The 72,089-nt window shown below is 36.3% G+C and overlaps 5 protein-coding genes and 3 pseudogenes across 5 annotated transcripts; 3 read left to right on the forward strand and 5 right to left on the reverse strand.

Moving 5' to 3' along the window:
* Positions 1-4,506: 4,506 nt before the first annotated feature.
* LOC116599116 (olfactory receptor 5L1-like) lies at positions 4,507-5,436 on the forward strand. The gene has a single exon (XM_032358798.1). It carries the CDS (start codon positions 4,525-4,527, stop codon positions 5,434-5,436), a length of 912 nt encoding a protein of 303 aa, XP_032214689.1. The 5' UTR covers positions 4,507-4,524.
* An 8,562-nt stretch (positions 5,437-13,998) lies between these two features.
* LOC116599918 lies at positions 13,999-16,889 on the forward strand (annotated as a pseudogene).
* Positions 16,890-24,231: 7,342 nt separating this feature from the next.
* LOC116598823 (olfactory receptor 5I1-like) lies at positions 24,232-25,150 on the forward strand. The gene is given in 2 exon segments (XM_032358165.1): positions 24,232-24,495; positions 24,497-25,150. Coding segments are annotated over 2 exon segments (918 nt in total).
* Positions 25,151-29,181: 4,031 nt separating this feature from the next.
* LOC116599919 (olfactory receptor 5W2-like) lies at positions 29,182-30,120 on the reverse strand. Its single transcript, XM_032359856.1, has one exon. The coding sequence runs from the start codon at positions 30,118-30,120 to the stop codon at positions 29,182-29,184; it is 939 nt and encodes a 312-aa protein (XP_032215747.1).
* A 10,288-nt stretch (positions 30,121-40,408) lies between these two features.
* LOC116599920 lies at positions 40,409-47,316 on the reverse strand (annotated as a pseudogene).
* A 482-nt stretch (positions 47,317-47,798) lies between these two features.
* On the reverse strand, positions 47,799-48,732 carry LOC116600296 (annotated as a pseudogene).
* Positions 48,733-56,118: 7,386 nt separating this feature from the next.
* Positions 56,119-57,054, reverse strand: LOC116599921 (olfactory receptor 5W2-like). The gene has a single exon (XM_032359857.1). It carries the CDS (start codon positions 57,049-57,051, stop codon positions 56,119-56,121), a length of 933 nt encoding a protein of 310 aa, XP_032215748.1. The 5' UTR covers positions 57,052-57,054.
* Positions 57,055-66,907: 9,853 nt separating this feature from the next.
* On the reverse strand, positions 66,908-67,843 carry LOC116599255 (olfactory receptor-like protein OLF2). Its single transcript, XM_032359028.1, has one exon. It carries the CDS (start codon positions 67,841-67,843, stop codon positions 66,908-66,910), a length of 936 nt encoding a protein of 311 aa, XP_032214919.1.
* Positions 67,844-72,089: the final 4,246 nt, after the last annotated feature.

Raw genomic sequence — 72,089 nt, forward strand, 5'->3', positions numbered from 1 at the left:
TAGAAATGAATAACAAAAGACTACTGAGAAACTGAAATTTAAAAAATATTATACTTGGTACTGGCATATGGTGAGCATATCCTAAAGCATAATAGAATTGAGGGTCCAAAAGTAAACAGATTTATGGTTGACTGATTCTGAGAACCTACTGAGGCAGTCTCCTGGAGATGGACAGTCTTTTCAATAAATGGCAATGAGCAACTTGTTAGTCATATGCAAAAAAGATAAATTTCAACTTACCTCACACCATGCACAGACATTAGCTCAAAACAGACGATAGACTTAAATTTGGGAGCAAAAAGTGCAAGTTCTATAGCTGAGAAGGGATGTGTGCCCATAATATATAAAGAATACTTACTAATGGAACATAGAAAACCAAGTTAGGCAAATATTTAGCTAGACATTGGTAGAAGTTATAACCTGAAACAGAAATTGTGTAAGATGGAAAGAAGGAGAGATACATGTCATGTATTGCAGATGCCCTGAATGAGGAATTAAAATATGAAAAATGAGGGTGCCTGGGTGGCTCAGGGGGTTAAGCCTCTGCCTTCGGCTCAGGTCATGACCTCAGGGTCCTGGAATAGAACCCTGCATCGGGCCTCTCTGCTCAGCAAGGAGCCTGCTTCCCCCTCTCTCTCTGCCTGCCTCTCTGCCTGCTTGTGATCTCACTCTGTGTCAAAAAAATAAAATAAAATATTTAAAATAAAATAAAATATGACAAATGGCCTTTAGAACACCAATAATCACAGTTCTCTCTTTCTTTTGGCCCACAGATTTCTATTCATGGGGCAACTCAAAAAAAAAAAAAAAGAAAAAGTTGGTGAGAGCTTGTCTTCTCTTTCGTTAATTGTGAGAGGTGATTAGGGAATAAAGAACCAAAGGGAATATCTCCTCAAACTTGGGTGTTACCTTTGACACAGCAATTTTAGGACTATATTATGTGGTGGTTGAGAGTGTGCAAATTTATTTACTTGAGATTACTTGTTGACTACATATACCTTTAAAAATATATATGTACAGCCAGTGAATCCTGTGGCCTAGAATGATATTATAAAGTCAGAAAAAGAGGGGCACCTGGGTGGCTCAGTGGGTTAAAGCCTCTGCCTTCGGCTTGGGTCATGGTCCCAGGGTCGTGGGATCGAGCCCCGCATGGGGCTTTCTGCTCTGCGGGGAGCCTTCTTCCTCCTCTCTCTCTCTCTGCCTGCCTCTCTGCCTACTTGTGATTTCTGTCTGTCAAATAAATAAATAAAATCTTCAAAAAAAAAAAAAAGTCAGAAGAAGAACACATCTAGAAGAGATAATTGATGTAATCCCATTCAATGGCTTCCAGCATTGGACATGCACTGAAGAAAAATGCAACCTCAGAAATCTCTCTGGTTTTCCTCTTGTTTTCATACATTCCTATGAGTGGAAAAACCAGACAGCTGTAGTTGCTTTTATTGGCTACTTATTTTGAGTTGATTCAAGTGGCCACTGTCTGTGTCTCCATCCTCTCCTTTGTAAGATAAGCATGAAACCCAGAACTCTGTCCTGGCTTGTTATTAGGAAGCTAAAAGGAATTAACACTTACATAATATTTAGAATAGTTTTCAACACCTAGCAAGAGCTCAATAAATGTGATCTATTCTATTGTTATATGACCAGTAGCATCATTAATTTTACAGTATTTAAAGGAATTCTAATATCATATTTGTCACTATGCCCTATAGGAAGAATCTAAGGGATTCTATCATGTTATTAGAAAGGAAGAAATACTAATGCTATTTCATTATGGTCTTAAAGCTGTGTCCCACACCTATGACACTTAGATTTAATATCACATAGCACCATGAAGGCTGGGAAGGAACATGTTTAGTTTTAAACAGTCGTTTTGCAAATTGGGATAATTCAAAAAATAAATTTTCTGATGATATGTCCTAAAGATTAATTATTAGATATATTACATGACCTAGAGTCTCAACTTGATTTTTATATATTTTGCCCTAAGGATTAGTAATTGTTTGGGGCCTAAGGAGCTCATTTCCCAGGAGCTTAAATTACAGTATAAGTCTCTGTCTACTCTATATGTCTTAACGTCTTCAACACCAGGGAGAAAATGTCTGTCACTCAGGTCGGTTAGCTAGAGCTAGACTCTGGTTATTTGAAAATAAAAATGAATAACTGTGGATAGGGAACATACATTCAATAAAAATGAATGTATGTTCCCTATCCACAGTTATTTTAAAGATGTATTGAAGCCATCTTTCCTCTAATTAGATAATGTTTTAACAGGACTTCTACTTGTATGCAGTTACTGTTTAAAATTATTTTGTGTTTTACTTTTCAGAAACACTTATTTTTGAATTTAGAACATTTTCTCTGTAACATCAAACAGGTGTGTGTATGAAAGAATACTGAATAATCAAATGGTAACCATCTTTTCTCTCTCTTTCTGATTGCTCTTAACACCTTTATTTCAGACCAGTTTCTGTGATGAAATCAAGCATTTGTGATCATGGAGAGGCTCTTTCATTGTCATGCTACTGCTGAGGGTTGCAGTCACCTGCCCACCACACTGTCCACAGACAGTCAAGACCTGGGAACTCACTCTGCTCAGAAAATGAGATGAATTCTTTTGGAGTTGTTTAGAAGTTGACATGAAATAGTTTCTTACCAACAGCCTAGAACATTCAGAAAAAAATTTAACAAGCTGGCTTTCCTGTTTAACTGGGAAGCCCGCAAATAACTCAGGTAATTTGTTTTGTTTTGGTTTTGGTTTTGGTTTATCTCTGTTCTTGGCTGGATAATGAAAAAAACATGACTTCAGGAAAGTGATATGCTTCTACTTCTTTAAAGATAGTTCACTACATGGAGAAAATACCAAGTTATTCTTCTAGTCCAGAACGTCTTCACTTAATTTTCATTACACGTATATGCAGAGGTCATGCGTATCCTCCTCCTGCCCTTTAGAAGGGAGGGCAGAGAATAGAGTCCCTCTCTGTCTATTGGCCTTTTCTTTAAGGAAAGATCTGAGTGCTAGATCCCACTGTACTGAGTAAACTAAATAACCACTTTTCCCAGCCAACTGCTTAGAGAACTTGAGAGAGTTTTCAGGTCCTCTCTTTGGTGTGGGTAAAGGATGAATATTTCAGTTATAGCCAAATTGGTAACAGACCTACCCGATGTATTCATACCTCTCTCTGTACTTCTTTATATACATCTACATATGTACACCAAGTAGTCTATTTGGTATCTTCTTTCTTTCTTTTTTTTTTTTAATTAATCACCAGCATGATAATTTTCTCTCCTAGATACGACCCACTGTAATTAAATAATTGCTCTATTATTGATCATCAGTATTTTCCATTGTTTCCATTAGTATTTCCATTGTTATAAACAGTTCTGCCAGGTAGTTTTGGAATTAGTTTTTCATGATGTTATCAATGTGGTTAAATATTTCTAACTACAGCTTATATTATTAAAGATTTAACTTTTTATTTTATTTATTTGGGAGATAGAGTGAGTGAGCACTATTGGGGTGGAAGGGCAGAAGAAGAGGGAGAAGGAGAAGCTGACTCCCTGCTGAGCAGGGAGCCCAATGTGGGGCTACATCTTAGGACCCTAGGACCATAACCTGAGCCTAAGGCAGACATTTAACTGAATGAGCTTACCCTAGCCCCCCTCTAATGACAGGTTATTAAGAATAAAATCTCTTATAAAATTACATAGATTTTATTGTTGTCCGGATTAAGAATTTATTACTGCAGATCATTACTACGATAATTGATATAACTACTTTGTTCATTTGGTTTGTAAAATTTTCATTTTCAGTGTATATTTTAAATCTCCTGCCTCATAATTCAATTTTTTTAAAATTTCTTTTCATTGTTATGAATTCATTGTTATGCACCACACCCAGTGCTCCATGCAATACGTGCCCTCCATAATACCCACTATCTGCCCCCCCCGCCCCTTCAAAACCCTCAAAATTTAAAAGGGTTTTGTGAGCTGCAGACCTCAAAAAATGTGTCACAATCTCTAAAGAGGATTGTTAGAAACTTTGCTTCAAATATTTGATCCTGAAAGACTCAGTGAAAAAAAAAAAAGAAAGTATATCTTTTATAGAATCACAGTAGGTACTGCTGTCTGAGCTTCTTAAGGGTTTTCAGAGAACAGAGGAACATTTCTGTGTGGCTTTGAAATGTACCATTAGCTCTATTTTGAAACCCACCCAATAATCGAACTTAGTTAATCATCTCAATATGTTGTGGTAAAAGTTGGAATCATTTAAGTTTTTTAATGTTTCTTCTGATGCTAAAGTCAATTTTGATCATTGGGATCCAGTCAGACACTTAACATCTTGAATTATTTGGCAATTGTGTTTTTGTTATATTGTATAAATACAATATTTGATATCAATGCTATATTTCTCTGAGGTTAACATAAATCTGTTCTTTTTCTTCCCATTTTAGAAGAAACAACATTTAACATTTGTTTTCCTGAACCTGACACATGGCAGAAATTAAGGAGGAGAACTGCACCTCCATGACAGAGTTCATCCTTCTTGGGTTAACAGATGCCCCTGAGCTGAAAGTCTTCCTCTTCCTGCTGTTCCTCCTCATCTATGGAGTCACAGTTTGGGGAAATCTAGGCATGATTGCAGTGATTCAGGTCAGCTCTCAACTTCACACTCCCATGTACTTTTTCCTCAGCCACTTGTCCTTTGTGGATTTCTGCTACTCCACGAACATTGTGCCAAAGATGCTGTCCAGTATCTTAAACAGGGACAAAGCCATCTCCTTCTTAGGATGCATGGTGCAATTCTACTTGTTTTGCACATGTGTGATAACTGAGGTCTTCCTGCTGGCTGTGATGGCCTATGACCGCTTTGTGGCCATCTGCAACCCACTGCTGTACACTGTCACTATGTCCCAGAATCTCTGTATGGAGCTGGTTTCCTGCTGCTACCTCTGGGGGATGGTGTGTTCTCTGATCCACTTGTGTTTAGCTCTTGAGATCCCATCCTATAGATCAAATGTGATTAATCACTTCTTTTGTGATCTACCCCCTCTCTTATCACTTGCTTGCTCTGATGTCTCTGTTAACGAACTCATGGTGTTCATTGTGGCCACTGCCAATGAGATCATCACCATTGTGATCATCTTCACCTCCTACTTGCTGATTCTCATCACCATCCTGAGGATGCGCTCTGCAGAGGGAAGGCACAAAGCCTTTTCCACCTGTGCCTCCCACCTCACAGCCATCCTTGTCTTCCATGGAACTATTCTTTTCATTTATTGCCGGCCCAGTTCTGGTAACAGTGTGGATACCGACAAGGTGGCCACGGTGTTCTACACCATAGTGATACCCATGCTGAACCCCCTCATCTACAGCTTGAGGAACAAGGATGTAAAAGCAGCTCTCAGAAAAGTGGTGAGCTCCAAAATATTTTCCTAGAAAATATTTTCTTAACAGGACTCAGGTTCCCAAAGTGGAGGCTTGGAGGCTGGTAGAGGGGTGAATGTGTGGACTGTAGTGTTTGAGTGAGGAGGGAAGAGCCAGGAGGTAGGTGTTTCTGAGTGATTCTTTTTGATTCATTTGTTTTTGTGTCTCTTCACTTGGCCTCAAGGGTAGGATTGAGCAATTTCAAACTTGAAGTCTATGTCTTCACTTTCTTTCAGTCTTTCATGTCTTAAATGGTTATTAGTAATGGATCCTTAAGATACGTTTAGTTTACTCTTTAACCTTTATGAGCTTAATGAACAGTGCTTAAAAATAACAGTTTCTTTCATTATGTATTATGGAAATGTTAATCCTTTCAAAGTTGAATTCCTCCTATTTTCCAATAAAGAACACATCTTTTCCCAACAGTTTATATATGCAATGAGATTTCCATATGGGTATGTGTCTTTTTAATCTTTTTTAAAGCTTTATTGATTATTTCTGGTTTTCTTTATTATTTTTGTTTTTGATGTTGCAGTGTCCAGTGCTTTTGGAACTTCAGATATGATCTCAACTGAAATAAATGGGAATAATACTAATTACTTCCCATGAAGTTATATGTCATGTGCAAAGAGTCTAGAATGACCTCTGGCTCACAATTAGTTCTCCTCTTCCCACTCACCCACCCTCCATTTCTTATATTGTACTTTTATTACATATCTACTGTCTGTCTTATATATATACACACACAGACTCACATATACACACATATATAGGAGTGTGTCTATATAAAAATCTCCCCCCACAGGTATACTTGCCATCACTGAATAAATAATCATTCCTATAAGTACCTGCATCTCTGACTTAGGCCATCATTACATTGTCTGTTTGTTTGTTTGTTCATTCTAAGTCTCCATTCTAACTTTCCACAGGAATAGAATGCTGTCACTTAAAGGCAAATTCTAACCTATTTGTAGAACACATAAGTATTTCATTTTTAAGGAAAATTATGGAAGGAGCCCAAATGTCCATCAACTGAAGAATGGATAAAGGAGTAGTGTACATAGTATATGAAATATTAATCAGCTATCAAAAGGAATGATATCCTGCCATCTGCAATGTTGTGGATGGCACTAGAGAGTATTAGGGTAAGGTAAATAAGTCAGACATAGAAAGATAAATATCATATGATTTTACTCAGATGAACAGAACAGAAGAACATAGGGGAAGAAAAAGAGAATCAAACCAGAAAACAGACTCTTAACTCTAGAGAAGAAACTGAAGGTTGCTGGGGTAGGGGCAAGCAACTGATGGTTGAAATAGGTAATGGGTATTAAGGGGGACACTTGTGGTGGGTACTGGGTATTTTATGTAAATGATGAATCTCTAAATTTTATACCTGCAACTAATATTACACTGTATGTTAACTAACCAGAATTTAAATAAAAACTTGAAGACCAACCTTATTATGATATTTACTAATAATACTGGCTTGTGAGGTTCTTGAACGTAAGACTATGTATACCTTTCCTTGTCACCTATTTCACTAAATTTTAAATACAATGATTGTTTATTTAACATCTACAATTTCTCAGTTAGCAGGGACAAAAAGAGAATAGGACTAGCATTTATTGCACATATACAATATACCAAATGATTCAACAAATTTTTGAGCTACTATTTGATGCCGCATACATACAAGTTATGTTGTTAGGTGCTCAAAGTAATAAAAAGTAAAATAGGCTAAACCTAACTAGTTTAATTTTTTTCAGAAATAATTTCAGTGTGGGGGATACAAATATTTACAAGTTTAGAAATATTAGGAGTTTCGCAAGCTAATAATGAGAACAAAAACAAAGAAAATGTATTCGTATTCTGTTTCATCCTTCCTTTTTTACCACTATCAATCAGCATAAGTATATTATTAATTTATTGGTCACTTGAACAAAAGCAATCTCAATTTTCTTCATAAGAACTCCCTAGGCAGTCTTCATGTAATTATTGAATAGATTTCTTGTAAATATTGAGAGCCATTTGCTTTTCTTAAATGTTGTTTTATTTTTTAAAATATTTTAGTTATTTATTTTAGAGAGAAAGAGAGAGTGCAGACAGGAGAGGGCAAAAGGAGAGGAATAGAGAGTTCAGAGGCCATGTAAAGCTCAATTCCATGACCCTGAGATCAACACCTGAGCCAAAATCAAGAATCCGATGCTTAACCAACTGAGCCACACAGCTGCCCCTTAAATGTTTTAAATTACTTGTCATCTTTAATGATAACCTAAACAGATAAGTAATCAAAACTAGATTATTGTGTTTATTAGGAAGGATTAATTTTTTTCTAGTACTAGTAATATTTATTATGAAATGGCCAAATAGATATGAGTTTCTAATTCTCAAAAATTTTATGACACAATATTTGCCTTTCTTCTATCATCAGTTTTGTTTGGATTACTTATATATTCTTTGACCTATATTATTTGTTTTTTAATAACTCCCAAATTAGTTCAGAAAATTATTGAGAGAAAAACTACTCACTATTTTGCTTACCATAAAATAAAACCTGCATAATAATCTTATATTGGTTCATGAAACAATTTTAATGGTTATATGATTTTAAAAATACACTAAGAAATTAAAACAACTTTATTTCAGAAATTTATATATAAAATTATATCCTACAATATTTTATATAATAATATATATTCACATATATGAAATTGCCTTCCTTTACACATTATCACTTAATTGATTTGTGCTTAACTGGAACACTGTAGAGAAGAAACAAAGATTATAGTGCTCCTGTTTGAAATCAATGATGAAAATGAAAACTAAACTATGGAATTTTAATAGGTACTTCCCAGGGTTTACAAGGAAATTTAGGTCTTCAAATAACTATATTAGAAAAGAAGAAAACTCTTAAAACTAGAAACTTAGTTTCCACATCAAGAAATTAAAGAAGAAGAAGAAGAAGAAGAAGAAACAACAAAGGAAAGAAATAATGACTAGAGCACAAGCCAATAAAGTAAGAAGATGAAGAACAAACCAGACCAATAAGTTTGTACTGTGAAAAGATTAATATAATTGACACAATTTTAGCTAGAATTACTATGCAAAAAAAAAAAATCAAAAACAAGGAACAAATTACCACAATCATTGAGGAAAGTAATCTTGAGTAAATTAAAATGAGAATAATGAATAGTATAAAAAATTTTATGCCAAAAATTTAGTCAAGTTAGATGATACATAAAAAAATTGTAAAAGATCAATTTATCAAAATTGACAAAGAAATAAAAAGTCTGAATAGACATGTAACAATAAATTTGATTTCTATAGAGGGCACGGATTGCATGGAGCACTGGGTGTGGTACAAAAAACAATGAATACTGTTAGGCTGAAAATAAATTTTAAAAAATTTAAAAAAAAAAAGATGGGAAACATTAAAAAAAAAAATTTCCTCCTTCCCCCTACCAATGTCCAGGCACAGATGGCTTCCCTTTTGTTTTCATTTTTCTTTAATTAAAATATAATGTATTATTTGCCCCAGGGGTACAGGTCTGTGAATCATCAGGATTACACATTTCATAGCACTTACCATAGCACATACCCTTCCCAATGTCCATAAACCAACTACCCTATCCTTACCCTGACACTCCTCAGAAACCCTCCGTTTGTTTCCTGAGATCAAGAGTCTCTTATGGTTTGTCTCCCTCTTGATCTCATCTTATTTCATTTTTTCCCTCCCTATGTGCCAGTACCCCCTGCCCTGCCTCTCAAATTCCTCTTAACAGAGAGAGCGTATGATAGTTGTCTTTGACTGAGTTGTTTTTACTAAATAAGTATATAACAATAGTATAATTATGTTTATTTTTAAATTAACATATAATGTATTATTAGTTTCAGGGTTATAAACAGTAGCATCAATTGTTAATTACCTCATTTAGATGACAGAGGACATGATGTTCTTTCCAGTTCATGCAGTTATCCTGGTATTCCAGCATACCAAAGCCAAAGACAAAATGAGGAAGAAAATGCAAACCAATATCCCTCATGAATATAAACACAAAAATTCTCAAAAAAAAATATTATAACCAGTCATGAAATAAAACAAATGCATTAAAACATATAAAAAGATTATGAACCATGACCAAGTGAGATTTATCCCAGAAATGCAAGGTTGGTTTAACATATGAAAAACAATGTAATACATCACTTACATACAATTAAAGGCAACAAAATCACAAGGCCACATTATAGATGCAGAAAAATTATTTGGCACCAACCAGCACCCATTCAAGATAAAATTTAGCAGTAAGGAGAAATAGAAGAAATTATTTCAATCTATGTAGGATGTCTACTCTCAGCACTCATAGACAGATTAAAAGGTCAAAGATGAAGCAGAGCAACGCCAAGTTGAGGCTGGAGTCCCGGGGCTGCCATGGTAGCAGGCCAGCTCCTCAGAAAAAAAAGGGTGAAAGCCAGAAAAGCCAGCCCCACCCCCAGCAAGAGCCCATGTCTGTCTCACAGACAGACTGAGGTGTTAATAGATTGATAACTATACATGGAAAAACAAATATACTGATTAATAAATCAATCAGTCCACCAGTCACCCAGATTTAAAGTAAACCTGATTTTATTCACATTATACATGATCTATGAAGAAAATTCTAAGCAATCCACACACAAACACACATGTGTGTGCACTGTATTAGAACTATGAGAACTAATAATCAGATTCAACATGATCACAAAATATAGCATAAGTATTTCAAAATAATCTTATTTCTTCACAGTAAACAATAAAATACCAATGTAACACTAAGAAAATAAGTTCTTGAAAACGTCAAAATATTTCAGTGCTTAGAAATGAATAACAAAAGACTACTGAGAAACTGAAATTTAAAAAATATTATACTTGGTACTGGCATATGGTGAGCATATCCTAAAACATAATAGAATTGAGGGTCCAAAAGTAAACAGATTTATGGTTGACTGATTCTGAGAACCTACTGAGGCAGTCTCCTGGAGATGGACAGTCTTTTCAATAAATGGAAATGAGCAACTGGTTAGTCATATGCAAAAAAGATAAATTTCAACTTATCTCACACCATGCACAAACATTAGCTCAAAACAGACCATAGACTTAAATTTGGGAGCAAAAAGTGCAAGTTCTATAGCTGAGAAAGGATGTGTGCCCATAATATATAAAAAACACTTACTAATGGAACATAGAAAACCAAGTAAGGCAAATATTTAGCAAATATTTAGAAAACCAAGTAAGGAAAATATTTAACTTCTACAAGTTGGTAGAAGTTGTAACCTGAAACAGAAATTGTATAAAATGGAAAGAGGGAGAGATGCATGCCATGAGTTGCAGGTGCCCTGAATGAGGAACTAAAATATGAAAAATGGCCTTAAGGGCACCAATAATCACAGCTCTTTCTTTTGGCCCATGGATTTCTACTCATGGGGCAACACAAAAAAAGATAGTTGGTGAGAATTTGTCTTCTGTTTTGTTGATTATGAGAGGTGATTTGGGAATGGAGAACCAAAGGAAATGTCTCCTCCAACTTGGGTGTTATCCTTGGCACAGCGATTTTAAGACTATCTTATGTGGTAGTTGAGAGTGTGCAAATTTATTTACTTGAGATTATTCGTTGACTACATATACCTTAAAAATGTATGTGTACAGCCAGTGATACACACAAACAAATAGAATCCTGTGGCCTAGAATGATATTATAAAGTCAGAAGAAGAACACATCTAGAAGAGAGAATTGATGTAGTCCCTTCAGTGGCTTCCAGCACTGGACATGCACTGAAAAAAAAAAAATGCAACCTCAGAAATTTCTCTAGTTTCTTCTTTTTTTCATACATTCCTATGACTGGAAAAACCAGAGGGCTGTAATTGTTTTTATTGGCCATTTATTTTGAGGTGATCCAAGAAGCCACTGTCTGTATCTCAATCCTCTTCTTTGTAAGATAGGCATGAAACCCAGAACTGTTTCCTGGATGGTTACTAGGACACTAACAGGAATTAATACTTGCATAATATTTAGAATAGTTTCCAACATCTAGCAAAGACTCAATAAGTGTGATCTAGAGTTTTCTGACCAGCAGCATCTTTAATTTTATGGTATTTTAAGGAATTCTAATATGATATTTGTCACTATGCCTTACAGGAAGAAACTAATGGATTCTATCATGATATTAGAAAGGAAGAAATACTCAATGCTATTTCCTCATGGCCTTATAGCTGTGTCCCACACATATGACACTTCGATATAATATCACATAACACCATGAAGGCTGGGAGGGGGCATATTTGGCTTTAAAGAGTCATTTCCCAAATTGGGATAATTTAAAAAATAGATTTCCTGATGATATGTCAATAAAGATTAATTATTAGGTAGGTTACATGAAACATACTCTCACTTTAAGTTTTATATATTTTGTTATACCATAGGGATCAGTAATTGTTTGGGGGCCTAAAGAGCCCAATTCCCGGGAGCTTAAATTACAAGATAAGTCTCAGTCTGCTCTACATGTCTTAACATCTTCTGCACCAGGAGAAAATGTCTATTACTCGGGTCTGTAAGCTAGAGCTAGATTCTGGTTACTTGAAAATAAACATGAATTTATGTTCCCTGTCAACAATTATTTTAAACATGTATCGAACTCATCTATCTTTTAATTAGATAATAATAAGATTCCTGTGCAATTACTATTTGAAAGGCTTTTTGTGTTTTAGTATTTAGAAACACTTAATGGTGAATTTAGAACAATTTTCTTTGTAACATCAAAATGTGTATAGAATAAGCAAATGGTAACCCTCTTCGTTCATTCTCTTTCTGTTTCTTGTTAACATTTTTTTTTTTCAGACCAGTTTCTGTGATGAAATCAAGAATTTGTGATCATGGAGAGCCTCCTTCATTGTCATGCTAATGCTGAGGGTGGCAGTCATCTGCCCACCACACTGTCCACAGACAGTCAAGACCTGGGAACTCACTCTGCTCAGAAAATGAGATGAATTCTTTTGGAGTTGTTTAGAAGTTGACATGAAATAATTTCTTATCAACAGCCTAGAACATTCAGAAAAAAATTTAACAAGTTGGCTTTCCTGTTTAACTGGGAAGCCCGCAAATAACTCAGGTACTTTGTTTTGTTTTGGTTTTGGTTTTGGTTTATCTCTATTCTTGGCCGGATAATGAAAAAAAACATGACTTCAGGAAAGTGATATGCTTCTACTTCTTTAAAGATAGTTCACTATATGGAGAAAATACCAAGTTATTCTTCTAGTCCAGAACGTCTTCACTCAATTTTTATTACACTTGCGTGCAGAGGTCACACATATCCTCCTCCTGCTCTTTAGAAGGGAGGGCAGAGAATAGAGTCCCTCCGTGTCTATTGGCCTTTTCTTTAAAGAAAGGTCTCAGGGCTAGATCCCACTGTATTGAGTAGACTAAATAACCACTTTTCCCAGCCAACTGCTTAGAGAACTTGAGACAGTTTTCGGGTACCTCTCTTTGGTGTGGGTAAAAGATGAATATTTCAGTATGGCCAAATCATAGGTATTGGTAACAGACCTATCTGATGTATTCATACCTCTCTACATACATCTTTATATACATCTACATATGTACACCAAGTAGACTATTTGTTATCTCATTTCTTTTTTTAAAAAAAATTAACCACCAGCATGATAATTTTCTCTCCTAGATATGACCCATTGTAATTTAATAATTGCTCTATTGTTGATCATTAACATTTTCCATTTTAATATTATTAACAATACTGAAATGTAGAGTTTGATTCGTTTTTCATAATTTTACTAAGGTGATGAAATATTCCTCTAACTCATTAAGAATGAAATCTCTCATAAAAATATATAGTTTTTATTGTTCTCAGGATTAAGACTTTATTGTTGTAGATTATTGCTGTGATAATTGATTAAACCACTCTGTTAGTTTGGTGTAAAATTTTCATTTTTAGTCTATATTTTAAATCTCTTGGCTCATAATTTGAAATTTATAAGTGTTTTGTGAGCTGCAGAACTCAAAAAATTTATCATACTCCCTAAAGATGGAATTTTAAAAAAAACTTTGCTTCAAATATATGTTCCTGAAAGACTCAATGAAAAAAAAAAGTATACGTTTTATAGAATCACAGTAGGTGCTACTGTGCTGCCCAAGCTTCTTAAGGGTTTTCAGAGAACAGAGGAACATTTCTGTGTGGCTTTGAAAATCATTGACTCTATTTTAAACTTGACCAAATAATCAAACTTAGTTAATCATCTTGATGTATTGTGGTAAAAGTTGGAATCGTTTAAGTTATTTTAATACTTTTTTTTTTAATGCTTTTGTTCATGCTAGAATCAGTTTTGATCAGTGGGATCTACTGAGACATTTAACATTTTGAAGTATTTGACAACACTGTTTTTGTTGATTCTTATAAGTACAATATTTGCTATCAATGCTATTTTTTTTAATTATTATTAATCTGTTTTTACTCCCTTACAAATTTAACGTTTGTTATCCTAAGGCTGAGACATGGCAGAAATTAAGGAGAGAACTGCACCTCCATGACAGAGTTCATCCTTCTTGGATTAACAGATGTCCCTGAGCTGAAAGTCTTCCTCTTCCTGCTGTTCCTTCTCACCTATGGAGTCACAGTTTTGGGAAATCTAGGCATGATTGCAGTGATTCAGGTCAGCTCTCAACTTCACACTCCCATGTACTTTTTCCTCAGCCACTTGTCCTTTGTGGATTTTTGCTACTCCACGATCATCGTGCCAAAGATGCTGTCCAATATCTTACACAGGGACAAAGCCATCTCCTTCCTAGGATGCATGGTGCAATTCTATTTATTTTGTTCCTTTGCAATCACTGAGGTCTTCCTGCTGGCTGTGATTGGCCTATGACCGCTTTGTGGCCATCTGCAACCCACTGCTGTACACTGTCACTATGTCCCAGAATCTCTGTATGGAGCTGGTTTCCTGCTGCTACCTCTGGGGGATGGTGTGTTCTCTGATCCACTTGTGTTTAGCTCTTGAGATCCCATCCTATAGATCAAATGTGATTAATCACTTCTTTTGTGATCTACCCCCTCTCTTATCACTTGCTTGCTCTGATGTCTCTGTTAATGAACTCACGGTGTTCATTGTGGCCACTGCCAATGAGATCATCACCATTGTGATCATCTTCACCTCCTACTTGCTGATTCTCATCACCATCCTGAGGATGCGCTCTGCAGAGGGAAGGCACAAAGCCTTTTCCACCTGTGCCTCCCACCTCACAGCCATCCTTGTCTTCCATGGAACTATTCTTTTCATTTATTGCCGGCCCAGTTCTTGTAACAGTGTGGATACCGACAAGGTGGCCACGGTGTTCTACACCATAGTGATACCCATGCTGAACCCCCTCATCTACAGCTTGAGGAACACGGATGTGAAAGCAGCTCTCAAGAAAGTACTGGGATTTAGATTACCTTTTAAAAAATTATTTTCTTAACCAGACTCAGAGTTTCATCAGAGACTTTTAATGAGTGGCTGATTTTGAGTGGATGTGAACAAAAAGTAAAGTAGGGAAGGATTTTATGACCTGGGGGCCTAAGCATGCTTCTTGCTTTCCAGTTGCTTATCTTATTAAACCATATGTTATCTCCTATGGATAATTCAAATGCACTTGTTGCATTTTCTGCTCTTCTTCAATGTCTAATTACTTTGAATTGGTTGGTGTGGTATTGTTAGACTCGATATCTTACTTTGAGAAAACCATTACATTTCTCACAAAGTACACATCTTTTCATCATCATTAGAGCATGTAACCTTTTTTAACTTAATTAATTTCATTTTTTTACATGGAATGAATGTACATCTGTCTGATATCCTACGTTTTTTAATAAAAAGTGAGTAATTTTATGTGTATTTTTATTCACTCTTTAGTTATTTTTACCTTTGCAATATTATAAGTTTAAGACTTTTAAAACTTCTTTCAGGGGGATTAAGAAGCACAAACTTCTAGTTATAAAATAAATAAGTCACAAGGATGAAAAGTACAGCAAAGGAAATATAGATAATAACGTTGTAATAATGTTGTATGGTGACAGATGATAACCACACTTCCCAAGGTGAACACTGTATAATGCACAGGAATTGTCAAATAATGACATTGTACCCCTAAAATTAATATAACATTGTATGTTGAGTATACTTCAATAAAAAAATAAATAACAACAACAACAAAAAAACGTTTGGTCTACAAGTAAACCTTTTGGTTTACTCTAATTTTCTAATGAGATTTGCATGAAAATTAAATGATGTATCTTAAATTCTTGCCACTATATATGGTATATTATAAGTGATTAATAATGTATTTGCTGATCTTACTATTACTACTCTTAGTTTTACCTTTTGTTCTCTATTCTATCTTATTTCTTTTTTTTTTCTTAAGATTTTTATTTATTTATTTGACAGGGAGAGATCACAAGTAGACAGAGAGGCAGGCAGAGAGAGAGAGAGAGGGAAGCAGGCTCCCTGCTGAGCAGAGAGCTCGATGTGGGCCTCGATCCCAGGACCCTGAGATCATGACCTGAGCCGAAGGCAGCGGCTTAACCCACTGAGCCATCCAGGTGCCCCTCTATCTTATTTCTTAATAAATGAGTAGATCATGTATTTGATGGTTTACTTTTCTTAAGTTTCTGGGGTTTTGTTAATTATTTTTTTTTTGTTTTGCCTGATACTATTTTAGTCATTTACTATATTTTTAAGCCTATTGTATTCTAAACCTATTGATTGCATTAATTTCCTATGGCTTCTAAAAAAATACTATGCATTTGTTGGCTTACTACAATAGACTTTATTCTCTTACAGTTCTAAGGGCAGAAATTTGAAATCAGTGTCACTGGGCCAAAATTAAGGTGTCAGCTGAGCCATACTCCCACAGGAGGTTGTCAGGGACAACACTTTCCCTTACCTCTTGCAGTTTGTGGAGACCACAGGCATTCTTTGACTTGTGGTTGTATTATTTCAGTCTTCAAGACTGGCATCTTCAAACTTCTCTACTCTTCATCTTTCCTACCTTTCTTGCACATACACCCACGCGCATGCGTGTGTGTGTATGTGTGTATGTGTGTGTGTGGAATAGCCTCCTTTTTACTTTTTTTTTTTTTTTCAGATTTTATTTACTTATTTGACAGAGAGAGAGAACAATAGGGGGAATGGCAGAAAGAGAGGAAGAAAGAGGCTCCTTACTGGGCCAGGAGCCAGACATGAGGCTCCATACCTGGACCCTGGGATCATGACCTGAGCCAAAGGCAGACACTTAATTGACTGAGTCACCAAGGTGCCCCTAGTCTCCTTCTCTTGTATAAGATCATCTGTGAAGGCATATACAGCACCCAGATAATCTAAAATAATCTCCCAATATCCAGATCCTTACCCTAATCACATGTAAACACCCTTCCTCCAAATAAGGTGGCATTTACAGGTTCCATGTATTAGAACTTGATATATATATAAAGATCCATTTTCAAACAACACACCCACCTTTTAAAGACCAAAGTATGATTTATTTTTCCTGTATCCTTGCAATGTTAATACTTCGTTTTCTTACTTTCTTAGGATTTTGTTTTATATTTGTTATTGTTTATATTTTTATTGGGATGGGTTATTTAAAGTAACATAGGTCCTTGATGCTTTAATGAAGTATGATGGACATTGGATTTTTAAATAGCTGGGTCCAGGCTCAGAGCTTAAAGAGTGATTTTGAGGAAGATAGTTAAACTAGCTTAACCTCGAGTCTCTTAAATATAAACTGCAGATAAGCTGCCAGCTTCAGGGTTATCACTGAACTTAAACACAATAACAAAATAACTGCAAAAACCTGGCTTATGAAATTCATTCTCCCTAATGTTTCTTAAAAAAACATCTTTGAGGAGCGCCTGGGTGGCTCAAGAGGTTAAGCCTCTGCCTTTGGCTCAGGTCATGATCTCAGGGTCCTGGGATCGAGCCCTGAAACAGGTTCTCTGCTCAGCAGGGAGCTGCTTCCCTCCTCTCTCTGTCTGCCTCTCTGCCTGCTTGTGATCCCTGTCTGTCAAATAAATAAATAAAATCTTTCAAAAGAAAGACGTGTTTGATATGGTCATTGAGGAGGGTATGTGCTATGCTGAGTGCTGTGAATTGTGTAAGACAGATGATTCACAGACATTTACCCCCTGGAAAAAAAAATTATATGTTAATTTATAAAAAGGAAAAAAAGACATCTTTGAGGGCAAGAGTTATTTAAAAATATTCCAACAAAGACAGCTACTCATTATTTATTTTAATAAATGAATAAATATTGATGAATAGAGTAGAGCTATATTGTGAGTTTGATGAAAATATGGCTCTGTATTGCTTTTCAAATGTTCTAAGTGGAGTAAATTTCCCACATCACACAAGGGACTTTGAATTTTAAGATGAAGGTAAAGTAAACATCCTTCTCCTTTGGTCCTCCAACTGGAATAGAGTTTCTCCACCTTGGAACTCTTAGTGAAGGTATACCAAACACACACACACACACACACACACACACACACACACACCCCTCGCTTTATCTCTCTTCAGGAGGCAACACATTTTCTCTAAATTTCATTTTCAGGCCTGCCACACACTTTCCAATCTTTATGCAATTGTTTATGTTATTTCTTTTACCTTCTCTCATTCACTATTCTGTACCTGACAAACTTCTTAAATGTGTAGTGCAAATTATCCTCTTTTCTGTTTTGCCATCTGGCATACAAATTCACAGAGTATATGTACTTTTTTAAGTTTATTTATTTAAGGAATCTCTACTCCCAACATGGGGCTCAAACTCATGACCGTGAGATGAAGAGTTGCATGTTCTTAAACTGAGCCAAGTCAGTTGTACCTAATAGATGTATTTGTTAAAGAAATATTCTCTGATCTATGCTGGCCTTGGATGGCCAGAATTCCATGTGTAACAGAACCACACATAGCACATATCAAGTGATTAACTTCATTCATACTTGGTTTTCCACTGACGTTTGATTTTCAAAGTCTTCTAATTCTCAACAGCCAGATAGATATATTTTTGCTTCTTTCTAGTTATTCTATTATCCTATCACATAGAATACTACTCTGATAGTTTGATAAATTGCTTTAAGCTGGTTAAATCAAATTAGACAACAAATAATACAATTTTGTTTTGTATATAATAAGCTACCATTTCAAAACTAAAAATAGATTTTTCTTTGAGACATCCTCAAGATGTCTGGGGATAAAAACATATGTTTATAAAAAATTAAAAATTAAAAAAAAAACCATATTGCATTGTTTCATTTTGTTTTAATCAGTTCCTCATAGAACTGTTTAATTGCTCATGTATCTTTTCCCACTGGGATTTTCATATCAGATTGTGAGTTTGCGGGATCCTAGGTGAGCTCTGGAAGCTAACCTCAAAAGACTCTAGGCAAATATAAAAGGTCCCACATTATCTTGAGGAACCATTACTTTCCTAAGGGAGGCACAGGTTTCTTTTATGAAAACAAAAGAACTGCCCAAATGGATTATGGAAAATGTTGCAATGGGTTAATTTTTTAAATATTTAGCATCAACACTGAGTTTTTCAAGTGAAAAATGAATTGATGCGGACAACAGTCTCTTAAGAAGGTAAATGAAAGATACTAATCTGGTAAATGCTCTTCATATAATCCTGGGATCTCAGAGTTGGGCAAGATTTTAAGTGCTCATCCTTTAATTATTTATTTTACATGCAGGAAACTGATGTTTTGAGAATACACGTGCCCAGCATAACACAGGTTTTAATTCTCAAGGCATATCCAACAAACACACTACCACCAACAAAAAAAAAACACATTTAATGGATGATAGTTTTAAGACAATCTTTAGTATTATTGGACTCAGATTAGAAATCTAACTATAAACACAGGGTTCATTGCCTATTATTTTTTTTTTTTTTAAGTAAAGCAGACTGGGATATAAAATAAAGGCTCGGGGCACCTGGGTGGCTCAGTGGATTAAGCCGCTGCCTTCGGCTCAGGTCATGATCTCAGTGTCCTGGGATCGAGCCCCGCATCGGGCTCTTTGCTCAGCGGGAGCCTGCTTCTCTCTCTCTCTCTGCCTGACTCTCCTCCTACTTGTGATTTCTCTCTCTGTCAAATAAATAAATAAAAATCTTTAAAAATAAAATAAAATAAAATAAAATAAAGGCTCACCCAATTTGTGCATCAGATCATTTATCCTGTGTGTGATATGAACAGTTATCAATACACAGGTGAGAGGACTGGGGTAGGATTAAGGGAGTGGATTTGAGGGAACAGAAAAAAAATGGTTTACAAAGGTCGGGACTAGGGCTTACTATAGAGAAGTGACTACAGGAATAGATAATTTCGCTAAACACTTTTGGAGTTCATTCTCATTCTCACCTGCCAGTTACACAGAAGAACAGATATATTTGACTCCTCTTCGGACTCTTAATTTTTTATCTTGTATTCCTTTCCTCTTCTATTGTTCCCTTGACTTTCATATTTCATGTTTCAATTCTGAAAACCTTTTTTTGTCTTAAAGCATATGACATCTTTGAAAGATTAATACAAGTAAATATTCTCTATATAAATGGATTTTTTCGGGACCTCTACTTCTATGATTAGAGATTAAGGATTTGGGATGCCTGGTTGACTCCGTCGGTTAAGTGGCTGCCTTCCGCTCAGGTCATGATCCCAAGTCCTAGGATCGAGTCCAACATCAGGATCCTTTCCCAACAGGGAGCCTGCTTCTCCCTCTCCCTGCTCTGCCTGTTCTGCCTGCAGCTCTCTGTGCTTCTGTTTTCTCTCTCTCTCTGACAAACAAATAAATAAAATCTTTCAAAGAAAAAAAAAAAAACAAGAAAAGTAGAAACTAAAGATTTGGTAGAAAATAACTTCAACAAAAAAGTGGTTGTTCTCTATGGCTCAGAACCCAAGCTTATTTAAGGATTGTCCTAAAGAGGAGCCTCTTTCTTTCATGCCTACTTTTTGATAATCATTTTTCATAATTTGCAAAAAAATGAATGGCACAACAAAGAAACATTTTCATCCACCTTTGCCTCTCTAGCCACTGACTATATATATATACATATATATATACATACATATATATACACACACATACACACACACACACACATATATATGTATATATATATATATATACATATTTTATTTTTCCTTTTGCCTTGCTAGCAGTGGCCATTGTTCCACTTTTAGGTCGATCTACAATTTTGCCTCTCATATTCATAGACAGGAACAGATGGGCTGTCACTCAATGAGAGTTGATATTTTCTAAGGAGGATGCCATATATATTTCAGGAAAGGAGAGTTCCAAATAGTTGACTAGTAAATCTGAGATGCTTCTTTCTCCAATTAACACTTTTTTTAAGACAAAGTATTTGGAGTAAGATGGAATATAGGAGATAAAAATGGGAATATATATGAAAACTGAGTGTATTTAAATACTGAGCTTGTAAGGAACAGGGAATAATTTAAGGGTTTGAGAAGAAGGAAATACGGGGGCGCCTGGGTGGCTCAGTGGGTTAAGCCACTGCCTTCGGCTCAGGTCATGATCTCAGGGTCCTGGGATCAAGTCCCGCATCAGGCTCTCTGCTCAGCAGGGAGCCTGCTTCCCTCTCTCTCTCTGCCTGCCTCTCCGTCTACTTGTGATTTCTCTCTGTCAAATAAATAAAATAAACAAAATCTTAAAAAAAAAAAGAAGAAGGAAATACATTACAAAATCTGTTTTATACAGGTGACTCTTACAGTAGTTTATGGATACATTTTAGATCATCTTTGGAAATCATATGGGAATTGGAGAGAATGAGGCCAATTTAGAGGCTCGAATTGAGGAAAATGAGGGATGACATTAAATAATGGGATGTGATGACAAGAAGGAGACATTGGATATTTGCCACATTTCACAGATTGAATCAATGGCTCTTTTTTGGTTTTGAGGTAGAGGTTGTTTCTTATTTGGACTAGCTATGGAGGTGGTAGAGATGAATACCAAGATAGGGGTCATAGAAAAGGCATAAGTTTAGGAAACAATAGTAATTAAATTTTGTTTTAAGCATGCTGAAACATACACATGCTTATTTGATAGTTCACTTTAGTTGGACAGATGCTTTGGAATGGGTATCTGGAAACTTACCACTGCATACCTAGTATTGTAAGAAAAGGTGCAGAAAATGTAAGGAAAGTATTTATGGTGAGGAGAGAAGCAGGTTGAGAATGAAGCCCTAGGAAAGTGCCACGATGTATGAAGGAGGCTGAGTAGGGGTATATCGACATTAGTACTGAAATCAAGAGAGGTATATAGAAGCCATAAGAGAATGGGGTTTTGAGAAGAAAGAAGAGGTCAAAGCTCTTACATGGAGTAGAGAAATAAAGTTCACTACCTAACAAAAAAATCTTTGGATTTGACAGTGAGGGTGTAGTTTGGGATTGAAACAAAAAGGGTTTTAAGTTGTTGGCATAAAAATCCTATATCAGTAAGCTGAAGTGAGAAAGTGGAAATCAGTGTAGATGTCTGTAAGAAAATTTTGGCATAAAATAAAAGAGAATAAATAGAAATAGATACAGAGTAATATTTTTAATGGTGAGATTGACTTCAATGGTACATGCTGCAAGTTTATGAAGGAGACATTAGTAGTAATAGTATAAATGTATTAGCTGATACAGATAGTCAGAATTAGGTGCATAGTTGCAAGGATTAACCTCGTGGCACCTGGGTGGGTCAGTAGGTTAACCCTCTGCATTTGGCTCAAGTCATGATCTCAGGGTCCTGGGATCGAGCCCCACATCGAGATCTCTGCTCAGCGGGGAGCCTGATTTCCCCTTTCTTTCTGCCTGCCTCTCTGCCTACTTGTGCGCAATCTCACTCTCTCTCTCTTTCTCTCTCTCTCTCTCTGTCAAATAAATAAATAAAATCTTAAAAAAAAAAAAAGAAAGGATTAACTTCATAGAGGAGGGGCATGGAAAGGAAGGGAGAGAGGAGGTCACTGATGAGCCTAAATGTTTACATGATGACTTGATGAGAAAGTTGAACACATACTTATTTGTTACCTGATATTTTTCTCTATGAGACAGAAGTCTTCTAGCAGTGAGAAGAAGGTTGCAGAATGATACCTAGGACAAATTATGAAGGTTTATAATAGTGATTAAAGGAGAAAAATATTTGTGTGTGATATGCAAAAGTAAAGAACAATTTATGCAACCATGTGTGATATGCAATAGTAAAGAATAATTTATTCAACCATATATACAATATATATGTCTAACTTTTATACAAATATAAGATGAAACCATGTCAGTGATTTTACTTCATTTATTCATTAATTCATTCAACTGTTCCAACTGGTACAAAAGATAATCCAAAGAATTATAGAACAAGAATTCACAAATAAATATACAAATAGATAGAAAATTGGCTTTTTCCACAGGAGGGAGGGGAATCAATTATCTCACTGGATTAAGTGTGCATACTTGTAGACAAGTACCACTAGTGTTGCTATTGGTTGTCCAACAACTTTCTAAACTAGAGCAAAGACAACGAAAGGCAGAAAGTTAAAGTAGGTAGATGAGGCTTTTTCAACATCTTTTACAATTTTTCACTGCGGAGGGCATGGAAACATTCCTGGATATCATCTTCTCATTGCCTGGATTGAATTTAACACATTTGTGGGCATGAGAATTTCTCCAGTTTTAATCCATAGCTTGAATACCAGAAAAATAAAACAGATGTCTGGATTGACTCAGAATTGCTATGCTGCCAGCTTTAGAACCACAAAAGGACAAGATGGTGAGGAGATTGAATCTGTAGGACATTCATTTAACACTTGCATTTTGATGGGAAAGGTACTATCACTCTCATAGATGATGGACTGAAACTCGGTGGTTCTTTGGCCTGACTGAGGTCTCACAACTTCTGAGCAACAGAGCTGGGATTCAGTGACTTTTATAACTAATGCAGAACCTTTCTCCTTTCTCTTTTGTCAGTGGATTTCAAACAACTCATAGGAGTTCTTTAGTTCCTCAGAGGTGAAACCACATCTCAAGGTGAGAAACGTATAACTTCTGCTCCTCTACCTAAATGGGAGTTCACCTGGACCAGTAATGCTGTCTCTTGTGAAAATAAAAACAACACAAGTGGGGATAGAGGCTATTTATTCAGTTTGTTATATAACCATGAGGCTAACCAACATTACTTGACATTGGTGGAAGATTAGGAAGTTGATAAAAGTTGAATTTAACAACTCATTTGATGGTGGTGTCTCTATGGAAAACAATAGTTTTAACAATGCATTTTAACAAAATGCATTGTCAATTTAATAAAAAGTTGAAAATCTGGGGTACTTGGGTGACTCAGTCAATTGAGCGTCTGCTTTTGGCTCAGGTCATGATCCCAGTGTCCTAGAATTGAGCCCTGCCTTGGGCTCCCTGCTCAATAGGGAGTCTGCTTGCCCTCTCTCCCTCTGCTTCTTCCTGCTGCTCATGCTCTCTCTCATTATCTCTCTCTCGCTCTCTCTCTCTTAAATAATTAAAATCTTTTTAAAAATTTAAAATCTGAAATTTTGAAATGTATAACTCTATCCTAGCAGTAGGATATGCCTAGCTGTTACCAGGATGCCCAAGTGGATGCGGAATTCCTCTTGTATCTATGTTGACTGTTTTAGTTCTTATTTTTTAGTGAATGCTGGGGTGGCTATTAATATTGTCATCATTGCTGTGCCACAACTTCAGAAGTCCAAGGGCACTGCAGAGGATGGAGATTGGGAACCACACTGTGAAGACTGTTTTTTTTCTCTTGGGATTTAGTGACCATCCAGAACTTTGGAGGATTCTTTTTGCTGTATTTCTTTTTATCTACTCTGCTACCCTCATGGGGAATTTGGGGATGATGTTATTAATCACAACTAGTTCCCACTTGCACACTCCGATGTACTTTTTCCTCTGTGTATTGTCATTTGTAGATGCATGCTACTCTTCCGTAATTGCCCCCAAATTACTTGTGGACTTGGTTTCTGATAAAAAAAACCATTTCTTATAAGCGCTGTGCTGCACAATTATATTTTTTCTGCTCTTTGGTTGACACAGAATCTTTCCTCTTGGCTGTCATGGCTTATGACCGGTACATAGCAATCTGCAACCCACTGCTTTATACAGTTATTATGTCCCAGAAGATTTGCTGCCAGCTTGCCCTTGGAGCATTTTTGGGAGGTACCATGAGCTCAATTATTCACACTACTAATACCTTTCATCTGTCTTTCTGCTCCAAAGAAATTAACCATTTCTTCTGTGATATCTCCCCACTCTTCTCTCTGTCCTGCACTGATACCTACATGCATGACATTATTCTGGTAGTCTTCGCTGGTTTGGTGGAGGCTATCTGTCTTCTAGCAGTCCTTCTCTCTTATGTCTGCATCATAGCAGCTATTCTTAAAACAGGTTCTGCTGAAGGAAGAAGAGAAGGGTTTTCCACTTGTGCCTCCTATCTGACCATAGTCATGATCTACCATGGCACTCTCATTTTTATTTATTTGCCCCCCAGCACTGGTCATTCACTGGATATTGACAAAGTGACCTCTGTGTTCTACACATTGATTATACCTATGTTGAATCCCCTAATTTACAGTCTAAGGAACAAAGATGTCAAAAAAGCCTTAAGGAAAATGATCAGCTGAAAATTGTTTTCTTAAGGAAGAATGAAACTGAGCCTGACAACTTTTCAGTAATGTCAGGAAAAGTCAGTTTAAAATGATTGTTCCCCAAATCTGTGGCTAATGAAGTCTCAACTACAGAGTCTGTCACATTACCTGTATTATGTCTATCTCTTTATTATTTTAAAGTTGACATTTTTAATATATATTCCAGGAATAGATTTACCCTTTGCCTAATGTCTATATTTCATATTTTTATTCCTTTTCTCTCCCATCCTAAATGTATTGTAAATATTCTCAATATTGACTAAGCCATTAAAATACCACAACTCTTTTTTTTTGTGAAATAAAATAAATGCAATTTACTGAAAATATTTTTCAATTAATTTTTATTTCCATATAAATATGTGTGCACTGTAGCTTGGCAGTCTAATTATATTCTCTCTAAAAAAATTCCTCCTCAAATTTTAATTACCATATGATTTTTTATACCAATTCAATTCAATTATAAATGGTAAGTCACATCCCAAACCTCACTAGAATCTTAAGTGTGCTACTTTTAAGACTCTTAGAATTTTCTATCTAATCTTGTAGTTGTATGTGTCTGTGTTTTGTCCCTCTACTAGACCTTTCATTAATTATTGTCCCTCATTTGATGCATTGCCTCTTTATCACAGTATTTTCTCCAGTGTAGATACTGAGTAAATTTTTATGAAGTAAACATTAGTATATTTGTTATTGATTGTTTTTAATTTAGATTATATACTTATAACTATTTCTCTTGCAGTTTTTTGTTTGTTTCTTTCTTTCTCTAGAATGGTACTGTATATACATGTGACTACTGCAAAATATTGTCAGTATGACGACTTATTTAAAAACAATTTGTAAAATCACCACAATTAAAGTCTGGCTAATAAACTAGTCCCTCAAGAATAGGTTCAGTTTGAGATCTCTTAATTGGTAAGCAAACTTTCTTGGGAGGTTATCCTCTGACAGCAAGAGATGGGATCAGAAGCCAACTGATGGTGGGATCACAGGTGGGCTGCTAGGACATGACCCAACAGACAAGGTGTGGCAAAAAGCCTAAAGAAAGGGCTAAACTAAAGGTAAGATTGGATAGTGGGACAGAGTAAATTAGAGAGAAAATCCATCTGTCAGTGAAAATGCAGGCTGTGTTATAAACCAAAATCACAATTCTATTCACTGCAGTGGAAATTATCTTTAAAAGTAGGTTTTTGTCCATTCAGCTCAGTACTGAGTTACAGCTCTGGTCAACGGGGCTGTCAATAGGGAAGAGTAGAATGGCAGCTTGATGTCAATGAGAAGCAAGTGTTTCATCTTAAATACTGAGGAGAAAACATTTACCACAGTGAATGGGTTCATCACAACAGATGGATATTTGTTCCTTTGTTGTTAAGTGTAAGTTGGTTCAGAACATCACCCACACACCCACCTCACAGAGGCTGAGGAGAGATGGAAGAAAGAGGCAGACCCCTCCAGATTGGTAGGTGGCAGATGTAATGAACTTACATATGAAGTTTATCTTGGACAGTCATAAAATGAGCAGATCTTCACTCCAGAATCCTAGAAGTTTATACAGAGGCTCAACTGGGGTTCAGTCATGTATATCATCTAGGTCCTCTCAACAGCACATTGATCTCTCAAGGCTATGCCTTTTGAACACTTCAAACTGTGGGACTGGTGGGCAGAATGTACATTCCAAGGACAGGGGATGGGTGAGGATCCTCTGATTCCTTGGGTCCAGCTTACAGGTCGACCAGTGATCACATTCTCTCCACGACCTCCTCCAACAACATTCTGTTTCAGCTGTTGTCCTTGGGATAGGGACACATAGGTAACACATAGGTATTCTGAGATTAATTATCTAAACTTATTTATTGGTAACGTGGGCTCAGAGACAGATCAGAAGTACAGTTTCAGGTATCTAGACTGGACATGGGAAGGGTGCGGGCCAGCATGGGTAGCAGTGAAGAAGTCTTTGCTCAGTTCCAACCAGAGTAAAGGAAGCATCAGGTAAAACAAGTCCCAGTGTGGCTGGGCAAAGAGCTCCAAGAGGACCCAAGGTTACAATGTACAACTGGAATCTGAATGAATGGGCTCTAAAGTGAATGACAATGGATCCTGGAGACACCATTTCATGACAGGATGCCATGAATATGCCATATTTTCTTTCAGGACCAGAGTTTAGTTCCTGAGAGGGAGTTGGTTGGCTCTGAATGATGTTAGAATGTTAGAAACTCCATTATCATTCCTCAGACAAATAGATATATACCCAATTATTTTATATATATATATATATATATATATATATATATATATAAAATATATATATTAAAGTCATGTTAAAGAGATGAGGACTAACAGGACTAGTAATCTATGGTCATGTAGCTAACAAGTGTTAACAGGACTAGTAATCTATGGTCATGTAGCTAACAAGTAAATGATAGTATATAGATGTGAACCATTTCTATCTCCCTTTGAATTCCTGTTCTTATCTTAAATTTTCTCTCATCTTTACTGTCTTTTAAAAATGAAAATAAAGCACAAACAAAAACAAAACAAAACAAAATCCTGGTTTCCTGATCATGTGTAAAGGCTATTAAATTAAAATCTTTAAAAGAAACTATAAAGACGAACAAATATCTACTGTTCTTACACATATATGAAAGCTGGCCAGTGAATCCAATTTTCTATAACATGGATAGGTTTAATCTTTACAGATAGGAATATATTTAATACAATTTCAATAAAGTACATTGTGATAGGAAGGGATTTGGACAGTGATGGAGAGGTCTTGATAAATGGTATAGTCTATGAACAACAAATAAATTGTAAAGTAAAATACTCAATAGGTAATGATATACTTTGATTTGTCTTAAAATTCTGTTCAATCAGTCAGAAAGACTAATAACTTGCTGAATATTACACCATTTAAATGTGTTATTTAATTCTTATGATATTCTGAAGTACACTCAGCCCATTTTTTACACTAAAGGAGTGTATAAAAATAGGGAAGAAGATTTAAATGAAAAACCTTGTACTACCATTGCTCTCTGCCTCTGGAACCAGAAAAAAAAAAATGCCCTTCTTGACAATGACTTAAAATAAAAAGAATACTCTTGAGAATTTTTTGTTATGTTTTTCATAAATGGATTAGTTGTTAGTTAATGACAGTGCAAACAACATATGCAATTAAGTTTATGGAAAAAAATACAAGATTACCTAACATCCAGCTACTCAGTGATGACCATTATTAAAATTGTGTTTTTTTCACAGATGCTCACAGATCCAATTATTACAAATAAAATTCTACATAAATATTACTTTGTTCTTTGCTTTTTTTATTGAACATTTTATAGAGTTAATTAATTTTCCTTTCAACTTAAACTGTATAAATTAGGCAACTTTTTAAAATTTTATTCATGTATTGCTATGAACACATCAAGGGAGACTAAGTCGTCTTTCCAGTGGCCTTCATTCAAGGTGCAGGTCCCAACTTTCTCTATGCAACAACTGTACAGTTGTCAACACCATGATATCTGTTCTCCAGAGTGAGGTCAGAAGGGAAATCCACAGGCTGGCATGCCCTCTGGGATGGAGTATAAGTCTAGAGCAATTGTTAATTTGCAAAGGCTCCCTTGCATCAGTTTTGTAGGGGACACTCATACCTTTATTTAATAAACATTTTAAATGACATTTGGACCTGAGCTTTGTAAATCATAAAGTAGAAATATTAGTGAACAATACTGGAAAGGACATTGCGTTATGGAAACTTGAACAGAGAAGACAAGTATAAAAAAGATGTTTTTCTGCAAACCAGCAACCTCATATTCAACCTGATATTACTTTTTCTTAGCTGGAACACAAGACCAAGATCAATAATGACTCTTCTCACACTCAATTTAGGTACAATGATAAATAGTTACAAACATCTAGAAAATTGTGTTGGTGAAACTACAGGAAAATGTGTCAAAAGACCTCGGGTTTAGTTCACAAAATCTTTGAATAATTACCACTGGGTGAAAAATACAACTTCACCCAGAACATAATTTGGTGCTGATTGCTTTTTTCAGGGCACCTTTCACATCCTTATTCCTTAAACTGTAGATGAGTGGGTTTAACATAGGAATGACCACCGTGTAGAAGACAGAGGACATTTTGTCTGTGTCCATGGAGTAACTGGAACTGGGTCGGAAATACATGAACAGGAGTGTGCCATGAAATATAGCCACTGCGGTCAAATGGGAGGCACATGTAGAGAAGGCTTTGCGTCTCCCCTCAGCTGAGTTCATTCTAAGGATGGTAGCAATGATGTAGCTGTAGGAGAGGAGAACAGTAATGATGCTGCACCCCACCACACAACCAATGAAAGTGAACATCACTATCTCGTTGATGGATGTATCTGAAGAGGAGAGAGCTAGCAAGGGTGGGATGTCACAGAAAAAGTGGTTGATGATATTGGAATTGCAGAATGACAGTCGGAATGTGCAGCAGGTGTGGATTGCTGAATCCACTAAGCCCACAAAGTAAGCAAGGGACACGAGCTGGATGCAGATTTTCCTGGACATGGCGATTGTGTAAAGAAGTGGATTACAAATGGCAACATACCGGTCATAAGCCATGACAGCCAACATGAGACATTCCACATCTGCAAAGAACCCAAAAAAATACATCTGAATTGCACATAAATTATATGGAATCCTCTTTTGCTCAGATAAGAAGTCAACCAGCATCTTGGGAGAGACAGTGGAAGAGTAGCAGACATCGCAGAAAGACAGATTGCTCAGGAAATAATACATGGGCGTATGGAGCCTGGTGTCAAGCTTGATCAGCAGGATCATCCCTAAATTGGCAATTATGGTTATCCCATAAACCAGCAGAAAGAGTACAAAGAGCCCCTGTTGCACATCCTTTCTGCTAGAGAGTCCTAGGAGTAGGAAGTCAATAATCACGGTGCAGTTCTCAACAGCCATCTCTCAGATCTGAGAATCCCTGCTTGTGAGAGAAGGAAACGGAACCAAGATTAACATCATCTTACTATCTGGGTAGTTAAACTGCTGGTTCTCTCTGTTTTTCTACATTTAGGAAGAGAGACAAGCAATGTCAGGGCTGTTTAGGTGAACCAGACTGTCCTGGAAATACACTCAAATCAATATAACTGATTTGATAATAGTATTGCCTATGTCTGTACACCATTGTACAAAATTTGTAGCACAATTTCATCCAAATTAAAGCATGTTATTTGGGGCACCTGGGTGGCTCAGTGGGTTAAAGCCTTTGCCTTCAGCTCGGGTCATGATCCCAGGGTCCTAGGATCGAGCCCCACATCGGGCTCTCTGCTCATCAGGGAGTCTGCTTCCTCCCCTCTCTCTCTGCCTGCCTCTCTGCCTACTTGTGATCTGTATCTGTCAAATAAATAAATAAAATATTTAAAAAATTAAAGCATGCCATTTGCATACCAACATATGTTGCATTTATGATAACTTTTGCTAATTATTTCTTCTGTAAGGAAATTAATGTCCTCATTGTTTAAGGCCGTAGTTCTTTTTTTTTTTTTTAAAGATTTTATTTATTTATTTGACAGACACAGATTACCAGTAGGCAGAGAGGCAGGCAGAGAGAGAGGAGGAAGCAGGCCCCCTGCTGAGCAGAGAGCCCAATGTGGGGCTCAATCCCAGGACCCTGGGATCATGACCTGAGCTGAAGGCAGAGGCTTTAACCCACTGAGCCACCCAGGCGCCCCAAGGCCGTAGTTCTTACAATTATTAGGCCAGGTTACCATGTGTTCAGCAAGGCTTTTTTTTTTTTTTTTTTCATCTAGTAGAAATATTGTTATATTCTATAATAGAGAGGCATAACTGAGAAGCACTCAGTTATGAATATATTGAATAGACATTCAGTAATAAATATATTCTTTTGTTTTCCCTCCAAAATCCAAAATAGTGGGCCATATAAAGAATTCCTTCAGACAATATGCTTCCACTTCCCCACTCACCCCATGTCCTTTCCAGTCTCAGTAAACTAGGGATAAAGCCAGTCTGAGATTCAGGACCCACTGGAGCAGGGAGGGTGTGGTTGCGGAGAAGCAAGTTGGAGGGTGTCCAGGAGCCACACTCTAAAATGGGCAGACAGGAAATTTCCAGGTCTAACCATGCTCCCTTCGGACACCTGCTCTTGCTCGGGGGAGATTATGAAGAACATTTGGGCTCTAATCATAGAGATTCTGATAGCAGGTGACAGAGCAGCAAACAAGAGAGTGTGGTTTACTGTGTGAGTCTCTCTACCCCAATTTACTAGGATTTTGATGGTCTATTCACCAATAGCTCAGATCTACAAGAGGCATGTTAGAAGTACTCCTGTCCACAACCCTAAACTCCAAAGAGATTCAAATTTGAACTGTACCTTTTCCAAATTCCCAGACTTTTAATATTGTTTTATTTTATCCCATCTTCTTTTAAATATCTTTGAAATCTGCCTCCCTTTGCTTAAAAAAAATGGTCACTTGAATTATATGTTCAACTATTTTATTTTACCCAAACCAATTATATTTTATGTAATATCATACAAATCCTCCTCTGTTTGTGAGAATTTAGGAAATGTGGAGATGAAGTTATATGAAGAAGAGATTAAAAAAAAATCTGAATAATGATCTAGTGATCAATGGACCGGTCTCCAAACCCTTAGCTTAAACTCATTTAAATTAAATATCAGTCTCTGTAGAAACATATTTTTAAAAATATTTCCTTAAAAATTTTAAGAAAAAAATTTTAAGAATATATAAAAATACAAGACATGAAAAATAATAAAAATAGGTGACATCTGTGCAATCCATACTTTTCTTTGTTTTCCCTGATTTCTATGTGTATATTTATTTTAAATAAGTAGATTCATAAAAGTAATTGAAAAGAAAGTTTGTATAATATCTCAGACACTTCCTTGGTTTTATATCGTGCTTTCAGTTAAAAAAGGGTTAAAAAAAATCTGGGGTATAAATGAGAGAAACAGCAAAAAATGTTACATTTAGTTAGTTGGTACCAGAATTACTGACCTCTGTCCCACGCAGTTCTGTCTGTAAGAGGCTTCAGCATTGTCTCCTGACTGACCTGGATTATATAATCATCTCTGAGTCTGGTCCCTGGTGCTCAACATTGGTTCTCATAGGAATAAGCGAGATAGCTTATACCGTGGTGGTTTGTTTTCTGATATTTCATAGGGGTAAGGTGATTGAATAAGAAATACAGACCATTAAAAAAATATGTCCTTCTCTACCTTACCACTTAAAATTACACCTATTTTAGGAATAGCAAAATGACCCCATTCAACAAGCATTCCTTATTTCTAATTCCCCAATCCCTATACTCTACTAGAATTGATATTTGTGATAATTTCATAATTTACAGAACAAATACACACCCATTCATGTCCAGGTACTTACACAGATACACAAACTTGTTCCCATTAAATTGATTCACCATGTAGATTTTTGTGGAAACAGCAAAAAAACACTGACTGATATCACATTGCCTATGGATAACTGCATTTTATTGTCTGTGTTACTGAATTTTTATTTTTTAAATAAGTGATGTCATGATATAAACATCATATATATAAATAAATATGATGAATACAGGCCATGGATTCCATTATATTAATGCACATTAATTTATTCTATATATCCTCTGTCAAATGACCACTTGTAATTCTACATATCATAAAAACTTTGATATGAATAAAATTATGCAAATATAATTTATCATATCTATATATTCTTATTTTTTAAGGATTTTCTTTATTTATTTAAGAGCGAGCATATGGAGGGCAGAGGGAGAAGGAGAAACAGACCCCTCACTGAGCAGAGAGCCTGACGCATGCGGGGCTAGATCCCAGGACCTTGGGTTTGTGACCTGAGCTGAAGGCAGACACTTAAGCTACTGAACCACACAGACACCACCATATCCACATATATATATATTTTTAAAGATTTTATTTATTTGACAGAGAGAGATCACAAGTAGAGAGAGAGAGAGAGAGAGAGAGGAGGAAGCAGGCTCCCTGTCTAGCAGAGAGCCTGAGGTGGGACTCGATCCCAAGGACCCTGAGATCATGACCTGAGCTGAAGGCAGAGGCTTAACCCACTGAGCTACCCAGGCAGCCCCCACATATATTATTTTAAAGATTTTTTTAAAAATTTTTTAATTTTTTTAGAGATTTTATTTATTTGACAGACAGAGATCACAAGTAGGCAGAGAAGCAGGAAGAGAGAGAGGGGGAAGCAGAAGCAGGCTCCTTATTGAGCAGACAGCCCTATGCAGGACTTGATTCCAGGACCTCAGGATCATGACCTGAGCCAAACAAAGGCAGAAGCTTTAACCCACTGAGCCACCCAGGCGCCCCTACATCCACATATTTTTAAAAATAAATTCTGTGAATGATTTTTAAGAGCACAGAGATTGACCTTAAATAAAGGCACTCTTGGCCTTTTTAACCATAGTCAGAAGTTTTATGTTGTCTAATTATAGGCACATTGCATTATGATGCATTTCATATGTACCATATGTCCTGGCTTATCTCTAACCACATCATAACATGATACAGAAATTGAAATGAGAAGTAATAAGTCAGGCTCTAGAGTCTCACTAAATGTCATTGAATCTACAGAAAATGTTCACAAGAGATTCCTGCATATATTTCAGTGAAACAAATTTTGTCTTAAAAAGCTAGCACTCCAAAACCCCCAGCAGAATGTGATAGTGTGTTTGTGTTGAAGTGACATTCAAAAATTCACAAATTTCCCAAAGACTCCCCCGATTTCTAATAGATGAGAGACGACTCAGTCCCACTTCACCAAGGTGGGACCCCAATGACAATGGAGGGCAGAAGTGTTACCACATGGGAGGTAATCCAATTAATTATATTAGCTGGGTACTTGAACATTATTAATGCTGGTGTGAAGAAAAAGTGATTTGAAAGCTCCCTGTGTTGCATAATTCCATGAACCAAATAGGAAAGAAATTTTATTTCCTTGCATTTATGCAACCTCAAAGTTCAGGGGGATAATCCCAGTGTTGTCTGTTTCCAGAGTCATAATTTGTCACGTGTGTGAATCATTGCTACGCACTTACAAGCACACATTGCTATGTATTCTTTAAATGCCTACTCTTCTTTTTTTTTAAGATTTTATTTATTTGACAGACAAAGATCACAAGTAGGCATAGAGGCAGGCAGACAGGGGGGCGGAAACAGAAGGAGGCTCCCTGCTGAACAGAGAGCCCAATGCGGAGCTCGATCCCAGGACCTCAGGATCATGACCTAAGCCGAAGGCAGAGGCTTTAACCCACTGAGCCATCCAGGCGCCCCTTAAGTGTCTACTCTTGATTCATGTTACCAAAAAAGTTAAAAATGTCACATATAGTAAATTTTGAGGCAGGTAATTTAATTGCCCCAAACCTAACTGCAAAATTTGTGTAGGCAAACCTCAAAAAAAGTAGGGTTCATGGGGCATCTACCAGTTTATGCATCCCAATGCTTCAGGTATTTTCATATTTCTCCTGAAACCTCACCTGGAGTCAATAGACATAGGTTTTGCACTTTTTTTTTTTTTTCGCTTGTTCGTCTCTGTTGTTACAGAATTTCCTGTACTTTCTATAAAACTAGATTACCCTTCAAGCAAAAGTCAAAGAGATGAGTACACTTTTAACTTTTGGAAAAGTGATTTTCGTGGCAATGGTTAGTGTATTTTTCCTAAATGTATTGTTATTCTTTGTGTGATAATCAAAATGTCAAATACCAAATGTACTCCTCTAGGAAAAATTGCTAAGACTACTCTCAAAGCTCCTAAATAGTGGCCAGTAACTTGCCATCAGATGAACTCATGTGATGTGAGCTTTCCTACTGTTCTCTCTCTCTCTTATTTGGAGGAGGAGCAGTCATTCTCTATCAACTTCTGATTCCTTTCCCTACTCATTTTTTTTCCTCCCGCAGGTGCTTCTCTGCCTGTAGGGAGGTCGAATCTCCTCAGGCTACCCTCAGTTCACAGGGGAGCCAGACTTGAACATCATAAACATGGTTGCCCTCCAGACAACGTGGTCTCATCCTGGTCCCCATTAGATCTGGAGCGTGTGTGGTAATACACTGCACAAAATTGGATAACCTAAATTAATTCCCCAAGGGGTTTGTTTGTTAATAGAGAACAGCTTTCTTTAATTATGAGGAGAAAGGCTAAAGGTAAAATTTAAGAAGTCAGAGACTTAACTAAGTCCTTAACTAAGGAACTCCCTTGGTGCCACTGGCATCCCTAAACATAGCACCACATAGGAACTGTCTACTTACAAATGCCTTCCCTGAGGTGCCTGGGTGGCTCAGTCAATAAGCATTTGCCTTTGGCTCAGGTCATGGTCTCAGGGTTAATCAAGTCCTGTACTGGGCTCCCTGCTCGGCCGAAGCCTGCTTCTCCCTCTCCCAGTCCCCCTGCTTGTGTTCCTTCTCTCACTGTCTCTCTCTGCCAAATAAATAAGTAAAAGCTCAAAGGAAAAAAAAAAAAGTCTTCCTTCAGGGGCACCTGGGTGGTTCAGTCATTTGAACATTGGACCCTTGGCTTTAGCTCAGGTCATGATCTTGTGGTCATGAGATCGAGCCCCACTTAAAGCTCTGTGCTGGGCATGCAGCCTACTTAAGATTCTCTCTCTCCCTCTGCCACCCACCTCCCGTGTGTGTCCTCTCTCTCAAAAACAAAACAAAACCAAAAACCTTCCTTCAGATAATAGTTGTCTGGCCCTGAGTCTTGGGCTGTTTTGAATAAGTTCTCTGCATGATACTGGTACCAAGTTCACTAAGTCTTTCTGTTATAGGAAACAAGAAAATCAGGAGTGGTGCATTGCTAATATCTCTATTTTATAAGCAAGCAGCCCATTTTTAGTAACATATAAGGTGACTAATGAAGTATTTCTAACAGTTAGAAATGCTTTATTAATTTTATAGAACTATCTTGAAAACATTCTATAAAATAAACTGGAGATTTTAAAATTTCTGTAGCTGTCTATAGTAGCTACAGCTCTCTTTTTTCCTGTCTGCAATTATGTAGCTGTCTATAGTCTGATAGTAAATAATTTAATTTTATAATTAATTTTGAAGTTGTGTGTGTGTGTATTATTAAAAAAAAAAAAACTAGTGATTTTCAGGAATAAAAATATCTCTGCACACATGACCTAAAACAAAACACGAACATGAGAACATTTCAGAGACTATGAGCCCTAACACAAACTGATGTCCAGTATGATAATTCAGTATGTTTCTTTAATATATTGAAGTGAAATCATTTGGTTTGTAATCTTGTATGTCTTACACTCCTTGTTATGCATATGATTCCCTTATGTTGTTGTACCTAATGGTAACTTACTAACTTTCTTCACTGTGTGGTATCTCAATGGACAACCATACCCTATGCTATTGTCCATTTCCAAATAATTCTACTACCATCATTTTTATACAAGGTTTGGATGTCCATAATCACTCATTTGTATTGGATGTAGAGGTAGGGAAGGAATTTTGGGACCAGCTATCCTGCCACACAGTTTTCCAAGTTTGTGGCTCAGTTCTGATTTCTGCTATCAGTGTGTGAGAGGAAAAATTGTCCCACCTCTACACAAGTACTTGATGTTATTATCATGAATCATTTTCATTTTGGCTCTTCTTTAGGTGGGTCAAGGTACAGGCCTGAGATTTTAATTTTTATCTACCTGAATACTAATAATGTTGTACCACAATTTCCGTGAAGTGTCTGTTAGATCCTCAAAGTGGATAGGAGGTCAGGAAAGAAGCTGTGTTTACAAGGACTCAGACTTCTACATCTTCTAGCCAGTATCATACCATTAGGTCCAATCAGCCTCGAGACACAACGCCATTCTTTTGTATGAAGAGGAAGCCCTTTGTTTGGTTTGTTTGCTTACCTTTATTTTAACATTTCCAATACTGGGGATACGTTTACCCAGGCATAGGGCAATGGATTATGGCAAGTGGAAAGGGTCTTAGAGATAATCTAGTGAGGGATCCTCTTACAGAGTGGGTGTGAGTTCTAATGAGGAAGGGCAAGTTGTTAAACACCGCAGTGATTTCAAGTTGTATTCAGTGCCAGGCTCACAGCATATTTCTGGAGAGGACTGTCCAAAGAGTCTTAAAATTGCTGCCTCTGGCTTTCACACAGGTTTGGGTTATTGAGTTTTTACCTCTGTTGTAATCTAAAACATGGTGCTAGACAGTCTATCATTAGTATGCATCTATCTGCTCACTAGGTGGTACAAATGCCCAAATCTACCATCAGTATTTCATTTTTATCCTTAGGGATTTCAGTGCAAGGCTGAAGGAAAGAAGTCCAGGTACAGAAACATGCCTATTATATCCACAGTCACTTATAACATAATACTGGATAATAATTCTCTGTCCCTGGTGACTTTGGGAGAACCCTGTGATGTAGCCACACAGAGAATGGAAGGGAACTGGTGAGGAAGGAAGTAAATGAGCCAGAATAAACCAAAGCCTTTTAATGTTTTTTTTTTTTTTTTTTCCTATTTCTGTAGAATCCCATATGGAAGGGTTAGTTCAGGCCATCTGCCCCAAGTTCCTATTTAAGTCACGAGTCTACTAGTCAACATTCCTAGTGAGTGATTTTTTACTCTCTAATTACATAAATTAGGGAGATGAAGCCTACAGTTAATTAAATTGGTTTCTTCCATTTTTAGACATACATTCGTGGAGCCTAAGATATCTCATTTAATTGGTTTATGATTTCCTTCTCGTCAGTCCAGACTCATTAGATGTGATTCAAGAGGCCAATATGCAGATCAGATCAGTCTTTACATGATCTTACTGTCATTTGTCATACGGAAGGATGATAGCATATTTATAACTCCTGAAGTAGAAGCCTCTGATCCACTGGCTGGTTTACACTTCAATACATTTCACAAAGAATGGCTTTTGCTATGTTGCTACTCATAAGAAAGATTAACCAAAGTGTATTGATAAATTGGGAAAATATGGTACAAGTGGAAACCCTTAAAACATTTTTTCCCCCAAAGACAACTTCCCATAGATTTTTTTTCAACACATTTTTCCCGCAATCTGTCATAGTTTTCCACAAATATCACCTTTAAAAGCAGAGGAGCCTTTTGAGGTTTGATTCTGAAATTCTTTCTGAAATTCTTTCATCAAGGACAATTATAATTACTTAAGGGGTACTATCTGATAGATACTTAAGAATGGCATTGAGTCTTCCATGGTACATATCCATGTTTTCTCAAAAAGCTACTTCTAGGGGTTGACATCAGAAAATTGAGCAGAGCCAAATGAAGATGAGCCAGAAAGTATACGGATGATTTTTTTTTTTACTTCCCATGTAATTAATATAAGTATATTTTTAAGTTTATTCTTTAGTATCTACAACCCTTTTTATGCATTTTCTTATAAGCTTTTAAATACATATATACAAGGCACACATTATACCTTGATTTAATTACGTTTTAACAAATATCTAATGAATATTCAAAAATGTTATCAAGGGTGTAGCTTTTATTATTTATGTGTTTTTCCACTTGGTGCCCCAGACATGATAAAGAAACGGGATTGATAAGAATGATACTCAACTTGCTGCAAAGAACATTCATCGTTTTATATTGGAGACAATGGTCAAATCAACTGAACCACAAGTACAGAGATGCCTTAAGCCACAACGAGGAGCATTTAACCAGGATGGAGAAGACAGAGGGAAGGAAGAGCCAAGTGTGAATGACTGAGTTGAATTTCAGCACAAAGATGTATTTTATCAGGACTTTCCACGTTGCACTTTTATCCTTCTCTTGTTGGATTTTGAAGGGGGGCAAAATACACCACCCCAAAAGATACCACTTTGGCTATTGATCTTTTTTTCAAGATTTTTCTTTTTATGTAAGAGAGAGAATGTGTGTGCATAAAGGGAGTGGTGGGTGTATGGACAGAGGGAGAGGGAGAGAAGCAGACTCCCTGCTGAGCATGGAACTGGCTTGGAGCTTGATCTCACGACCCTGAGATCATGGCCTGAGTGGAAAGCAAGAGTCAGATGCTTAACAAACTGACCCAGCCAGGTGCACCAGCCACTGATTATTTTAAGTCAAAGTTTCTTAAGGAATAGCAGGTGTAAGAAGAACACTCTGAGCCTCTTTTGTCTTTCAGGAAATAAATTTTCTATGTGAAATGTACTCCCTTTGCACCAGGAGAGAGACTTCCTCGTCACCAGAGAGGGAACTGATGGCTGAGAAGTCTTCATAGACAAACTCTGTTACTTCTTTACTTATGTACTACATGGAAACCAAACTTCTTTGTCATGTCAATTCTTCACAAATGTATTGTTTCTTTTTCTAAAAATTGTAACAGATACCTTATTTGGCCACATCTTATTTTTATATTTTTATTTTTATGAGATCCTGCACACACAAAGTTGATTTTTTTTCTCCTGTTAATCTATCTTATATCAATTTAATTATTAGATCAGCCAAGAACCAGGAAGGGAAGAAAGGGAAAATTTTGTTTCCTTACAATTACATCACCTCTAGGAAGACATTGTCCTATCCACCTCAGGATCTGTAATTCCAGCCTCTTTATCTGGATTCCTTTTTTTCTCCCCACCCCCACTGTACCCTCTTCACCATTTAGATCTGAAACAGAATTTCAAGGAATCGTTTCTTCTCCACACTCTACAGGTAGGCATTTTGTTTGATCTTAGAGTTTCTTACCTTTTCACTTCAGGGAGATTTAGAGGTTATCATGATATTTGCAAGACTATTTAATTTTATTTAATTAATTTTCTTTATTTTTAATTAATTTTATTTATTTATATTACATTATTGAATTCACTGGAATATAAACAATGTAATAAACACTTATAGTTCTTATAATAATTAAAATAATGCATAAAATAAACAATAAATGCAAAATTAGCACACTAAGATGATGACAGAAAAGTGTTCCAAATATTAAGTGAGAATTATTTTAAATAGAGATGTACAGTAAAATATACCATATTTAGGAAACTCTAAATATTGGTATCATAGTGACATAGTAAAATACTTCTGTATTTTTTTATTATTTTTATTTTTCTGTAATTAATTTATTTATGACAACTTAATAGCATAGCATAATATAGTGAAATAATACAATATATGAAATCAGAAGAGTATGTTTATGTGTATATGTATACAAATATATATTTTATACTACATAACTACTTACTTAAAATCAGATTTTATTTTTCAGTTTTTCCATCATCTCTTTCACATTCTTGTTCCATAGGCTGTGAATCAAAGAATTTAACACAGGACTCACAGGAGTATAAAACAGAGTTCATTTTGTCTTAATCTAAGGAGAAGGAAGAATTTGGTCAGAAATATATAAAAAGCATAGCTCCCCAGAAGATTGCCACAACTCGTAGGTGGGAGGTGTAGGTGGAGAAGCTTTGAATCTTCTCTCAGCAGAGTGGATCTTCAAGACTGACAAGATAGAGTCAAGAATGCCTAAAATGGTGCTCAGTTCAATGAAGACAAAAATGTAAAAAAATAATGAAATTCTTGACCTGTATATCTATGCAAGACAACAATAAGAGATGAGAGATATCACAGAAGAAAAGATGAATCACATGACATATGGAAACATAAGTGGGATGTTAATGTCAGGGGTATCAAAGCATCTGACATTCCTACCATGTAAATCCGGGCCATGAGCAGGGAGCACAAGGTGCGGCCAATGACTTTGTACCAGTCAAAGACCATCACCACAGCAGTAGACACTTAGAATCTGCAGGTACAGAAGGTGAAGAATTGCAGAGCACAGCCAGTGATGGAAATTGATTTGATGTTGGCAAATGAAAACCAGCTGCATCTTGGGTCCAATTGTGTGCTATAGCAGAGATCCCAGAAGGAGAAGTGGCTGAGGATAAAGTATTGGTGTGTAATCTATTGTAATTGTAATGAACATTCCAAGATCAGCCAGGAAATTAATAAGTGCCTAGAAACATGGTACAAGTGTTCCCTTTGTGGTCCAGTTATTGGTAATTCCCAAGAGAAATAATTTCCCTGTCCATCTTCTTTATTCTTGTTGTAAACTCTAACAAAAATAATTAAGAAAATGATAGTTCAGAATTTGACCTTTCCATATATATCCAAAAAGTATTATCTCTAAGATAGAACATGATTTATTTCTGTAAATTGTCTTTTTTAACCTCAGAAAACTGACCAAGCATCGCATTTATTTACTTATTTATTCATTTTAATTTACTTTAAATTTATTTTGGATAAATTTTTTCTTTAAGAAATACACTTCTTTATATATAGTAGAAATTAACAGTTTAAAATTAAAGAGGAAACATATCAGTTACTTATGAAAACTATCTCTTTTCAGCAATTCTCCATTTTTGGAAGACTCTATAAATCATGTATTTATTTATTTATTTGCTTATTTATTTATATGTTCAATTAGCCAACATATAGTTTTACCTTAGCTGAACACTTCATTATTACTGTTGTTCAATGAGTTGTTATATTACACAAATCCAGAGAGTACATAAAAAGTAAGTAACATAACAATCAGTTTATTCTCTGTATTTAGAGGTCTGATTCTGCTTTTCGTTTGTTTGCTTTGTTTTTCTTTTAGATTCCACATTTACCTGATGGCTGCCAGAGTAGAGGAGGGCAAATACAGGAAAGTAAGAAATACAGACTTCCCGTTATGGAGTAAGTCACAGGGATGAGAGGTACAGCATAAGGAATATAGTCAATGGTACCACAGTGGCATTGTATGGTGACAGATGGTAGCTACCCTTATGGTGAACATAGCATTAAAATATGGACTTGTTGAATCACCAGGTTGTACACCTGAAACTAATGTACTATTGTGTCAACTATATTAAAAAAAATATTGTAGATGGCCCTAAAGTTGGGCAATGTGGCAATGTTGGTGGGTACAGACTGTAGGAGCCATGTTCTGTGTGATACTTTCCAACATGTGAATCACTGCAGGATGCTAACATAAGGGTCATGGCTGGCCACCCCAAATATGCCACTATGGCATATTGATTAGTTATTTAAGAGACAGTCTGTGCAAGGAGGATATTCTGACTCTCCTCTGTCCCCTGAAAACAGGAACTAAATTTCCCATGCAAAAGGTGCCCTCCGTGTATCAGGAGGTGCAAACAAATCCTTATCACCAGTTATAACAAATTCAGAGCCTAGAAGGCTGCATAAACAGCCTCGTTATATCTTACTAATTTACTACCATAGACCAAATCCTTTCTAGAATTTCTTACTTTATTGAAGCTTGCAAAGTTCAGTTTTCTTTGTCCTGCCAAATCTTTTTTTAATTTACATTTTTTTCAGTGTTCCAAAATTCATTGTTTATACACCATACCCAGTGCTCCATGCAATACATGCACTCCATAATACCCACAACCAGGCTCATCTAACCCCCCACCTCCTTCCCCTCCAAAACCCTCAGTTTGTTTCTCAGAGTCCACAGTCTCTCATGCTTTGCCTCCCCCTCCGATTTCACCAAAGTTACTTATTCTTTCCTTCTCCTAATGTCCTCTGTGTTATTCCTTGTGTTCCACAAGTAAGTGAAACCACAAATAAATGAAATCATATGAAAATTGACTCTCTCTGCTTGACTTATTTCACTCAGCATTATCTCCTCCAGTCCCATCCATGTTGATACAAAAATTGGGTATTCATTCTTTCTGATGGAGGCATAATACTCCATTGTATATATTGTCTGCCAAATCCTTACAGATTTATTGTTCTCTTGTATAAATACTATAAAGTCTGCCTGCCTTAGTCATTTCTTTAGATCTCAATTTCATTACTGGGCCATATTGAGCATATAATAAAATTTTGTTGTTGTTGTTGTTGTTGTTGTTGTTGTTTTTAACTCCTATTAATCTGCCATGTCAATTTCACTCTTAATTAAGTGGGAAGATTTGACGGGTGGAAGGAAGTTCCTTTCCTTCAATAATAAGCACACATCTATGTGTCATTAAAGCCCACTGTTGACTGCAGTATACAGTAATATATTTAATGTCTTCTGCTCTATGTGTTGTCCTACTTCAATTAATTGATTTCCTTCAAATGAATCAAGTAAATGCCATATCTGTGTATTCAAAAGATAACTTAAGATGTTACAAGGAGAACCAGTGTATGGGAACAAATATCCCTGGTAATTTTTTCATCTGAGTCTTCCCTGGGGACTAGACAGGGGCCTTCTGTTTTTTCATGGTTCCTATAAATCTAGACCACATCATAGGTTAAAATCACTAAAATAAAGTATTCTTAATGTTGGGGAAATGGCTTTTAGTGATACATTTCAACAGCCTTTTCATTTATTACTATACAAACATGTTGAATCTACTGCCTTAGGAGGCTAAGCTCAAACTACATAATTGTAGTAATTTGCCATCCATTCAACTGAAGACACCAAAGCATTTGTGGTGCCCTAGAACTTTATTACCATTATTTACTTCTCTGCTTCATACTAAAGCAATGAGATGTATCCTTGGTCACTTCATATGATTCCTTTCCAAACTCATTTTCACATCAAGTGGTTCTCTGTCTCTAGGGATAACAAACCTCTTTAGGTTATGCTCTATTTAGATAGAATTTAAATTTACCTCCCTAAACTTTACTGCCCCATAGACCATCTAATCTAACCTCCTGTTAAACTTTTCCATTAAAATCTGAACCTTAGTAATTATATAATTATTAAAAATTGAATAATTAACATCTCAAAGGATTTATTTTTAATTGAAGATGAGTTTCTTAAATAATGAAAGAAAATGACTTCATTGCAATAAGACACCAGAGACAAGCAAGTGAGAAAAGAAACTGTATCTAAATGGCTTCCCTGGTGCCATTGCAATCAATGTAGGTAACTACTTCAAATATCCCTCCCTCAGAAAGTAGTTGCGCAGTTGAGTGATGAGCCTTTGGGAATAAGTTCAGTGAATGACAATGATACCAAGGAACACTAGGTGTCCTAAGTCTCCTTATTGCTGAAAACAATATTAGAGGTTATAGGTTAAATAAGACATACTTGTTCTATTAAAAATACAGCAATTTTTAGTAAGAAAAGTCATAGTTGTTCATTGAAATAGTCTATGAAATTTATGCCATGGATCTTATAAAATATATTTTGAATTTTATTGTCTATGTGACCTTAATGGGGATAAAAGTTTATAATAATAAAATTCTGAAGTCTCCTACAATCTAATGGTGAAGGGACTCTGCTTTTGGAAAACTCTTTGATGTCTAAAACATGTATAGAAAATACTTAAATAATTAGTATACTATTGGATAAATGAAGACAAAACAAAATAAAAAACCTGTAGTCAGGACACTGACCAAGAAACAAAACATGACCAGAATGACCAAAGTCTTCCACATGCTACTTCCTAAGTTACTAGTTTCTTATCCACAAGGAGTGTTTACTTTCTTACCTTTTATCACAACACATTAGTTTCATATTTTTTGAGCCATGCATAAGTAGATTCCTGCTTCATGTACTGTGTTACTCAACAACATGACTGTGTAACCCAGTACGTTCATTCTCACTGTTGTATGGTATACTTCTATACAGATATAGTATCCAATTGATATGTTTACTTTAACGTGGATAGGCAGTTATCTTCTCTTTTTTTATTTCCAATAACATTGATGTGAACATTCTTGCATATGTCTTCTAGTAGAGATATACATTTATTTATCTTCGGTATAAAACCAAGAATAGGAAGAGTGTGTGTGTGTGTGTGTGTGTGTGTGTGTGTGTAAAATTTAGTTTTATCTAATTTTACCACACAATTTCCCAAAGCAGTATGCCAACTTATGCTTCCACTATCCCATTATCAATGAGTGAATCCTGCGTGCATTTCACATAATATTGTCTGCCATTTTAATTTTAGCTATTCTGTAAACTTGACTAAGAAAGTTGGATATTCACTATATCATCTCATAAAAGTCTCTTAAAGTCAAAATGAAGATCTGAAAGTTAGTCGAATGGGTCCACTTTATGGTATGAGGGATCTTGCAATTAGAGCTATCTGTCTGTCATCCTTGCCAATTATAGTTCACGTAAAAATTGGCCCAGCATTGTAATGTAGTCCCACCCATCTGCTATATTTTAAATCTCCCCAAAGATAGAAGTGACTTTATGCATTATCCATTTATAGAATCATATCAGTATGGGTACTGAGTGTGGTATCTGGAATGCACAATAAGGATTATTCTGTTTAAAACCCTTTTTTGATAGAATGGAAACTGAGGCCCAAAGAAGAAAAATGATTTATTGAAGGTCACAATTACTGTGGCTTGACCCTAGAGATTCAGACCCAATTTTGCTGTCATTGTTTTTCCAGTACAGAGCATGTTTGCACAGTTCAAACAAAAGTTGCTTCCTCTTAAGAAAGAGCTACACAATAATCAATTTGTGAGAATTATTGCTGTTTTGATTTAACAAGTTCTCCTAACCAGCTTTTCCACTGTAAGTAGCTCATTGCTTGTATCATTGTACATATTTCCTAATCGTTTGTCACTGTAACATTAATGTTTAGGGATGCCAGTGCTTGGTCAGAATAAGAAAGTCTTAAGAAGAAACAGACCTATAATATTGACTCATTACATACAGGCATTGATAATGTCTTACTTGACCTATAGTTGCCACCATTTGGGTAAACTATGAGAAGCATATGAATTATGGATAAAGAAATTCTAAGAAATGGTTAGGATTGGATTAGATAATATGAATCAGATTAAAATACTTTGATACTACAACTCCCTGACTTTCTATGTAAAACAAAGATATAAATTTCCTGCAGGTCATTAGCCCAAGCTCTTACTTCAATCATTAATTCCCTAAAGTTTATGTTAAATGATTATTCATCCTCTGCTATTACAAATTTAGGCATAGGGTTCTCATAGATTTTACAAATCAGTCAAATTCCTTTTTAGCCACTCTTTTATTGAAATTAAAATATGTCATTTAATAAATATAAAATTTATTTCTCTAATTCACACATTAGACTTAGATTTGCTTATAGGAACCAAGATGCAGATTGAATACATTGCCATGGTCCACAGGAGAGGAGTGTGCTAGTCGATGGCATCTTGCAATTGTAACTGAAAAATAGCATCTTCTGGTTTTTGTTTGTTTGTTTGTTTGTTTGCTTTATCTTTATACCTCCCCTTACCATGCCTCAGAATCCCAGAAAAAAATACCATTGGCAACAGAAGGACTCTCATTGTCCTAGGTGGGCTTTACTGGCAATCTGAAAGGTTTTCACCAAAGGCTTTAACAATGGCACTTAGGTAGCCTTAGACATTGAATGATTTTTAGTTTGTGTAATTGTAGCAAAGTTTTAAGAGTGTCCCTGATTCCTGTATGGTTCTTCAAATCCCTGTCTTTGTCCCTGCTTACTCAACAAATCACTGCAGTGATTTGACCATCAGCAAGCAGAGCAGAGAGCCAAGGTAAGTTGCAAATAGGCTGTAAACACCTGGATAAGAGCTCTTTGGTTTAATTATTTTCCAAATAATTTATATGTCTTTAACTTTCCCTTATGTTAGCATCCACAACCATTTTATGTGCTTATGTATATGATGCAAAAATGTATTTAAGGAACATACTTGACCTGTGATTTTTTTTTCTTTTGCCTCCTATAAATAAACCTTTGATAAAAATTAACTTTTTTCAGTATCTTTCTTCCTTTCTTAACCCAGATGCTATGGTGGTGCTTGAGTAAACAGACAAAAATGCACAGTCCTTAAACTCTGCATGTTTATTTCCCCACATTGAAGGGAATGATTTAGGAAACAGTTATGGATTCAACAATGCTCCCGGACAAGGTGATGTGTGAACCAAGTGTAACCAGTGTTGCAGGGAAGGAAAATCAGTGGAGGAAGTGAATGAGTGGTGAACTTCAGAACTATAATGCAACCACACTGGTTATCTTTAAATTCCACAGAAATGATATGGTCTCGTCCCCCTGAGGACTCCCTAGTTGCTGATCCATGAGCATAGAATGCTTTCTCTACCTACAGGTATCTCTCAACTGATCCCTACTTACCTGTTAATCTCAGATTATCTCCAGTACCAGAAGCACTTTCCAACATTCTTCACTGTATTTGAATATTGTGCATTATTTTACAGTGTTCAGTCTTTTTACTTTATGGAATAATTTCTTTCATTATAAATAATTTGAATGATTAATTAATATTTGCCACTTCCATTTGATGACAAGATTTATTAGCGTAAAACTACTGGATTTGCTATAAAATATAGAGTGGATGCAATAGGTACTGAGGAAACTCTCAATAACATTTAGAAACTTCATTTCATGCACAAATGAAAGATCGAAGAAACAATTATTAGGCAAACTAGAAGTCTAGAAATTTTAAAATTAAAGAGTAACAATACAAAGTCAAGACATAAAATGAACCAGAGAGTACTTAGGGAATGATACATTTGGGTATGGTTGAAACAGTTTATAAATATACCCATTTCTTGGATCACATCACATCACATTAGTCAAAACAATTTTAATTTTTATAAATTTTACTGTAAGATTGGAAGGAAGATGCACACATAAAAGTTTTCAATAAAACCACTTTTTATTTTTAAGGTGCTTCAGGGGATCTTTCACACCCTTATTCCATAGGCTATAAATCAGAGGGTTTAGCATGGGAATCATAAGGGTGTAAAACAATGAGGTCATTTTGTCCTGATCAAGAGAGTAGGAAGAACTCGGCCGGAAATACATAAAGAGCAGAGTTCCCTGGAAAATCACAGTTAAGTGGGAGGTGAGGTGGAGAAAGCTTTGAACCTCCCCTCCACAGAGTTGATCTTTATCACTGCTAGGATGATATAGCAGTAAGACACAAACAGCCCTGAAAGAGTAATCAGTTCAATGAATCCAAAAATGGTGAATATCACTAACTCATTAACCTGTATGTCTGAGCAAGACAACACGAGGAGAGGTAGGACATCACAGAAGAAATGGTTAATCACATTAGATTCACAGAAACATAGCCGGAATGTGAGTACGGTATTTACTGAAGCATCCACAATTGCCAACCATGTAAACCCCAGCCATAAGCAGGGAGCGGAGCACAGTCTGCTGGACATGCTGACCGTGTAGAGCAAGGGGTTGCTAATGGCTTTGTACCGGTCAAAGGCCATCACTGCCAGCAGCAGACACTCAGAATCTACAAAGGTCAGAACACCAACCATTGCAGAGCACAGCCATGGAAGGGAATTGACTTGTTCTTGGCAATAAAACCTACCAGCATCCTGGGTCCAACTGATGTAGAGTAATAGAGGTCACTGAAGGAGAGGTGGCTGAGGAAGAAATACATGGGTGTGTGAAGGTGAGAATCCATTCTAATTAAAATAATCATCCCCAGGTTTGCAACAAGAATGATTAGATAGACAATAAGAAATGTGATAAACAGAGTCATTTTAACTCCAGGGTTCTTGCTAATTCCCAAGAGAAAGAATTCATTCACAGAAGTGCAATATTTTCCATCCATTCTTCTTAATTCTTACAAGATGCTGCAGAAATGATGAAGGAATGGTATATCAAGATTTTAATTCTTGTTAACATTCACAAAAATATAATCTATAGGTCAGAAAGTATTTATTTCAGAAAATAGCCTGGACAAATTTCACTGTCATATTGTTGACAAAGTTAAAGTGTTTGGAATAGAATTTAGAGAGAGTTTGATTCTAAATTTGGAGATCACCTATAAGATCTATAACTTGGGTGTTTCCTTCCCTGCTTTATCTCAGTGGTCAATCACAAATAAAGGGCAGAGCAGATCAAATATAATATGAAAGTCATAGCTAAATTAAAGACAAGGTTGAATATACATTCTTGTATCTGAAAAATAAATATCGAATTGAGTACAAAAGAGATTACTCTTACTGAGTTCCTCATCAAGATTTGTTTGAGACTCTGTTTAATTTAGAAATAGTACACATATCTCTGATTTAAAAAGACTGAGCAATACGATGATTTTTACTGCTTTGCCACACTATTGTTTCTTACACTCAGGAGTGGTCTGGTGCCAAAAGTCATGTCTCTTGACCAGCAAAGGAAAAAGGCTAAAAACAAACAAAAACAACTTAACATACACAACTCCATCTCTTTGGATGTTAAATCTGAGTTTTTCATCAAAAATAAGAGATGGAAGGTATGCCTTGGTAATGCCATTGGTTAGGCATTTGAATCTTGGTTTCAGCTCAGGTCATGATCTCAGGGTGATGGAATCTAGCCCCAAAGCAGGCTTTGCACTCAGCAGAGATTCTGCTTAAGATTCTCTCCCCTTTCCCTTTACCCTTCCACCTGCTCTCTCTCAAATAAATTAACAATTTTTCTAAAAAAATAAAGATGGCTACAAGAAATAGATATTTTTGATATATATAGGCTTCTATTTGTGTATATATGTACATATATGCGTGCACCTGTCTTTCTGTTGATAGATGACAATTGGAATATAAGTGATGGCCTCAGTTTGTTTTGGATGGGCATAAATATGGTATGTGTTCATATGGGGCTGAATTTATAAAAATTGGTATTTGTATTGTGATATCTCAATTTTTATTGGTTTAAAAATAGAAAAAAATCTTAAATTTACATATACCCTTTCTCATGATTAAATAATGTTTTTCTTCTTTACTTTGGTTTAGGTATAAGAAAAACTATAAATTCGCTAATGAAAATTACTCCAAAACACCCTGTTTTATAAGAAATATATATTTTGCCACTAATTTTAGATTAATAATTTTAGATTATTACCCAAAGGAAATAAGTAAAAAAAAAATACTCATTTATAGTTTCTGAATATTTGATTCCTCAGTTTTCCAATAGAAAGTTTTTTATTCATTATTCTTTAAATTTGGTGACTTGGAAACCTGCCTGTGATGAGCAAGTCTTTCTATGCTTGCTCCTGGTAGCTGAACACCACAAACAGACTGCATTTTGTTTTTATTTAGTGTCCTTTGGGACTGAAGTCTCTCATGCCTTTGCCCTCACACTTCTGTATACAAACATGTGATTAATCAGATTTCTAGTTCTGTATTTTCCCCTGTGACTGTTGCAACAATTTTAGCAATGGCTGAATTTGAATTCTTCACACTTGCATCACACGGATCATCTTTAGGAAGGTAAAATTATATTACAGTATGAGTTGTTGCTATCCTGAGTCTATGGCATCTTCCTCCAGACATCTAATGAAATTTAAATAGACCCTTTATTTCATTGTTTTTATCTCAATTATTTATTTTAATTTATTAAATTCATACATTTATTAAATAAGTATTTGTTAATCATTATTTATTATTAATTCTTTCTATACTGGTTCTTTCACTTCCAAAACAATCTCTTCCCCTTTCCCACTTAGAAGTAGAACCATTCCTTAACAGTTATATTTAATACTTTGTTTTCATGAAGCACATTTGATGTCATTCTTGCAACCATGTTATCCAGCAGGATTTGAATTAGTTTATGATTATAACACCCATATACTTAGCACCCTTTTTCTTGAATATTTTTATTTCATTCAGATATGTGTCTTTTACTATACCATAAGCTTTTTAGTAATAATAGCTGGCCTTGGCTAAGTTCTGTGTAACCTGCAGCCCTAGCACCAAGACTGGCAGAAGTAATGTCTAATTTAATATCAGTTGGTAACTATTTTAAGTGATTGGATGAATTGGTGGCAGAGAAGAGGAAATAAAGAGGTTTTGCAAACTATTTCAACTCATATAGCTCATATATGCATTTGTCCATGAAGGAGGCTTTAGGGAAAACCCTGGTTCTATTTTTCTTTCAGTTAGTTTGTTTTTATTCATTTCAACTTTTACAAAGTTAAGAAGTATTGGAGTGTAATTTTGTGTCCTCTCTAAATATTGTCAAAATAGCCATCTTACTGAAAGCGATCTACATATTCAATGCAATTCCTATCAAAATTCCAATGATGACTATCACTGTAATAGGAAAAACCACCTTAAAGTTTGTATGAACAAACAAAGGAAGACCTTAAAAAGCCAAAGCAATCTTGAGAAAACAGAAAAAAACTGGAGAACAAAACACTTCCTGATTTCCAACTGACAATTCTTTCAGTGTATGAGCATGGAATATCTTTCCATTCATTTGTGTCTTCTTCACTTCTTTTATCAACATCTTGTAGTTTTTAGTGTACAGTTTTCACCTCCTTAACTAAATTTGTACTTAAGTATTTTATTTTTTCATGTTACTGTTAATGGCATTTTTAAAAAATTTGTCTAACAGATCCTTGTTAGTATATAAAAAAGCAAGCAATTTTTTGTTTGTCGATTTTATACCCAGCAACTTTACTGATTTTTTATTGGTTCTGTTTTTTTCCTGGAGTCTTTAGGATCCTGTATATATAATATCATCTCATCTTCAAATGGAGACAATTGGATTTCTTCCTTTCCAATTTGGACACTTTTGTTTCTTAATTGTTGTGGTTAGGATTTTCACTATTATTTTGAATAAAAGTGGTAAGGGTGGGTGTCTTGTTCTTGTTCTTCATGTGAAAGGATAAGTTACACCTTTGCACTGTGGAGTATTATGTTAGCTGTGGTCTTGTTATATGGGATCTTTGTTCATGTTGAGGTAATTTCCCTCTACCTGGTTTACGGAAAATTTTATCACAAAAGGATATTGAATTTTGTCAATTGTGTTTGCTGCATCTATTGAGATGATCATATGATTTTTATCTCTTGTTTTGTTAATGTGCTATAACATATTGACAGATTTGAGAATGTTGGACCATCCTTGCCTCCCCAGACTAAATCACACTTGATTATGGATTAGGACTCTTTTTGTTCACTATTGAGTTTGGCTTGTGATTATACTGTGGAAACATTTGCCTCTATGCCCATCAGGGACATTGGCCTTTAATTTTCTTGTAGTGTCCTTGTTTGTTGCTGATTTTAGGGTAGTTATGGCCTTATAAAATGAGTTTGGAAATATTACTTGTTCTAATTTCTGGAAGAGTTTGAAAAGAACTATTTATTACATCTTAAAGTGTTTGGTAGAATTCACCAATGAAGACATCTTGGTCCTGAATTTTCTTTTTGAGGAGGGTTTAGATTACTGATTTTATCTCCTTAATAGCAATTGGTCTATTCAGATTTTCTATTTTTGCATGATTCAGTCTTGGTGAGTTTTATGTCCTAGAAACTTACTTGTTTCTTCCAGGATGTCCAAATTGTTGATATATAATTATAATTATTCATAGTAAGCTGTTATGATTCTTTATATTTGTGTGCTATTGATTGAAGTGTACGTTCTTTCAGTTATAATAATATTTATTTGAGTTTTCTCTCTTTTTGTCTTGTTAAATCTAGCTAAATATTTGTTTGTTTTATTTATCTTTCCAGGAAACCAGCTCTTAGTTTGAATGAACTTATTTATTTTCTTTGTAATGTCTCTTTCACTTCTTTAAATTCAGATCTTTGTTAGTTCCTTCCTTGTACTAATGTTGGACTTTGTTTTTCTTCCCCAGTTCCTTGACATGTAAAGTTAAGCTGTTTATTTAAGATCTTTGTGGGTTTTTTTTTTCTTAATGTTAGGATTTATTACTATAATTTCCCACTCAGTACAATTTTTGCTTCGTTTCCTAATTTTTGATATGTTGTGTTTCCATTTTTGTCTCAGGACACTTTTTGAGGTCTTTCTTGGTTTCCTCTTTAACCTGTTTATTCAAGAACATGTTGTTTAACCTTCATACATGTGTGAATTTTCCAGTTTTTGTCTTCTTTTTGATTTCTAGTTTCATACCATTATGGTTGGCATAGATAATGTAAATGATTTTAAAATTCTTTGGCATTGGTGAACGGAAACACTTTTGACTTCAGAATTGGGTGGTCTGGGAACACATTCCTCAGGTGGCAATTGCAAAATTGGGTGCAGACATGTACAAACTTTTTTTTTTTTTTTTTTTTTTTTTTTTTTTTTTTTTTTTTATGATATGGGTGACTTCAGGTCAGCAGGAGGAAGAGAGTGGGGGGCATGTCCATGGGCTTCTCTGGTGTATAGGGAGTATCCCAATCACTCCCAATCACTTCCTAGTAGCATGCAAAACCAGAAGCCTGACCCACAGGCTTTTCAATTGTACAAATAGACCCTCTTTGGGGAAAGACTGAGAAAGATGGGCGTTCTGTTATCCCTGCTCTGAGCCCCAGTATGATGGCTGCAGCTCCCATTTTATTTGCTGTAGTCTTATGAATGTTGTGATGTTAAGGCCCATTGGTCTTTGGAGTGAGGGAATTTGGAAGTCTACCCTTTTAGTGGGACTATTAAGTGTTGGGAGACTAGATTTGGGCCATAAACTATAAACCAGGGGATCTCTCCCAACTGTATGCCCCTGTGTCAAGGGTGGGGTTTATGGCAAAGTTGTGTCTTAGCTTTTTGTCTGATTTAATGTGGGTATTTTCTCATTTGATCAATGTGTAATAGTTACTGAGATATTTTCTTGATTTCTTTTAGAGGGAATTGTACTATCTGTAGCTGTTAATTTGGGGTATCCATGGGAGGAGGGGAATTCGAGGCCTCTTGTATCATCACTTCAAAGACCTCCTCTTTACTCCTAAAAGTCTCATGTAGACAATAATATTTACTATCTGTCATTGGGTATATGCTAGAAGGATGTGATACAGAGATTACAGAGGGAAGGGAATGATGAGGATTGACATAGGCTGAAATACATCAAAACATTTTGATACGATGTTCCCTATCTAGGTAAAAGTAACAAGATAAAAGAGACATTGCAGACTATCTACAAGTTTCCATCTGAGTTACAAATCCCCTAAAAATTGTCCCCTATAATGTGTTATGAAACCTCTCAAAATCCAGGCAAAGGAAGCCCACAATTAATAAATTAGTCAATTCTAAAATTTTATTTCTTCTAGTTCAAACCTACTAGATTTGATAAAACGATCAATATGTAGATCAAATCAGGTTTTAGATGTTGTTAATGTATAATTGTTGGCAGAGAGAGTGATGGGTTAAGTAGATAACATATTTACATTTCCTGAATACCAGCAATCTTCTTCACCCAATTTTTTATGAACAATGTATTTCAAACAGTATTTTCTACTAAGCTGCTGCTCCTAAGTTACAATTTCAAAAAGAGTATGTATTAATTGAGAACATATGGTTCAGGTGGAAACACTTAAAGCCTTGTATTTAAAAAAAAAAATGTTCTGTAGATTTTTGTTGTTGTTGTTCCAACAAGATACGGTATGACAGGAAAAGGTCCCACAAATGCCCCTTTGAAAATTAAAGAACCTTCTTCGGTTTGTCTTTTCTAAAATGTTTCCATAGAAATGTATTTCAAAATAGTTAACTAGAAAATTTAAGACATTCAATGGCTTTTTAGAAAAATATTTATTTATGTGAAGAGAGAGAGTGCCCATGAGTGGAGGCAGGGTTATAGGAAGAAAATCTTCAAGCAGACTCCCCCACTGTGTACAGAACCCAAAAGGGGTTCTTTCTTACAACCCATGAGATCATGACCTGAGCCAAACATGACCTTGTCCAAACAACTGAGAAACCCAGGCACCCCTACATTCATTAGCTTTTAATTTCTATAATTTTAACTGATAATTAAGAGTGCCCTTGCATCTTATATGATCCTTCAAGTATATGCCATTCTCATGATGTCACAGAAAGCTAATTTAGTACTTTAACCATCAGAAAGTAGAGCATAGACAGATGAAATCGACAGATACCAAGCATGTGCATGGAAAAGTGCTCTTTACTTCTGGCATAATTAATCTGTAACTTTGTAGAGATCCATTACTTTATTAACCACAACGATTTTATGTACTTTCTGAAGAATTATAAAATTATTAAAGCCACATACCATACCTTCAGTTAATTGTTTTGCCATTTCTTGTCTTTGGCACAATGCAGGGATGGATTGAGTACAGGGATAACAGGGATGGGATGTTCAGTCCTTGAACAAAGAAGGCTTACCATCTTATTTTGGAGGCAGTGATTTAATAAACCAAGCAATATTGAAACAATACTTAAAGAAGATGGTTATCTGTGAATATAAAATGGGACATTTAATCAAAGCTGAGAAGAGGGAAAGATGGGAAGGAAACCTTCTTTGACAAAGTGATGCAAGAATTCTTAATAATCTCAGCACAATGATATAATTGACCCAGGCACTTTGCATTGTTTTTTATAATTTCTAAGGGACAGAACTGCTCACCTCAAGACCTCTGCAACTTTCAGACCCTCGGCCTAGAATCTTTTACTTTTCCCATCTTACCTTTTTTTTTTTTTTTTTTTAATATCTGGGACTATATCTTCATCTAGGTAAGCCTTTCTTTGCACACTAGCTTTTAACTTTTTTTCTAGATTTTTTCATTTCTTCTTGAAGTTTTTCATTTTTCTAGATTGTTAACCCCTAGTTTTTACTTCATGAAAGTTTTAAGGCTTATTATGAACTATTTGAGTGCTTAGTTAATGTTTGTTTATTCTTCTAGATTATAAGATTTATTAGTTTGGAAACCCCTGGATTTATCATGAAATGCAATGTACCTAAATGAACAAAAAGTACTTAATGAGTACTCAATAATAAATCCAAGTATACTTGCAATAATGCTTAAATGAAAAATAAGCAAGTAAATATTTGGCAAAATATATGGCTGGGATGTTTTGCACAAAGAAATAGTTTCATAAATAAATTAAGGAACATAGTGAAATGTAACAGATTAGAGGGACTGTAGCTTTTTCTTATGGTTGAATTTTAGTACAGATACTTATTTAAGTATTTGAGGAAATTATATTTTTCATAGATCATATTAAGTAATTTTATGAAAATAATAATCACTTTCTGTGTGCAAGCGTATGTGCTCATGTGGAATATAAATACTTAAAGCCATATTTTATTTTTCAGTTTTTCTAGGGCCCCTTTCACGTCCTTATTCCGCAGGCTATAAATCAGTGGGTTTAACATGGGAATCACAAGGGTGTAGAACAATGAAGTAATTTTGTCTTGATCAAGGGAGTAGGAAGAACTCGGCCGGAAATACATAAAGAGCATGGTTCCCTGGAAAACTGCAACAGCAGTTAAGTGGGAGGTGCAGGTGGAGAAAGCTTTGAACCTCCCCTCAGCAGAGTGGATCTTCAAGACTGATAAGATTATATAACAATAAGAGACAAGCACTCCTGAAATGGTACTCAGTTCAATGAATCCAAAAACGGTGAATATCGCTAACTCATTGACCTGTGTATCTGAGCAAGACAGCAATAGGAGAGGAGGCACATCACAGAAGAAATGATTAATCTCATTCGATCCACAGAAACATAAGCGGAATGTTAAAGTCGTGTGTAACAAGGCATCTGCTGTTCCCAGCATGTAAACCGCAGCCATGAGCAGGGAGCACAGTCTGTTGGACATGCTGACTGTGTAGAGCAAGGGGTTGCTAATGGCCTTGTACCGATCAAAGGCCATCACTGCCAACAGCAGACACTCAGAATCTGCGAAAGTACAGAAGATCAAGAATTGCAGAGCACAGCCCATGATGGGAATTGATTTGTTTTGGGCGAATAAATCTACCAGCATCTTGGGCCCAATTGCTGTAGAATAACAGAGGTCACAGAAGGAGAGATGGCTTAGAAAAAAGTACATGGGTGTGTTCAGCTGGGAATCCATTCTAATTAGAATAATCATTCCAAGATTTGCCAGGAGATTAATGAGGTAAATAACCAAAATGGTGGTGAAAAGAGTCACTTTCATCCCAGGGTTATTGGTAATTCCTAAGAAAATGAATCCAGTCACGGAAGAACAATTTCCTTTGTCCATTCTTCTTTGTGCTTGTTCTAAACTGTTTCATAAATGATCAGACAAGTGATAGATCAGGATTTGACTCTACTGGATACCCAAAACACTATCTCTAAGACGAAACATGGCCTTATATTACCTTCTTTACCCTCAGGAAAGAACCCGATGAGTGTCACTTTTAAAGAAACATTGTGGTGTTATGAAAAATCTAAAAAAAAATGTCTGGGATAGAAAGTTAATAACGATGGATTCTAACTACATATGTCACTCCTGAGACGTATTACTTGTCTTGGCTTCTGTCGTCCAGCGTCAAGTAGAAGATCTGAATAAACTGAAAGTTCACTAAAATAATATGAAGAAAACTACAGAATTGTTGAAAAAATGTCAGAAGATACTGAACGATATGTGTTAGGCAAAAAAAAAAAGAAAAAAGGGGGAAGGAGGGGTTAAGAAAGAGAAAGAGAGAAGGAAAGAAAGAAAGAGAGAGAGGAAGGAAGGAAGGAAGGGAGGGAGGAAGGGAGAAAGAAACAAATGAAAATTATTACGTTATGGTGTTTGGTGTATGCTGACTTTAGTGTTTACCGAAATATGAACAATTTCTAGAGATTATTTATGTGAGAGAGAGAGAGAGTGTGCTGAAAGGGAGAGTAAGAGAGAGAAGCAGACTCTCCACTGAGTAGACAGCCCCATGTGGGGTTCGATCTTAGGACCAAGGGATCATGACCGGCGCTGAAGGCAGATGCTTAACTGACACAGCCCCCCAGGAGCCCCTCAGCATGTTTTGTACAATATTCTATCACTCAGGTTCACGGATGTGCCACAGCATTTAGAATCCATTTGTATTGTTGACCTTTGCTATAGGACAAACCTTGAAAGACAAAGAGAGGCCATAAAAAGAAGGGAAACAACAAACTAACAGGTATAAATTTGCATATCTTTGGGATTTAAGTTGTCTTTTCCATTAAAATTTTAAAAAAAGGAAGAAGAGGGATGCCTTGGGTGGCTCAGTCAGTTGAGCAGCTGCCTTCACCTCAGATCACAGTTCTGGTGTCCCAGGATTGAGTTCCACAGGGACTCTCTGCTCAACAGGAAGTCTCTTTCTCCCTCTGACCCTCTCCCTTCTCATGCTCTCTCTCTTTCACTCTCTTTCTATCTCTCAAATAAATAAATAAAATCTTAAAAAAAAAAGGAAGAAATAAAATCAATGTTTCTTAGTTACATGGTCTCCTTTCTTGTGTTTATATACACATTTTGTACATATGTGTCTATTGATACATGAAAACTATAACATCGGGTGGTCTCATTTTTATTTTTCTAGACTCAAATACTACAATATGTGCTTTATATGGACTGGTATTTATTTGTAAAGTGTTATCTCTTTTATTTTTTATACAACTAGGGTCAATCTTAAGTTTACATGTCCAATATCACCTGCATAGTGATACAAAGTGATGGTGTACCTACTGACCTTGGTTAAAATATAAATAAGTAAAACCTTTACTATCCTTATGATGAGGGAGCAGGAGGCTGGCTGAGGACAGAGCAGAAGCTGGCGCCTTGCACCCCCCCTCTCCACCCGGTCCCCTCCGTAATATGTGTAGCATTCCTCAGGCACCCCTGACTGCCATGAACAATAAAGAGATAGTTAACTTGCAGAGATCACAATCCTGCAAGATAGGAATCTCCCTTGCTCTACAGATGTCCTGGAGATCTACAAACAGGGAGGTTACCTTATCAATAGCACAAATTTCCAGAGGCAAATAACTCTTAGTTCCTCATGCCCTAATGTCTCCCTCCCCATCATAAATGAAACTGGAGGAGGCTGAGGTAGAAGGGAAGGTAAATGATAGCAGGATCATAACACCCCACCAAGAATCTCCTAACTATCTTGATGTTAATGGCTGACCTAAGATGACATTGATCAAGCCACAAGGGCAAGGCTTCCTCCAGGCACCTTGTAGGTGTAGGCCCTCTTCAACATATGAAAACTCCGTTGAAACCTCCCTTCCCCTCACCGTCCCCCAACCGCAGGGTACATAACCTGCCATCCCTCAAAACCCGGGGAAGAAGTTCTTCCTGCCCACGTGTCCTGTCCCCGTGCTTTAATAAACTACCATTTTGCACCAAAGATGTCTCAAGAATTCTTTCTTGGTCATCGGTTCCAGACTTCAGCCACTGAAACTCATCTAGGTTCTAGAACTTCATCACTTATACAAATGACAAATGAGGTCAAATCCACACAGGTCTAATAAAGAAATATGATTGTTTGGATGATGGGTTGCATAATTTATTTAACTTAGTTAAGCAGGTATAAAATGAATCATTTATAAATTTCTTAATATTGGATTCCTCATTTTTGCCTCCCCACCAAAAAGGAAAGTGTCTTCGACTTATATATTTTTTTAATTTAGTTGTTTAGAAACTTACCTGAAATGATCACCTTTCTGTTCTTATTTCTGGCACAGGGACAGTAAACAGCATTTTATTTCTACCTGGTGACTGTTGGGACTTTGATCTCTAAAGACCCTGCCTTCACTCCTCTGGGTTATGGGAATGTGATTAATTAGACTTCTGCTTCTATATTTTCCCCCATGACTGTTGCATTAAATGCTAACCTTTCAATTCTTCACTCCGCCCATACCAAACTGATCAATGTCAGCAATTTATGAGAATTTATCCTAAGGCTATGCTCATGGCCATGAATCTACACACTCTTCCAGTGAAACCAGATGTCTAATTAAATTCAAATAGATGTTCTACATCATCATCTTATTGCCTTCTCATTGTTCACTCTGTTTCTTCCATTTCTGAAACATCCCCTTTACCTCCCATTGAGAAGTATGATAATCTGACATACTGCTTTTTCATTAGTCATTGTTTGTTCCCTTTCTCTCAAGTACATCAACCATTTCAATGTTTTTTTTTTCACTGTATAGAGGTGCAAAACTTTTCCCTTCTTATAGGTTCTTTCAGCAGCCTCATAATTACATGGACATAAGACAGATTAATAGGAGAAAAATTTCATTTCATACAGATGTGAGCCCATAAAAAAATATGAGACTCAAAGAAGTGACCAAATCAGTCAGCTTTTATACCTTTTAGACAGGAAATGATGGATTTGTGAAGAACTGACAAGACAAAGAGGTTTGTCCTTGGGGCAATAAATTATTGAAGAATTAATAAGGTTTTTATTTACACAGGCTTCTGGCCCTAAATTTCCTCTCTCTGGTCATAAGGATGCCACTTCCTGTTACAGAGAGCAGATTTTTCACCTGGGAGACTAATTTTCTGCTTTCAGAAGTATATACCACTCTCTTTCCACTGTAAAACATCTATATCTAGTACATTCTTTACCAAATTATTTGTCTTACCTATGTATATTCGTGTCTTTCTACACTCCTACGATCCATAGTAAAGGATATGCATGAGGGATGACTCAGTAAATGTGTGGTATTGAATATTTTCCTGTTGTTAGTAGATGTTCAACAAAGGGGAGAAATGAACCACCTTTCTACTTCTATAGTTCACATGTATAAGGATGAACTTCTGTTTATTTTTTTTAAGATTTTATTTATTTATTTAACAAAGAGAGAGCATGAGTGGGGGAGGGGCAGAAGGAGCAGGGCAAGCAGACTCTCTGTTGAACTGGGATTCCCCACATGGGGCTCCATATCAGGGCCCTGGGGTCATGACCTAAGCCAAAGTCAGATGCTTAACTGATTGAAGCACCCAAGCACACCATGGGATGAACTTTTATTAAAAAGAAAGGTAACAATGCTCTTAAAGTCAACTTCTGTTTATTTAAAAAGAAGTTTTGTGTGCTATTATTTGTGGCACCACTTTGAGAACTGAGAGATACTGAAGTGTGAATTTGGTGTCTACCCAAATCCCTCCTGTACAGATATTAATGCAATGGTCCACCTTCTTGTATCTTGGTTACCTTTGTTGGGTCACTGACTCATTTGGACTTCTTCATTGGGATTCAGAGCTAAATCCTATGTTGCCATTATTCTGCCCTATAAAATGTCTCTATTCTGTTTTCTATAAATGTGCCTTTAAGCAACTTTCTATTTGCCAATAGGTTGGTGATGCATCAAGTACAGAGATCTGGGGTTTTCATATATTATTTAACTTATCCAAATATACCATCATATATTTCTAATATTATTTTGTGTTTCCTGAGCTGTCTTTGCCAACCTCATTACACAGATACTGAAAGTGAAATCCAGATGTAATCAGTAAAATTCTGGACTTTCATAGCATTATGTTCTTAAGACTTATAGAACTTGCCCATAGTAGTTTCCTGACTAGTGTAATGAACTGCAGGTCATTATGTTAAGTGAGCTGAGCCAGACTGAAAAAGAGAGACACCCATATGATATGACTTACATGTCTAATCCAAAAAAGCCAGGCTCACAGAAACCTGTAGAGTGTAGAATGGTGGTTACCAGGGCAAGAATTGGGTGGGGAAATTGGGAGATGTTCGTCAAAGGGTACAAACTTGCAGTTATAAGACAACTAAATTCTTGGGGTGCCTGGGTTGCTCAGTCATTAAGTGTCTGCCTTCGGCTCAGGTCATGATCTCAGGGTCCTGGGATGGAGCCCCTCATCAGGTTCTCTGCTCAGTGGGGAGCCTGCTTCTCCCTCTTCCTCTGCTGCTTCCACGGTAATGTTCTCTCTCTCTCTCTTTCTGTCAAATAAATAAATAAAATCTTTAAAAAGATAAGGGACTAAATTCTGAAGACCTAATGCACAATATTGTGTTTATAGTTACAATACTGTATGCGATACTGCAGACTTGCTAAGGGACTAGATCTCAAATGGCTCAGCTGGTTAGGCAAGAGGCTCTTGATTTCTGCTCAGGTTGCGGTCTCAGAGTCATGATCTCAGCATCCTGAGATTGACCCCCATCTCCAGCTCAGCCCTCACTGGGGAGTCTGCTGGAGTTTCCCTATACCACTCTCTCTGCTCTCTCCATCTGCACGCTCACTTTCTCTCTTTCTGAAAATAAATATAATAAATCTTTTTTTAAACCACACACTTGGCAAAGTAGTGAGTATTAGTGCTGTTTTAGCAAATTTTGCTAACCAGCTTTCCACAGTATAGAACTAATTGCTTGCATCATTATGCATATAACCTACTCTGGATTCACTGGCTAGGCCTATGTTTGAGGATGTCAGTGCCTCTGCAGAGGTAACGAACTAAGATGAAAGCATGGACCTATATTATTGACTCATTACATGCAGACATTGATAATGTCTTACTGGGACAGTTATATCTGCCACCAACTGGTAGCAGGTACACTATGAGAAGCATATGAGTTACGGATATAGATGGTAAAGGGAATGAGGGGGATTGGATTATCTAAATTAACATAATTTATTTTGATTTACCTTTCCCTGAATTTCTCTGTAAAGTCAAGAGATATTTCTGTAGTCAACTTCTGCAGGTCATTAGCCCAACCTCCTATTTCGGTCTTGAATTCCCTAGTTTCCTGTCTTCCACTCTCAGAAACTTAGGCACAGGGATTTCACAAATTTTAAAGATCAGTCTATCCCATTTCTGACACTCTCTTATTGAACTTAAAATGCCTCATTTAATACACTTCATCTCCTTCTTTTTAGTTCACACATTAGACTAAGACTTGCTTATAGGAGCGAAGACACAGATCAAATCTGAGCTTAAATGCATTCCAGCTGTCTTAGGGAAAAGCAATGTGCTAGAAGCTGGGCTTCTTTACGCTTCTGACATTGACATCCATCTGTGGTTCAACTTCAGTCTGATTAAATTATGTTCCTGCCATGTTGTTCTTTATGACAGCACCTAATTTATAGGTAAAATGTCCAAATATGGGACGCCTGGGTGGCTCAGTCTGTTAAGCATCTGCCTTCGGCTCAGGTTATGATCCTGGGGTCCTAGGATTGAGCCCCACTTTGGGCTCCATGCTCAATGGGGAGCCTGCTTCTCTCTCTCCAACTCCCCCCTTTCTAGAGCTCACTCTCTCTCTTTCTCTGTCAAATAAATAAAAATTTTTTAAAAAGTCCAGATAATATTAGCTAATTGAGAGGCTATTTTGACAAAAGGAAACAGAAACACCCCCCATTTATTTGTTTCTTTGTTTGTTTTTCTACTTCTATACCACCTGCTACTATGTCTCAGAATTGCTGAAAGAATTTCACCCTGGACAACAGAGGAGTCTCATTGTCCCACTTGGGCTTTACTGGCAATCTGAAAGATTTTCACCAAAACATTCTACAATGGCACCTAAGTAGCCTTAGACATTGGATGAATTTTAGCTTGTACAATTGTAGCAACCATTTAAGAGTGCCCCGTATTCCTTTTATTTATTTATTTTTTAAGTTTTATTTATCCATTTTTGGGTGGGGGGGATGCTGAGGGAGAGGAAGAGAGTGAATCCCAAGCAACTCTGTGCTGATCATGGGCCAGATGTTGGGCTCAATCCTGTGACCCATGAGATCACAACCTAAGCTGAAACTAAGAGTCATGCTTAACCGGCTGAGCCAGCTAGGTATCCCAAAAGTGCCCCCTATTTTTGTATGGTCCTCCAAATGCAAGCCCTTATCCCTGTTTACTAAACAAGACACTTCAGTGAGTTTGATGCAGGTAGGCTGCCTCCAAGCAACTGGAATGTCCTGCCGGATCAGCCAAGGGAGTCCTTGGTTTCACACAGGATAGAAACCAAACCTGAGCCAGGAGGAGGTAAAAGCAGACTTTATTGAAGATATATATAGAGAGAGATACAGATGGAGCATCCAGGAGACTTGGAAAAGGAAAAAGGGAGCCTTGTCTTTAGGGTGTGTGGTTTTTACTGGAGATTGTGGTCTGGTGCACGTATCTTTTCAGGCAACAGGAACTGGTCAGAAGGATGGAGTCGAGGGTGTTTTACCTACATCAGTCATCCCCTGAAGCAAGGGGTCTTGGCCTTGAGATAGGGACAGTGGTCTGGAATAGGCACATGATGGCTCTGCTCAGTCATTCTCTATATATCATCTACTGTGCTGGCAGACTCCAGTGACATCTCTACATCTGTGTCCCTTACAAGGAGGACATATGCTATTCATATTACCAGGCATGTGGAGAGTGGAGTGGGTTGTAGGGGCTAGAAGAATAGAAGTCAGGAAAAAAAAAAAACAACGAAAAGATGTCCAGCTTTTTCTCTTACAGGGTCCCTTCAGATTCCTCTGTCTCAATTTGATCATCAGCAAACTGGAGCAGAGCCAAGTTAAGTTGTCAAATACCTCGTAAACACCCAAATAAGAGCTCTTTGGTAACATTATTTTCCAAATAATTTGTATGTCATTCACCTTCCCTTACACATAGCACCCACAACTAACTTTATATGCTTACATATATGATACAAAAATATATTTGAGGCACATACTTGAACGCAGTGTTTTATTTTGCCTCCATGAATTTAATAAAAATTAACTTTTTAAAAAAATTTTCCTTTCTTTCTTTACCCGGATGGTATGGTGATGTAGAGTAATGAGATAAAAATGCACAGTCATTAAACTCTGAGTATTCATCACCCGACATTGAGGGGAATGATTTAGGAAACAGTCATGGATTCGACAATGCTCTCAGGCACAGGGTGGTATGTGAACCAAGCTTAGTAAGTGCTGGAGGGAAGGAACGCCTGTTGAGTGTGTGAGCTGTGAATTGCAGCACTATAATCCAGCCACACTGTTTGTCTTTGAATTCGACAGAGTACATGGTCCTGCCTCCCTCACGACCCTCTAATTGCTGATCCATCAGCATAGAATGCTTTCTCTACCTACCTGCATCCATCTGGCTATTCTTTTAGATGCCATATTAATTGTCTGCATTTGCAAGTTCTTTTTAACTTCTGTTTTGTTTCGGGAGGCATATTAATGCTCAGAGTCTTAGTTTGTCTTTGCTAGCAATGTATTTAACACAAGTTCACCTTGGGAACTTTCCTAGCCTATAGCACATACAACAGTGTCTTTTAATAAGACGATAAAGGAATTACATACTCCAGTCAATGATAGAGTAATTGAACTATGGCTCCAGGCAGGGGAAGGAATGAAGTCCAGATTTAGTCAAAGTAGACTTTTATAGGAGTTGGTATCCAGGAGAGATGGCTTAGTGAACCCAGAGCTGATGTCCAGCTCCCATGGCAAAAATAAAAGCCCCCTACTGTAGAGGGTGTTGCTAGGGAACGACAAAATCAGCTGATGAGCAGGATGATCTTCACAGACTGCTACCACCACTGCCAGTAGAAGAGTCACCTTTACCAGGCAGGAGCTAAATGTTCCAAGGTCACTGGAGAGCTAAGTATAGTCGACATGCAATTTACATTAGGCTCAGGTGTGCAACAGAGTGATCCCACACATTACTCAGGGATCACCAGAAGTGTGTTCCTCATCTGTTGCCAACAGTGTTGCTATAATATTATTGACTATATTATCTATACGGTACTTTTCAATCTCTGTGACATAGTTTATAACTGAAAGTTTGTGCCTCTTAATCCCCTTTACCAGTGTTGCCCACCTCCTCAACCCACAACCCCTTTGGGAAACAGTAGTTTGTTTTGTGTATTTCTGCTTTTTGTTTGCTTGTTTATTCATTTGGGGTTTGTTTGTTTGTTTGTTTGTTTTGTTTTTTAGATTCCACATGTAAGTGCATTCATATGGTATTTGTCTTTCTCTGTCTGACTTATTTCACTTAGCATAAAATCCTCTAGGTCTGTCCATGTCTGCAAATAGCAAGATGTCATTCTGTGTTATGATTGGATAATATTCCACTTCATGTATCTATATCCATCCCACACCTTCTTTATCCCTTCGTCTATTAATGGATGCCGGCTTGCTTTCATACCTTGTTTATTGTAAATGGCACAGCAGTAAACATAGAGGTACACATTGTAGCCTTGTCCAGACAGTACACTCCAGGGAGTCCTCCCAAGTCTCAGTACTTATAGTCTAAGTGCCCCTTTGCCAAAGTTGATTCTTCATGTGTTTTTAGTAACAAGTCCCCTGAACAGTTGAGTTACTAAGTTATTATAAATGGAAACAGATGAGGTAACAAAATCCTAGAAGACATAGTTCATTCTTGCATGAAAACAGCATTACTCTTTACTTTTTTATGATTTTTTTTTTTTTTTTTAATTTGGGCGAGACAGAGCTCTTGTATGAGGAGGGGCAAAAGGAGAAGGAGAGAAACTCAAGCAGACTCTGTGCTGACCACAGAGTCCAATGAGGAGCTCAACCTCACCATCCTGAGATCATGATCTGAGCTAAAACTCAGGAGTCAGATGCCCAACAGAATAAGACACCTAGGTATCCCCAGCTTTGCTCTAAAAAACAATTTTATTTTTTCATAAACAAGTAAATTTTTCAACTCAAACAACAATTTCTTTCACTGGATTTGAACAATATCCTTCGGATTTATACTGTCTAGTATTTTTTTTTTTTTTACATTATGGGTAATTATAGTTCATTATAAACCATTTAGTGTTACTTAATTAAATTATAACGTACATTAGGCAATAATATTTATTAGTAAATAAACTGCCAGATTCATCATGAAATTCAGAACACCTAAAGATACATAGAAAATATTCAAGAACATTTAGAAAATCCAGTTCATGCACAAATGAAAGATTGAGGAAAAGAAATTTTTCAGAGTAGGAGTCTAGAAATTTCCCACAAATAAGGAGTATCAAATATAAATTCAAGACATAAAATGAATCATGGAGTACTTAGGGAATGATATATTACGGCATGACTGGTAAATGTATAAATACTCATTGAATCACACCACAGTAGTCAAAACGATTTTGATTTCCATGAATTATAGTGTAAGATTGGGAGAAAAAATACGTACATGTATGTTTTCAATGAAACCACTTTTTACTTTTAAGGTTCTTCAGGGCATCTTTCACATCCTTGTTCCGTAGGCTATAAATCAGAGGGTTTAGCATGGGAATCACGAGGGAGTAAAACAATGAAATGATTTTGTCTTGATCAAGAGAGTAGGAAGAACTCGGCCGGAAATACATAAAGAGCAGAGTTCCCTGGAAAATCGCAACAGCAGTTAAGTGGGAGGTGCAGGTGGAGAATGCTTTGAACCTCCCCTCCACAGAGTTGATCTTTATCACTGCTAGGATGATATAGCAGTAAGACACAAACAGCCCTGAAAGAGTAATCAGTTCAATGAATCCAAAAATGGTGAATATCACTAACTCATTAACCTGTATGTCTGAGCAAGACAACACGAGGAGAGGTAGGACATCACAGAAGAAATGGTTAATCACATTAGATTCACAGAAACATAGCCGGAATGTGAGTATGGTATTTACTGAAGCATCCACAATTGCCACCATATAAACCCCAGCCATGAGCAAGGAGCGCAGTCTGCTGGACATGCTGACCGTGTAGAGCAAGGGGTTGCTAATGGCTTTGTACCGGTCAAAGGCCATCACTGCCAGCAGCAGACAGTCAGAATCTACAAAGGTACAGAACACCAACCATTGCAGAGCACAGCCCTGGAAAGAAATTGACTTGTTCTTGGCAATGAAGTCTACCAGCATCCTGGGTCCAACTGCTGTAGAGTAACAGAGGTCACTGAAGGAGAGGTGGCTGAGGAAGAAATACATGGGTGTGTGAAGGTGAGAATCCATTCTAATTAAAATGATCATCCCCAGGTTTGCAACAAGAATGATTAGATAGACAATAAGAAATGTGATAAACAGAGTCATTTTAACTTCAGGTTCATTGCTAATTCCCAAGAGAAGGAATTCCTTCACAGAAGAGCAATTTTTTCCATCCATTCTCCTTAATTCTTCCAAAATGCTACAGAAGTGATCAAGAAATGGTAGACCGAAGTTCTAAGTCTTCTTGACACTCAGAAAATTATCATCTGTAAAGCAGAAAGGATTTATTTCAGTATATTATATTCTTTATGGTCTTATTCTTCAGACAGTCCAGACTAGTTTCACTCTTCGGTTGTTAACAAAAGTTACAGTAATTTGGGATAGGACTTAGAGAAAGTCTGATTCCAAATTTGGAGATCATCCATAGGTATATAATCTAGGTGCACCTGCATATGCATAGCTTTATCCCAGTGGGCAATCATAAATGAAAGGTCATTACAAGTCCAATATTGCATGAAAGGAATACCTCAATTAAAAACAAGCTTGGAGGGGTGCCTGGGTGGCTCAGTGGGTTAATCCTGGGGCTCTGCCCCGCATCTGGCTCTCTGCTCAGTGGGGAGCCTGCTTCCTCCTCTCTCTCTGCCTGCCTCTCTGCCTACTTGTGATCTCTGTCTGTCAAATAAATAAATAAAATCTTAAAAAAAAAACAAGTTTGGAATATGCATTCTTATATTTTAAAAATAAATATCTAATTGACCATAAAGTGATTACATTTACTGAGTTCTTCAAGAATCATGATCTGTTTAAGCCTCTGTATTAAGTTCAGAAACAATAAACATCTCTCTGATCTAAGGATAATGAGTGAAATATGTTTGTGACAGTTCCCATCCACACTGTTTTTAATATTTTTTGAGACATTAGATATATTTTAATAAACTTTTCTCTAGTAATATATTACTACTTTGCCATGTTTTTATTGCTTACATTCAGGAGTGACCTGATGCCAAAGGATGTTTTTCTTGGTCAGTTAAAAAAAAAAAAAAAAGAATACTAAAAAAAGTGAGAACTATAGTATTTAACACATACACTTCTGATTTCTTTGGATTTTAAACCTGACTTGTTTATTAAAATAGAGGTGGGAACAGAACTAATAAACGTATCTTTTATAGCCTTCTGTGTGTGTGTGTGTGTGTGTGTGTGTGTGTGTGTGTGTGTGTTTGCATGGACCTGTCTTTCTGTTGGTGAAAACTGGAATATGGGTGATCTGATTTTGTTTCGGATTTGAATAAATACAATATGTGGTTCCTAGGGGGTTGAATTTATACAAATTAGCATTTGTGTTTTGATACCTCCACTATCACAGGTAAACAAAAATAGAAAAAAAAAGCTTAACTTTCCATATATCCTTTTGCAATCATTGAAAAACCCAGTATTTTTTCTTTTTTAAATATGATTAAGATATAAATAAGTAAAATTGTTTATTTGCTAATCAAAATGAATCTGATTCACCCTACTTATATGAGAAATATCTCCCTTTTTGCCATTAGATTACAGACTACTAACCAAAGGAAATAAATTTTAAAAAATCTTTTTTTAAAATATTTGATTCCTCATTTTTCCAAATATAAACATTTTTTTTCTTGACTCTAAATTTACTGATTCAGGGGCACCTGGGTGGCTCAGTGGGTTAAAGCCTCTGCCTTCGGCTTAAGTCATGATCCCAGGGTCCTGGGAAATCGAGCCCCACATCTGGCTCTCTGCTCAGCAGGGAGCCTGCTTCCCCTTCTCTCTCTGCCTGCCTCTCTGCCTACTTGTGATCTCTGTCAAATAAATAAATAAAAATTAAAAAAAAATAAATTTACTGATTCAGAAACCTACCTGTGATGGACAAATCCTTCTGTGCTTCCCATAGCAGCTAATACAGACAGGTTGCATTTTATTTTCACTCAGTGTCATTTGGGACTGAAGTCTCTCATGCCTTTGCCCTCACAATCTGTACTATACAAATCTGATTAATTAGATGTCTAGTTCTGTGTTTTCCCTCATGAACATTGCAACAATTTCAGCAAAGGCTGAATTTCAATTCTTTGCACTTGCACCGAATGGATCATCTTTAGGAAGATGAAATTATTTTTATAGTATGATTCATTGCTACACTGAGTCCATACGATCTTCTTCCAGTCAGAGCAGACTTCCAATGAAACTCACATAGACTTTCTACTTAACTATTTTATCTGGTAACTATTATCTATTCTGTTAAATTTATTCTATTAATAAGTCTATTAAATAAAATGATTATTTCCTGTTAATTACTGTGTGTGTGTATACAAATACCCTTATTTGTGTCCTATTTTCTTTCTTTCTGAAACAAATTATTTCACCTTTTTACTTAGAAACATAACAATTCTTCAGTGGTTATATTAATACATTTTTTTCATTAAGTATTGTGATTCCATTCCTTCAACCACATCATCTAACTGGATTTCAATTATTTATGACTATCATATCCACCGTGCATGGCACTTTCTCTTGCATTATCTTTCTTTTATTTAGATATGTGTCTACATTGTAAGTTCCTTAGTAGTAATAGCTGCACTGAGCTAATTTCTGTATATCCTGCAGCCCTAGCAACAGCAGCAGTACAATTAATGTCTAATTGATTCTTTGTTCTGAAGTCTCTTAGGTAGATAGGCTCATGAGTGATGGACAAATATTCGAAATAAAGAAGTTTTGCACATTGTTTCAACTAATATAGATCACATATGTGTGCATGGAAGAGGGTTTAAGAAAAAACAAGGTGCTATTCATTTTTTAAAATTTTTCTTTGCTATTATTTCAATTTTTACAAAGTTGAGAAGTATTGGAGTATAATTTTGTGTCCTCTCCAAATCCCTTCCAACAGTTATAATGTAACATTCAATGATCTCTGAACCTTCTCCTGTCCTTTCAGTCCCTGGGACCATTGATGACCATCAGCAGTAACCAGAGCTAACCCATCCTTCCCACTGACTTGACTGGTATAAACTTTCATCTACCCTTCCTTTCTGTAATGTGAAAAATCAAGTATCTCTTCAATCAGTGCATTTTGTTCTGTGTGTGCTTGCAAGGAATAAGAAAAATTCATTCATACATACCTATGAATTTAATTTAAATATATGAAAAGCTAATAGCAAAAGAATGGGAAAATGAGAATTTTCAAGGTTCTCCTACTGACTGATGATAGTTGTGTCTAATTAAAGATAGTTTCAAATTCTCTGACATTTCTTCCATGATGTCTTTCCCTCATCCCATTAAATTGGGCTGCCCTTTGACTGCTTTGATGAATAAAGTACAGAAAAAATAATTATCTTTCTGGGAATATCTTTCAAGAGGCATATAGTTTTTTACAATTACATTTTTTAACAAAGTTAATAGTAATCAAATTAGAAACAAAGAGATGCTCCTGAATAGGGGAATAAATAAATGGATTAACATAGTTTCATGGTGTGGAACGTTATGTAATCATTAAAAAGGAATACATTAGAGTCCTTTATACTGGTGCAGAAGAATTTGCAAAAGACTACAGTTAGTTGGGAAGTTTAACGTGTGATGAATTATATATACACTATTTTTTGAAAAGCAAATGATGATCATATATTTACTAATGAATGGGCATGATGAAAAATAAAAGAAAAATAACAAGCTGTTTTCATAGGTCGTGGGATTTTTGAGGTGTGATTAGGAAAAAAAAAAAGATGTAGCATACTGGAGAGGAATGTATGGAATCTAGTAATGAGGGGATAGATTATCACTAAGAAAATAAAATTCAAAAGTCTATAAGATAATCTCATTTAAAAAATTGTGTTGTGTATGTGTGTTGTGTGTGTGTGTGTGTGTGCGTGTGTCTTTTCATTTATGTATTTCCATGAGTGTATTGTTTCCTAGTTTTACTGAGATACAAGTGACATGTAACATTGTACAGGTTTCTTCCACTTTTTGAAAGTTTGCACCATACCACATCCTTTTTACAAAAGACCTACATTTGTACCTGCGTCTGCTAACTTCTCTGATGTGTGGGAGTCACTCAGTTTTTTGATCTCTTTCAGAGGGAACTGTACCATGTGTAGCTATTCCTTTGGTGTGTCTGTGGGAAGAGAGGTGTGGGAGCTTTCTGTGGTACCCTATTTAAAGACTTCCCCTTGGCCCTGATAATATTGTCTTTGGAAATAGCTATTTGCCATTGGTTCCTGGGGATAGGTGAGAAGGATGTGATGTAGAGTGACTAAGAAGGCAAAGGAATGATGTGGACTGAAGTTCACAAGTGAGAATACATAAAGCCTTTTGATACAGTGTCCTCTATTTATGTAAAATACCGAGATAGTCATTATAGACCATCTGCCCCAGCTTCTATTTGAGTCATGATTCCCTAAAAAATATTTTCCAT

Source organism: Mustela erminea, chromosome 9 (genome assembly GCF_009829155.1).
Source record: "Mustela erminea isolate mMusErm1 chromosome 9, mMusErm1.Pri, whole genome shotgun sequence".
Lineage (NCBI taxonomy): Eukaryota > Metazoa > Chordata > Mammalia > Carnivora > Mustelidae > Mustela > Mustela erminea.

Coding starts and splice junctions, on each gene's coding strand:
- LOC116599116 (XM_032358798.1), top strand. CDS start 4,525: ATGACAGAGTTCATCCTTCTTGGGTTAACAGATGCCCCTGAGCTGAAA.
- LOC116599919 (XM_032359856.1), bottom strand. CDS start 30,120: ATGGCTGTTGAGAACTGCACCGTGATTATTGACTTCCTACTCCTAGGA.
- LOC116599921 (XM_032359857.1), bottom strand. CDS start 57,051: ATGGACAAAGGAAATTGTTCTTCCGTGACTGGATTCATTTTCTTAGGA.
- LOC116599255 (XM_032359028.1), bottom strand. CDS start 67,843: ATGGATGGAAAAAATTGCTCTTCTGTGAAGGAATTCCTTCTCTTGGGA.